We start from the raw sequence: 72089 nt of genomic DNA, 5'->3' as shown, positions 1-72089 counted from the left end.
AGCAATAGCCTGATAGACTCCGAGTTACTCTTAACTTCAATGAATTAAGAAATGCTACGGAAAGGTAGAGCTGTGGTAAATGATTAGGCATGGTCTAGAGGAATGAAGCGGGCTCGAGGAGCTAAGTGATTTGTTCTTGCTTTATTCCTTCTACAAGGTAATTTCGATAACTGCATAAGTCAGTCTTGTGCATCAGTAGATCAGATTTGATATTAGTTTTATTGCATTTTGCTGACTCAGGCTTCTTGCATTCCCTCATCAGACATGAAGGCTCCTTGGATAGTCTAATGTTTGAATCATTAGCGGTGAAATAAACAATAACAATTTATTTTATTAATTATATTAGCTCGTGGAATGTGAATCCTTTTTATCAAGGGAAGGTTTTTTTTTCCCATTTCTGATTCTGTTAATGAATGTAGAGGTCTGATGGATTCCTCATCATTCATGTATGCTAGCTGTCTCTTGAAACGATTTCAGTTGTTAACACACTCACACTCGTCTATCTTGGTGGCCACAAAGTTTCATGCTTCACACAGATGAGCTGTCATTTATGCCACGACAGTTATCATTCTTGCGTGCAGCTATTAATTTTTCGACTGTCCAGGTATCATCAAAGTTTAACTAGAATTTTCTCAAAAGGCTAACAAGTTTCTAGCAGTGAATGATGGTCCCATGGCAACTCTTGGAATGAAACGCCTTGCCGAAATAGCCATATGTGAGTAGAGAAGCTAACTATTGTGTTGAATAAACAGAATCCTTGCGAAGGAGAATCTATTAATATTCATTAACTAAATGAGGACATGAAAACAGTACTGTTGTGTAAATGCGCCCTGCCATACGTAGCTATTCATTCATGCCTTCCACCCACCGGTTCTTCCACATAACCATCCTTTGAGGATTCTTTTACATGTTACAAGCGCATCAGTGTATTCAACAAAACCTTTCTCAGGCTGACTCACTGAAAAATCCACACCGTGGAGTGACTTTATTTTGCAGACCAGCAGCTCCAGATGGAACATTGTTGCAAACTGTCCTTGCACCATGCAGACCACGTGATAAGACTGTATTGTTACAGTAAAAAATGAATTACCCAAATCGGATTATGAAGGATTAATTGTTAAGGGGTAATTGGGCATGACAATAAATAATTGAAGGGGAAAAATAGATAACAGTACTCCATCAGCTTACATAATATGATCAGCAGAGTGATGGAAATTGTTGTCGACAGTGCTTTCAGCAGCACATACACAACAATGAGAGACTCATAGACGCTAACATCGGGTACTGCATAAGTCTTCCAGGTCTTGACCTGAAGGGAACCCTGTTCAAAAATAGATGAAGATACTTCACATGACGTGGGAGTCACAGCCCATTGCAATAAGGCCAATGTTTTATCAAATGTGTCAACTTCGCAAATCATGAAATCCTATAAACAAAACAGAAGTCAACAGATAGAATGGTGAAACTCGAGATTCCCAACTATTATATAAAATTGCCTTTCTTCTGTTATTTGATAATGGTATATGGGTACGCTGGCTGTGGCTTAGTGTAATAACATCTCCAATTGTCCCACTTCATGCTGAAAATAACGGAACTGAGCTGGGCAAACCAGAACCCAAATAATTCTTGATAAACTTCATCCTAGAGTCAGGGCCAGTGTCTATACTTAACTAAATATATCTACAGTGAATTGAAACATAGGTGCACAGTATCAGGGAGATTTAGAAGTTTGTTATAGCACATTGGTAACTTGGATATTTCTGTAAACTCGTTCTGCTTCGATTTAGTTTTGTCAGATTCCGGGGATTAAAAATTCAATTCCAACAACACATAAATATCAACCATGCAGCAGCTCTGCTTTTTTGAAAATCTTTCATTCATAAAAGAAAGAAAAAAGAGTCAAGACAACTGATTATGTCCCTCAATCCTGACCTTGGGTCTGGGCTTCCAACTCTGCAGCTGGATCACCAGCTTTCTGACTCACAAACCACAATCAGTGTAGATTGGTACCTGTATCTCCTTCACAATAAGGCTTAACACTGGTGCCCCCAAAGGATAAGGCCTCAGCCCCGGTTGTGCACCCTGTACACCCACGACTCTGTTGCCGAATTCTGAACGAATGCCAATTAAATGTCTGTATCAAAACCAGCGTAGTAGAACAGATATTGAACATCGATCAGTGAAAATACAGTTGGGAGATAGAGGGCTTGGTGACGTGGTTCAATGAGAACAACCTCTCTATCAATGTCTGTCAAACTAACGAACTAATCATTGACTTCAAAACGAAACGAGAACAACACGTCCTATCTGTATCAACGGAACTGAGATTGAGAGGTTGTAGAATGACAAGTTCCTTGAAGTGACGATAACCTGCAACCTACCCTGGACTTCCCACGTAGATACGACGACCCAGTAGGTGCAAAAACACCTCTTCTTTCTCAGGTGGTTCAGGAAATTTGGCATGTCCATAATGGCCTCACCAACTTTCATTGATGCGCCATTGAAACCATTCTGTCAGGGTGGTATGGCAACTGTTGTGCTCGCGACAGTAAGGAACTACAGAGGTGGTGTGCACAGACCAGATCATCACAGAACCCAACATTATGCCGAAGGATTCCATTTACATAACTCGCTGCCAACTTCATCAAAGACCATTGCGCCCTGGCAAAGATAGCGTACAATCGCTTCCGTCTGATAGAAGATGCAGAAGCCTGACCATGCACACTAGCAGGTTCAGGAGCAGCTTCTTCCCGGCAATTATCAGACTGATGAATGGACTCTCTAACCTCAAATAATGCTGAGTCTGTTGACACTGATCTTGCCTAGTGCACGCCCTGTGCATTGTAACCTGCATGTCTCCAAGTCTTCTTACAACCTCCGATCTGTACGTCCTTGCATACTATGATCAACCTTAACTGCTCATAAACAAATCTTTGCGCTGTTCTTCACTACAAGTGACAATCAATCAATCAATCAATGAGTGGCAAGAGTAATGCTTTCCAGTTAATTTCAGGATCTGGTCAATGATTAAATTAGGAATGCAAGAGTACTATCAGGTCTGTTGTTTAACATTTGCAAGAGCTGCCATTGGGTCTTACACATAAATTTGTGAATGGCTGGATCATTGGTTAGTTTCTCCTTTTCTCAGTTTAATGGGATACATTTTCTAATTCACCAGTTTCACCTCTTTACCTTAGCCAGTATAATTATTGTGTATTTAAAGAAAATCGATCAATTCTTTTATGTGCTTGTGTCCTTACAGCATTTTGTGGAGTTGGTGATATAATTTCTCTAATTTAACATTCACAACTCACCAAATCAACTGTACGAATTGATTTTCGTATTACCTGCATGTCTTTTGATCTAAAAAATCTTACATATTCCTTTAGCATGTATTAGTTCACTGATATCAACCCACAAGACACTACCTGTTCCCATATCAGCCCATCTCCATTCTATCCTGAGGCCAAACACACATCCACAGCTGAGCAAAACGATCCTGGAGCAGATGGAATTCCTTCGGTTGTACTAAAATGCTGAAATGCAATATTGACTGCAAGGTGCCAGTGCAGCCTTCAGGCGCCTGAGGAACCAGGAGTTCAAGGTTTGTGACTCAAACCGAGCACCAAGCTCGTTGTCTACAGAACAGAGATAATGGGAACTGCAGATGCTGGAGAATTCAAGATAATAAAATGTGAGGCTGGATGAACACAGCAGGCCAAGCAGCATCTCAGGAGCACAAAAGCTGACGTTTCAGGCCTAGACCCTTCATCAGAGAGGGGGATGGGGAGAGGGAACTGGAATAAATAGGGAGAGAGGGGGAGGCGGACCGAAGATGGAGAGTAAAGATGATATCTGAGATGCTCTTGGCCTGCTGTGTTCATCCAGCCTCACATTTTACTGTCTACATAACAACCGTGTTTCCCACTCTCTTGTATGTAACAAAAGCCTGGGCCACTTACAGGACACACATCGAAGAAGTGAAGAGTTATCACCCATGGACCAAAAAAAATGTCCCCACTATTGAGGCACTGGCCACATATGACCGACTGTGATGAGTGTGTTACATTGTCCATTTGCTGACATAAAACTCACCAACCCAAGTGATGTGCTCTCAGTTATATAATACTCAGCGATCACAGCACCACATGGGCAGAGGAAAACCTGGAATGACATCTTGAGAACCTCCCTAAGCTAATCCAACATCCCCACAGATGTGGGAATCCATTGCCTGGAAATGCACAAACTCGTGAAGAAGCAACCGCATCACCAATAACAAATATAAAACATTGCTAGGGTTCATGTGTGCAAGAATTTCTGTTATTGCTATTTTAAGGGCAGTTTTCAAGAAAATTTCTTCACGTGACTGAAAGTTCAAATCACCAGAGGAGTGTTGTCATAAAGGATCAGGCATTTTTTAACTGAATTCACAAAATAAACAGAGATCTCTTCGACCATCCTGTAAAAATACTTGATCACACTATGTTTAGTCACGCCAAAGGAGACTTGCTTGGAACCTATGGGATGATGTTTTCAGGAATATAGTCCAATATAATAAGTCGCTATAATTTGACTGTAGAAAAAAATGAACGAAGCTCTACTGCTCCAGAAAGTATACAAGGAATTTACAGCTACTAAAGAGTGCATGTAGGCAGGAAATATTCCTGTGCTAAGTAGGAAACTGTTAAAATTGAATGTGTTGTACGGAATCCGTTACCAGTGAACTAACACTGTTCACAATAAATAAAATGACACAATGATTCTGAAAATAAAACGCAATCTATAATATTGAAGAATTTATCTTGAGCAAATATCACAATGTTTGACTGGGTCTGTGCAACCATAACATGCAGATCGTTCATTTAAAGTGTGTTGAACGTCTCAGAAAGAATGGCAACTAAGATTCAAGTGAGCAGTAAACAATTGGAGAGAATACAGATGAGGATTAAATAACTTGTAAGCAATACTTTGACCGGACACTAATCCAAAATTTAATGGCTGGTTTGTGCAGAAAACACAGTCAACACGGCTTTGTGAGGGGTAGGTCATGCATTACAAACCTTATCGAGTTTTTTGAGGATGTGACTAGAAAAGTTGATGAGGGTCGAGCTGTGGATGTGGTGTATATGGACTTCAGTAAGGCATTTGATAAGGTTACCCACGGTAGGCTCATTCAGAAGGTCAGGAGGAATGGGTACAGGGGAACTCAGCTGCTTGGATACAGAATTGGCTGGCCAACAGAAGACAGCGAGTGGTAGTAGAAGGAAAATATTCTGCCTGGAAGTCAGTGGTGAGTGGAGTTCCACAGGGCTCTGTCCTTGGGCCTCTACTGTTTGTAATTTTTATGAATGACTTGGACGAGGGAATTGAAGGATTGGTCAGCAAGTTTGCAGACGACACAAAGTTCGGAGGTGTCGTTGACAGTGTAGAGGGCTGTTGTAGGCTGCAGCGGGACATTGACAGGATGCAGAGATGGGCTGAGAGGTGGCAGATGGAGTTCAACCTGGATAAATGCGAGGTGATGCATTTTGGAAGGTCGAATTTGAAAGCTGAGTACAGGATTAAGGATAGGATTCTTGGCAGCGTGGAGGAACAGAGGGATCTTGGTGTGCAGATACATAGATCCCTTAAAATGGCCACCCAAGTGGACAGGGTTGTTAAGAAAGCTTATGGTGTTTTGGCTTTCATTAACAGGGGGATTGAGTTTAAGAGTCGTGAGATCTTGTTGCAGCTCTATAAAACTTTGGTTAGACCGCACTTGGAATACTGCGTCCAGTTCTGGGCGCCCAATTATATGAAAGATGTGGATGCTTTGGAGAGGGTTCAGAGGAGGTTTACCAGGATGCTGCCTGGACTGGAGGGCTTATCTTATGAAGAGAGGTTGACTGAGCTCGGTCTCTTTTCATTGGAGAAAAGGAGGAGGAGAGGGGACCTAATTGAGGTATACAAGATAATGAGAGGCATAGATAGAGTTGATAGCCAGAGACTATTTCCCAGGGCAGAAATGGCTAGCACGAGGGGTCATAGTTTTAAGCTGGTTGGTGGAAAGTATAGAGGGGAAGTCAGAGGCAGGTTCTTTACGCAGAGAGTTGTGAGAGCATGGAATGCGTTGCCAGCAGCAGTTGTGGAAGCAATGTCATTGGGCTCATTTAAGAGACTGCTGGACATATATATGGTCACAGAAATTTGAGGGTGCATACATGAGGATCAATGGTCGGCACAACATTGTGGGCTGAAGGGCCTGTTCTGTGCTGTACTGTTCTATGTTCTATGTTCTAAATATAACTATGTTCCTTCTGCAGTGATTGGGTGTTATTTTAATTTTAAAATGTAACAAATGTCATTGAAACCATGGTTTTCATCAACGCATAAAAAATAGCCGTACATCAGCTGCAGTCATTTGTATGCTTCATTAAATGCAGTTAACAGAAAGGATCAAATCACATAATTATGTCCCTGGAGTTCACCAAAACCAATAACAGTCACCACTTTTCGGTGAAATTCAGATTACATTCAAAGCTTCTGATAGAAATGCATGGAGTACCATCAGGTCTCGTATTTATCATTTACTATCCGATCATTGCATCTGTCGGGATTCCAGGTAAAATGGTGTCATTTGAAAATAACTGTGTGAAGCATCATTTACTACAATAATTCATCCATTTTAACAATAGGCTTTTTTGTATGTGCATGAGATTTTTTTTTAATTTCACTGGCATAATGCATTTTCTGCAAATGCTATCGTTTTTCGTATTTTACTGCATGCGTTTTCTATTTTAATTATATTAAGTTGTCATTTCATCACCATAATTTCTGTTCATTATATTGCATTGTAATCCATTTTCCACAATATTTCTTTCAGTATTCTCTCCCTTTTTATTTTCCTTTTATTATATCTTATCTTTTCTGCTTCAGTTACTATTTTATTGTTTTAATAATATTATCGCTCCTAATCACTGCTAACGTCTCACGTTGAATGTTGTTCTGTTGTTTGGCTTTGACAGATCCTGCGATGAACAACTATGCTGTTACCTGTTTGGAAATGCAAACTATTCGTGTTTTTGATAATATTGTTGCGGGAGAATTGCAGAAAAAAAATCTATTGAGCAATTAATCATTTCCATCTAATGAGTCCGCGGGCAGTATCACAGTTAAATTGACTTCCGTTATAAAACTGCCATTATTAGTGTGAATGATTTCAAACATTTTTCTAACTGTATAGAAATATATTGTGCTGTTGAACTTGACAAAAATACGTTAAGTACGACAAAGGATTACTTGATTAATTGGACTGAACTACTGAGTAATTTCTGGCTGAAATCACTGAATGAGTTTGCTGAAAGCGTATTATTATCACCACGATGTTGGCAGATACATAATCAGTCCTTTATTTGGCATTTAATAGAAATTTGGATTTACTTGTAGCTTTCATGGCACCGTGAGTCCACCTTCAGTCAGTAGGAAAAACTGCTCCCTAGTGTAAGCAATCATGTAGGTCGAATGTTTGCTAATTTCTAACTCGCAGAGCATATTTTTCACGAGAAACTCAGAAATTGCTCGAGAAACTCACAAGTCTGATAGCGTCTATAGGAAAGAAAAGAGTTACCATTTCAAATCCAGTAAACCTTCCTCAGAACTGACAGATTGACCACAATTTCAACCAGTCAAACAAGCACTTCTTCGTTCAGAGTCTTCGCTTTCCCATTTACTTTTGTCGATGTATCTAAATGGTTAAATCCTGCATTTGTAATTTTCTTCTGCCGATTGTATCTGGCAAAGCCTTGGACTGTTCAATCTTTCTTGTTCTCCAGCTTGAGTGAAACTCCACAAAAATTGGAAAACCTCAAAAGCAATTAAAGCTTCTTAATTCAAATATTGACATTGCATAAAATTAACAAAGCCAAGACAGCACAGTGCAGCAGGAGGAATTCGTTAGTTTGATCAATGGCTATCAATGGCTGCAAAATTAAAGGCATTGCTTTTCTCCTATTGAATTGTCATCACATGTTAATTCATATGATTCAGTACGACACTGAAGATCCTAGTTGACATCGATGATAAAGTGGCATTTTCAGGTTGGAATCCATGTTTTTGTCAATGTTGTCGTATTTGCAATGTCACTTTGTTATAATTTGGATTTCGTACATTTTTATTACATATTATCTGATTGACTGGACTCACACGGCTATGCTAATTCCAGGACAAGAAAAGAGTTTGTTCAACATAGATTTTTTTAACTTATGTTTGCATCCTAATCTTTATTATTCACACATTTATTCTTCATGTTTGATTTGTTTTGCTTTGTTAAGAGTAAAAAAAAATCATTCTTGTTCTCACAGTACACTTTCTCTCTACATTGCAGCTAACCTGGTTGTGATTCTGACGCTGTGTCACAGACGATGTGGTCTTTCTGGATGTATTATTTATTACGTGGTGTCCATGGCAACGGCAGATCTATTCGTAATGATCACGGCTGTACTATTGAACCGGATAGCTGGAATTTATTTTCCAACTAGTTTTCTGTCAATTACACCAGTGTGCAGTCTTCGCAATGCCTTTAATTTTGCAGCCATTGATAGTTCTGCTTGGTTAACTGTAGCGTTTACCTTTGATAGATTTGTGGCCATTTGTTGCCAGAAACTGAAAATTAAATATTGCACTCAGAAGACAGCAGCTTGGGTTGTAGGAACTGTGTCCACACTGGCCTTCTTTAAAAATATCGCCAGATATTTTGTTTATGAACCAACAGTTGTTATTAATGACATGCCTTGGTACTGTGGTATTAAGGTAATATTTTATACATCACCTGTGTGGGTCGGATATGATTTGATTAGTTCCATTTTAACCCCATGTATCCCATTCATTCTAATTTTACTACTGAATGCTCTGACCGTGAGACATACTGAAGCAGCCAATGGAACCCGCAGGAGACTCTGGGCCCAGAACAGTGGAGAGAATCAAAGTGACCCAGAGTTGGTGAAGCGACGGAAGTCCATTATTTTGCTTTTTGCCATCTCTGGAAGTTTCATACTGTTATATGCATTATTTTTTATAACAATACTCTATGTCAGAATTACAAACGCTACTTATACTTCAGGGTCCAATTCCAGTGTTTCCACGTATATTCTCAATGAAGTAGCATTTATGCTTCAGTTTTTGAGTTCTTGCACCAATCCGTTTATTTATGCTGGGACCCAGAGTAAATTTAGAGTCGAGTTAAAGAATGGGATGAAATATCCACTCAACTTGTTTGTTCATTTTTTTGCCTCTCGAAAGTAGGAAAATCCATCATGAACTAGCAACCATTGCATTTACTTATCCTTGTCATGCCAGGTGGAAATTACAGTCAGATATCTGAAGGGCAAGTTCACAACTTATCTCGACTAATTTGTTTGCAATTGGTTTTCAATCACTCGTAGCTGACCTATTAACTGATACTGTTGATAGGCTCAACATATATATAGAAGGGAATCATATTTTCAAATATGACAGGGTGTAGTTCTAGGTCTTTTCAAATATTAACCAAGTCAGCTGTTCTAGTTTTGTTTAGGCCAGTACTTCAGCAAAATCCCCATCACTTGCTGCTCCTTCATTCTTACCCAGCCCTTCAGGACCATATCTCCCTGGCTGACCGCCTTCATAGAGTTTGGACCCTGACGAGCTCTGCCTAAGATACGTTTGAACTGTCTGCTCTCATGGATCGAAGTGATGGCTTGATGGACAACGATGCGTACGTTATGTCATTTGATTCTGTTTCGTTCCTACAAAAGCAATGTTGGAAGAATTACATGGCCATTCATGTAATTTTACACAGATACAATATAATAACTAACAATTAGCAGAAGCTCGGCTTTGATGACGATTTGAATATTTTAATTGACTTAAAACAAAATAACATTTTAAACAAAACATTTTGTCATGATCTCAATCGCAGACTTTACTATGTATTATTTAACTCTGCATTGGAATATGCTCCATATTTCAGACACTTTTCAAAATACTTTTCATTGATGTTCATATTTAACTTTTGGATTGAAAAAAGAAGTGGCTTGTGATTGAGAAGAACAGGCAGGGAATTGCCACTGAAACAGGAAGGTGAGGTGGCCTGAAATGTACGAGCTGTGATAGACAAAGTAGATGAATTTAGAGCTTTGGTTAGTACTTCAAACAATGAATTATTGCAATTATGGAAACTTGGCTGAAAGAGAGACAGAACATTCAGCTGAATCTCCGAGGATTTAGATGGTTAGGTGTGGTAGAGGAAACTTAAAAGGGGTGGGGGTGCAGCATTACGGCTAAGGGAGGATATCACAGCTGTGCTGAGGAGGATACATCAGAAGACTCATGCAGCAAGACAATATGTGTAGAGCTCAGGAGTAGGAAAGGTGAAATCACAATGCTGGTGTTATACTGCAGGCCTCCCAACAATAGAGGAGAGACTATGTAGACTATTATGGAAAGGTGTTAAAACGGCAGGGTTGTTGTGGTGGGTGATTTTAACTTCTCCTATAATGACTGAGACTTCATCCGAGGGGCTGGATAGGGAAGAATTTGTAAGGACCAGGAGGGTTTCTTGGCACTGTATATCAGAGAAGTAGTTATGCTGAACCTGGTTTCACAAAATGATCCCAGTCAGGTGAATGAAAGTTCAGTCGGAGAACAATTGAGGAGTAGTGACTTTAATACCGTGAGTTTTAAGATACTCCTGGCTAGGGATAACAGCAGATCTTGGGTGATGGGTGTTAAATTCAAGGAATTTACTCGGCATGAACTGGAGATCTTTGGAGGCAGCTGTTTGAGATTAAATCACATCGGACATGTGAGTGTATTGCAAATTGCAGTTGATAAGACTGGCACATTCCAACGAGAATAAAGGACAGGTGATGCAAGTTATAAGAAACATGGATGACGAAAAGTGTTATGACCTTGGTCAAATAGAAAACGGAAGCATACTTAAGGTCTAGGAGGATAGCACCTGTCTAAGTCTTGAACTATGTAAATAAAGTTGGAAAGTACTTAAACAAGAAATTAGAAGGGTCAAGAAGAGTGTTCATGAAAGGTCGTTAGTAAACAGGATTAAGAAGAATCTCAAGACTTTTTATACATACAGAGATAAGTCCCTTGGTTCTGATGGGATTTGTCTCCGAATAATAATGAAAGCTAGAGAACAAATTGCTGAAGCATCTCAGCATCCTCTTTGTCCGCAGTTGAGCTCCCAGAGGACTGGAGAATAGCCAACGTTGTCTCATTTTTAAAAGAAGTGTGGCAAGAATAATCCAGAAAATTACATGTCTGTGAATCTGATGCCGGTGGTAGGGAAATTATTGGAAAAGATTCTCACGGCCTAGATCTACATGCATTCAGAAGCAAATTGACATATTTGTGATAGACAGCATGGTCTTGTGTGGGGGAGGCCGTGCCTCACGAACTTGATTGAGTTTTTTGAGGAGGTGACGATGATGATTAATGAGGGGAAAGTGATTTATGTTGCCTGCATGCACTTCAGTAAAGCCTTTGACAACGTCCCCCAGTGGCAGACTGGTACAAAAGGTGAAATCACATGATATCGGCAGTACGCTGGCAAGATCGATACAGAGATAATGAAGTGTGGAGCTGGATGAACACAGCAGGCCTAGCAGCATCTTTGGAGCACAGAAGCTGATGTTTCGGGGCTAGACCATTCATCAGAAAAGGGGGAGAAAGAGAGGGTTCTGAAATAAATAGAGAGAGGGTGTAGGCGGATCCAAGATGGGGGAGAAGATAGGTGGGGAGGAGACAGAAAACGCAAAAAGGTGGGGATGGAGCCAGTAGAAGTAAGTGCCATCACAACGCCACCCAAAGGTTGCAGGAACAGCAACTCATATTCCGCTTGGGGACCCTCCATCCCAATGGTATCAATGTGGATTGCACAAGCTTCAAAATCTCCCCTCCCCCTACTGTATCCCAAAACCAACCCAGCTCGTCCCTGCCTCCCTCACCTGTCCTTCTTCTCACCTATCTCCTCTTCCCACCTCAAGCCGCACCCCCATTTCCTTCCTCCTAAACTCATCCAGCCCCTTTGACCTATCCATCCTCCCTGTACTGACCTATCCCCTCCCGACCTCCCCACCTACACTCACCTTTACTGGTTCCATCCCTGCCTCTTTAACTTGTCTGTCTCCTCTCCGCATATATTCTACTCTATCCATCTTCGATCCGCCTCCCCCCTCTCTCCCTATTTATTTCAGAACCCTCTCACCCTCCCCCTTTTCTGATGAAGAGTCTTGGCCTGAAACGTCAGCTTTTGTGCTCCTAAGATGCTGCTTGGTCTGCTGTGCTCATCCAGCTCCACACTTTTTTTTATGTCGAGTTCTCCAGGAGCTGCAGTTCTCATAATCTCAGACACAATTTTAACCTTGAAACAAATATTGCATTACCATGAAAGCAACATTTATTCAATTCTCATCTACTTTCAAACTGATCTTGAAAACGAGTTCTGGAAATGAATGCTAACAGAAAGAGAAAATCACACAAGATTCTAGAAATCAGATCACATGTTACATCCAGCAATCAATTTTTCTCAGTTGTTCCCAGCTCTCCAGCCCCCACTCAACCTCCATGGGTGATGATTGACACTTCAAGGAAGGATGAGTCTTGACATGTGTTGATCAAATGTCTGACCGACACTACTTCAGAGTGACAGCTGCATCCAACGGTAACTAATGCACCAGTTTATTCAGCTGTCCTGCTTTAGTTCCATCCCTCACACCTACCCACCACCCTACTTTGGCTGTGGAAGAATGAAAACAAAACGCAGTAAATCCCTCTGAATGGGTAAGTTCCTCCAATTTTGCAACTAGAATGCAAATATAGCAAGTTAAAAACAATTATCGACTCCAGCAGAAGGGTGAGGAAACTTTGCCTTCTGCATGTATTGAGAAGCTGGTGCCTTGGTAACCTCAGTTGGTTTGAGAATTGAACCGATGCTGTCGGCGTCATTGTACATCCCATACCAGCCCGCCCTCCTTCTCTGACACATACCCAGGAGTTTTTTTTCCCTCCAGAGTCCGGGCTTGATAGCTTGGCAGGACCACATTGGGCTTATCCAGCAGCTCCAGCACCAGACTCCACTGAATGAAGCGCACCGCCAGGCGCTGCAGTCGAACATACCATGAGGTACACACATCAGGAACTTGCATTTGTACAGGTGACGGGGAAATCATTGGGAGATGGCGGGGAGAGGGAAGCTGCTGAAAGAGGGAAGGAGACAAAGTCTGAAGGAGAAAGGGGCCGGCTGGTACAGGAGAGAAATAATCCACCGGCTTGACTTAATCATGATCCAGCGCTTTCATTTAATAAAAAAACAAAATATCTCTCTTTGCCTGGCAGCACCGATTTCCAAGGCTACTCCGCTGTCTATTCAGCCGCTGCCTTATCCTTCCCAATCGCCGCCAGCACCTTCCTTCATCTCCTATTCCACCCAACAGCTGCCGGCTCCTGGCACTGCATATTCCTATCCCACTCTGTCCGACACTCTCACTCCATCAGCACTGGTCTCATTCACACTTCCACACTGCCCCAACTCCCCACAGCATCTCGCCCCACGCAACACGCGTGCGCAGACACACCATCCAGCCACACGGGAGGTACAACCACACACGCACAGAATGGGTAGACCAGGGATAAGTAACTCGCATGGACAACTGTAATATGAGTAACAATTCGAGATGTCACTCGTTTGACCTTTCCACCAATGATGCAACATTTACACAATGAACGAGAGTTCTGTGCGTCGCAGAAATTAACCTTTCTTTCCAGGTTGTAAAACACCAAGGCAGTGATTCTTTGCCTACAAGAAGATGCAGTCATTGAGTTGTCACTACTTGGCTCGTGTCACATTTGCAATCCCAAATGAAACAAAATGAAAAGCAAAAATGACGGATTGACTCCTCAACACCATTTGACAGGACTTCCCCCAAATGCAGAGGCCTGGTGTTGACGTGGAGCAAGCCAAAATTTTCAGGAATGCAAGTTCTGGGATGCAGCCAAGCACACGGGATTGACCCCATCCACAAGCCAGTCTGAAAAACACAGAGTTTACCAGATGGTTTCAGGAGGCATGAATGATAGCAGAATGCAGCCAGGAAGTAAAAGCACACCCTCTTCCTAATTGCACGCACGTTCGGGATTTACACACAATGTAACATTCGGGCAACAGGAAGTGCATTTGCAGTGACCTGCGAGTCTGGCGGTGAAGTCAGATGACCCGGTTAGAACACAAAATCGGCGGAAACTGTAATCTTCCAGGGAATCTTACTGAGTCTCCACATCAAATCAAACCAATGACTGCTCCAAGACATGCACCAGGTCTCACTAACACTTCATATTCCATGTGGACAGAGCCCCGCACTGTGGTGCAAAGCGCATTCGTTTGCATTTTCCCCGCAACACCAGATTTCAACAGTAGGTTTTTCGTTTACATGTATGTGTGCAAATATCGCCAAAAACAGTAATTGTTGCCACTCAAAGTCTCGTTAAATGTTTCAAATTTAAAATGTACTGTCCATTTTAAGTGAGATATTTCATGGACTTTAACAAGCACGGACAATTTGATTTGGATTTCACAACAAGTTCACTGAAGGACCTGATTTTGGGCACATGCACATGAAGTGAAAAACAGCCACATGTTTGCAAGACACTAGAGCATTCAGATACGTTATTCATTACATTCAGTTCATGTGGGTGAGGTAGGAAAAGCTCAAGTCAGAAAATAAGAAGCTGAAGTTATGGGGAAAATGCAATGACAAAAGAGTTCACCTGCGGATTATAGAATGGCCAAATGCTGTTTTTTTTTCAGCCACAGTCCTACAGTCTTTTGTTTTGATTTCCTACAGTTATACTTTGGAATAACAATAACTCAGTTATCATGTGGTTAATTAATAAAGGCTTGAAGCTGACTGAACTCACGAAGCAGTTACACAATTGTATTTCCTTTTGCTTCTGTGCTTAAATCTGGTTTTAGTATGGAATGATTCATGAAGAGTGTGATTTACTGGTGCCTCAGTAACAAAATTCCCCATTATCTGTGTTGCTCTTGGCAGAGCTTCACAACCCAGTATCACACCACATCATTGGGCTGTGCTCACATGAGTGAGAGAGAGAGACAGCTGGTGGTTGTTTAACCTGCATGTCAGGCACGGGGAGAAGTTGAGAAGGACAATCCCTCATGGTCAACACAAATGTTGTTTACTCTTTCAATATCATCTTGCTCTTCCTTAGAACAATTGAAACTTTAAAAGGCCAAGTGAGCAGACGAGAGCATCAGCCTTCAAATATTTCAGCTCCCTCAGAATGAAATGGGACAAACCTGTGACCAAATATATAAAACATCTTGCACATCGTGGAAGAATGTGCGAGTGAGTGAGTGTTGGATGGTATATAGGAATATGAAGAATAAGTAATCAGGGGATTGGAATTTGTCATGTGTAAAAAACCAAGGATAGTACATACCATTTTTATTCAGAGTAGTATGACAGAAATCTGACTGATTCGGCAAGCTGACTGACCGGAAACAACAGTCAAATCTATAAGATAAATGAAAACATCATGAGAGACAAAACCAAATTCAACATGTAAAGAGAAAGACTGCCATAAAAAATTAAATACTGGACCAAAAAAAGATAAAATGCTGACTTCAGTGTCGTTACATCTGTCCATGATCTGTTTGCTCTTCTGATATCGCTTTGCTCTTGCTCAGAAAATACAACTTTAAAATCCTAACTGAGCAAACACGGACGTCAGGATTCAGACTTTTTAGGCCACTCAGAATAAAAATCAACAAAGCTTTCACGTCAATATATGAATAAAAATCACTCTACACACCCTGGAAGCACTGTCTCAGAATCTAAAGGGAGTAACCCAGAGTCAAAGCAAGGGAGGCTGCCTTCATGCAGGATAGGTTCGCCAAGAGCAGTCTCTGGTATAAATACAGGGTAATGGGCACTGCCAGATGGACACCCGATGCAGTCATCTTCTCAGAGTCCATACCTCTGCAGTCCAGTGAGTGGGACACAGTCAACCCAGTGGGAGACCGAACCCGATGTGGGGGGTGAGGAGAAAACAGCTGGGAAACTGTAGAGACATCAGTTAGATATCGGGTCACCTATTGCTCAGTCTGTCAAGGTCGCTCAAGGGGGCTGCCACATCAGTCCTCATTGTGCTCAGTGATATTACACTGAGAACTGTCTGACTCCAGGGTCAGGCTGCTGTCATTGATGCAAGGCTGACAACTACTGCTTTTCAGAGGTGTCATGGGCCGCTGCTGTTTTAATCTTGTCGGATACGGGCAGCACAGTGGCTCAGTGGTGAGCACTGCAGTCTCACAGAGCCAGGAATCCGGGCTCGATTCCAGGCTTGGGCGGCTGATTGTGTGGAGTTTGCATATTCTCCCCGTGTCTGCGTGGGTTTCCCCCGGGGGCTCGCACAGTCCAAAGATGTGTAGGGTAGGTGGATTGGCCATGCTAAATTGCCCGTAGTTTTGAGGGGTGTGTGGGTGAAAGGAAGATGGGTCTGGGTGGGATGCTTCCAGGGGTGGTTTGGACTTGTTGGGCTGAAGGGCCTGTTTCCACACAGTAGGGAATCTAATCTAATCTAATTTGTCAGAGATGAGTATGAGCAAATGGAACAAAGGAGCAGGAATATTTCCAAGATAACAAAGTGTGGGGCTGGATGAACACAGCAGGCCAAGTAGCTGCTTGGCCTGCTGTGTTCATCCAGGTCCACACTTTGTTATCTTGGACTCTCCAGCATCTGCAGTTCCCATTATCTCTGGAGGAAAATTTCCGTGTGAGGTCTGGAATAAGTGAGTCAAAGCCTGACTGAACATCGGGAGAGAAGGAACTGGATTGAAGCTTGTCCTTTGTGAAAAATTAATGATAACTCATACCTTTCAGAATCAAAGTGGGTTGGAGTCTGAGGAATGACAAAGGTGAAGTATCGTCAAACTTAAAAGACAAATGAAAACACCATAAAAGTAAAAACCAAATTCAACATGAAAAGAGAAAGAGTACGATCACACTTAAATACTAGACCAAAAAATATCAACTGCTGACTTCAGCCTCACTAAACATGTCTAATGTTCATTTGCCCCTTCACTGTCTACTTGGTCTTGCTTTGACAACTTAACATCAACTGAGCAGCCAGGACATCACCCTTCAGATACTTCAGGTAAAAATGAAACTCAACAAAGCTTTGCTCTAATCCAACACCTTGAACATCTGGAATGATTTCCATAAGGACCTTTTTCATCTAAATACTATTTTTTGGCTGCTGTAATGTAGGAAAGGCACTGGTTAATGTGCAGACAGCACGTTTTCATGAATAACAATAGGTAATGACTAGTTTCTCCATTGAAACAACATTCACTGAGGGATAAATCGTGGATGATTTATACAGGAGAATTCCATTCTTGATTTTTTGCGAATTGTTGTGATAATGGGATCTTATGGTCATCCGAGATGAACATTTTTCCTGCTAATATCACCTTCAGCAAAGAGCAGAAGAAACATTTTGCTCCATCAAAGAGTAGACACAAAAATGTGGCCATTATAATTTTGCTTTTGGCAAGTACTGGAACCATTGTGACCCACAACATACACACATTAATTCAATCGGGTTACCCCATATTCACATCATTTTTCCAGTTTTCCTGTCTTTGAAATTCGTTCTAAAATCCAATTTCTTTACAAATAGTGTCCAGTATATATTGAATTCAAATTACCTCAAAACTCTTCTCACAACCAAGAGTGATACCACGAAGGTATTGCTCCTTTCCTTCTGCTTCAATTAGTGTTAGTTCTAATTACACTGATGAGGGAGAGAAAAGAAATAAGCGATGCGCACTTGAAACTGCAGAGCGACAAGTCTGCAATGTTCACCTCACGTTGTCTCAACATGAAGTGAAGACACACAGCAGTTATTGTTTATTCTTGTTTGTGTTTATGACATCACAGGCAAACCATTGTGATGTCACTGGGCTTATTCTTTTTTAAAAGGAAACCTTCCCGAAAAAGAACACAAAACCTGTTCGAGCAGTTACCTGCTGTTTTCCACTTCATCTCCGTGTACGCGGTTGTCATGTGGGGAGGGCTTGTTTGTAAACGTGGGCATCATGTCATGGATGCAGTTTCCCATCTCCGCCATCTTCCCTTAACAGCCTTCCTGGTATATTGCCCATGGGGGTGAAGGCACCAGGAGGCCTGCCCACATGTGACCAATACGTCTATTAATTTATTTGGTGGCCAGACTGGCTGGTGAGCTGTCAAGAGGATGGATGGTCTCCTCTGTCCTGAAAGTACCTGAAAAGCATCCTGGAGGTTAATTCAACCTTTACATTGACCTTTGAATCCTTTGCACTCCTCTCATCACAGTCACAACAACACTTACTGTTATGTCCTGCATGTTCACCAACTCTCTATTCATGCTCATACATTACCTTCAGTTCCAGAGCCCTTATCTTATCTATTAGCCACCAGTGTGACACCCTACAAAATGCCTCTTGGGAATCCAGGTGTTATGCAGCTGTTGGTTTCCTCTTTCCGACGTCACTTGTTTGACTATCAAAAAGGAATGAAATTGTCAAACATGCCTGGCCCCAGGGTGACCTTGGACTTACCTGCAACTGTCCTGTCTCCATCATGGAATGTCTTCTTCTGGATTGACCACGTTGATTTAATCAGATGATATGATTTTTGTTTTAAAAGCATTGCTAAAACATACTTAATGAAGAGACATTATTAAGCACTTTCCCAACTGATTAAAGTCATGTTAAATGGCTTTATGCCTTATTTTTGCTCCTCCTTCTTTCTTAAATAGCAGTGTTACAACTGCTAATTTCTGCTTCAGTCAGACTTTTCCAGAATCCCGGATGTTTTGGTAAATCAGAAACCAAAATATCTGCGATGTCTGAAGCTGGGCTCCAGGGGCATTCAGTTTCTTGGAAGGACGGACAAGGAGGAGGAAGTGGGTCAGCATTGCTGGTTACGGAATAAAATTAATATTGTAATGACAATGGATATTAGTTCTGGTGAAATGGAGTCTGGGTACAGTTTAGAAACATCAAGGGGCAGAAATTGACAGTTTCGATGTATATACACCCCAGTCATCTCCAGTGGTAATTTTAGCTGAAGGCACGAAACAGGAAATTGAAGACACCAGGAGAAAGTGGGAGCTCTAATTATGATGAATTGTCATTGACTTCAAGAGTCAGGTGACTTCAGTTGGCATAAAGATTGGGCAAAGCAAATCAGTTATCATTCCATAGAGGAGGAATTCCTGGCATACATTTTAAGTTCATTCACAGGATGAGGGCATCACTGGCCAGGCTAACATTTATTACCCATTCCTAAATGACCAGAGAGCAGTTAAGAGTCAACCACATTGCTGTGGGGCTGGAGTTACATGTAAGCTCGGATGGCAGTTTACTTCTCTCAAACGAGAACAGATTCATGCTCATCATTAGACGCTTAATTCCAGGTTTGTATTGAATTCAAATTCCGCCGTCTGCTGCAACAGGATTCAAACACAAGTCGCCAAAATACTATCTGGGTCTCTGGATTAAGTGTCCAGTGATAACAACCTCAGGCCATTGTCTCCCCAATGAAGTGTGTGCTGTGCGGGTTTCTGGGTCAACACTTTGAGGAACCAACAAGCAAAACTGAAGTTTGAGGTGGGAAGACTGTGCTCATGCCCCCTCGGGGAAGTGACCCTCATTTTCACCCACAGAAGGAAACTAACAAGGACACCTTCCACCGAGAGTGCCAGAGGCTTTCGGAGAGAGAAACCCCCAGAAAGCAGAACTTCACTCACTTGGCTCTACTGTCCCATTCCAGACTCCAAAACTAGAACCTATTCACAGCAACAAATGGAAGTATTTGATGGATGCCCTGGGTTTGTGCTCCTCCCCCATTGCTCACCTGCAGTTTTCCTGCTTCACCTTGTACTTCCAGCCAAACATCACTGATGTCAGCTGCTTCCTGCCATTCCAAATGCTGCTCCTCAAGTGGAAGGACAAACAGCAATGTGGAAATTCAAACACATTTCCGGCCTGTGGAGGAAATGATACTGTTATAATTTCAGATAATTTTTAAAGGGCTCTTTTTGCCCTTTGAAGCAGGGTGTGTACAAACACTATCACAGGCTCGAACTCACAACCACTTGTTTCTGAGACCAGTGCTCTGACCACTGAGCTGTGGGGCCAGGCACAAGACATGGAAAGAGGATCTCATGAACTGGAAATGACAAAGTAATAGATAACTGGAGACTATTATATATCAAGACGTAACAAAACCGAAACAGAGCAGAGGGGCATCATGTGCAGAAGGTTGGGAGAATGCAAGGCCGAATCAGACAGTGTCCTGAGTGCCATAAACTGATCTTTCCTGCTGGTCCAGTGATTACGATTCAGTGTCTTCACTGTCATAGCCTGTCCATGGTTATCATTTAAAGTAATAAATACAAAACATTGACTGATCTTGAGAAGAAGAATTATGTCATTGATCAGTCAAAATCAATTCACTCCATGTTACAGTCCCACATCAGCAATTCCAGCTATAACTGCAAGATGTGCAATCAGTTTAAAACAAGAATAGAGGGGAGGTCAGGAAACGTGAAGGGCAATGGTCGTTTGTGAGAGGTGACTGTTGGCCGAGTGGATCCAGGTTCAATGTGGATGCTGAAGACTAGTCTTCACTGTTTACCCTGGTGGACAGATCACATTGGATCAATTACACAAGGATCCTCCTTTGTGTGTTGTCCTTTGCACATCACAACTCGGGTCAGTGCCTTGAGGGGCTCGGATATTTTTAATTTGGCAACTAACTCAGGTCAGTGGTGCACAAACTAAGCTGTGTCGGGACACTATTTAAATGGGTCACCACTCATTGCAATGACCCAGAACTATGCAGAAAGAGGAAGAACACCAATACAAAATCTTCGCTTTGAATGGCATTCCCTGCAATTTCATCCACAGGTACTGACTAAACAGCAACACGAAGAGGACACATTATGCCCTCACACACTGGACACACTGCCACACATCAAGAACATATCAGAACTGACAACTCCTATGACCACTGGGAATTACGGTAGCACACAAGCCCAAAGCCATACTATGACAAACATTCTCAAGGATTAAAGACACCATACCTACAACATGCAGAACTGACAGTGTTTACAAAATACCGTGCAACGATTGCCACAAACATTATATCAGACAGACAGGAAGGAAACTAGCCATCAGTGTACATGAACATCAGCCAGCAGCAAAATGACATGACAAACTTTCCCGAATATCAGTACACCCGGATAATGAAGGCCATCAGTTTAACTGGGACAACATAACTGCAGTAGTGCAATCCAAACATAGACACACATGGGAATTCCTAGTGGCATGGTTCTCAATCCATAATGCAGTCGGCAAACATATAGAATTGGACCCCATATACATCCCATACAGAACAGAATGCGAAATGACAGAACTCGCCGGAACAGACGGGGCAGTATAAATTCCAAGTGGAGGAGAACAACATCGCTTCTTTGGAAGTCTCACTCATGACGTTACCTCGCATGGTGACGAAAAGTGGAAACAAAAACAAGCGAGCTGGGCGAGCAAGTTAACAACTTTACTTGTTAACTTTACTGTTTTATGTGTGGCTCAGTGTCAGTCTTTGTGATATTATACACACACTGTTCTACCCGCTTCTCCCGCTGTACACAAAGTTCCCCGACAAAAGGCAGCGTTATGTGGAACACAAGCAGTTTCTCCTGACTTTGGGTACCGTTGCCATGAGCTGGGATATGAAATAGACAGTGAGCTGAAGTAGCCCCACACTCACGTTACTCATTTACCTTTCAATGTCAATTTTCAATTTCCAAAACCCAGTGATCCATTCACTTCAGCTGCTGGGAACCTGACAATAACAGCTGTGGGCAGACATTCCCCTTCGGAAGCGTCTGTCAATTTGCAAGGATAGAGAAGCTGTCAACTTCACTCGAGTGAGAGAGGATACAATATTCCAAACTTCCAATTCAAATTCCGACGCAGTATCAATTACCCCACTGGCTCCACACGTCTTGCTGCAGCTTTCATCCTGTCGATTGCGATGTAATCAGGGATACTGGCGAAAAAACCATTTGCAAGGTGAATGTCCTGCAAAATAATCACCGTCGCTGCTGCACTTCAACGTTCTCCACTTTGTGAAGCGGTGAATGTCACTGTCAAACAAAACACACTTATCCTCACATGCCTGCTTCACTGTCACCTGTTTCTTTGCCACCTGTTTCTCTGCTGGAACTTGCCATTGTTTTATTCATAGTCATTGCAAAGTTCTGCCTCACATTTTTTTAATTAAATTATCTCCTCGCAACTTAAAAACATCCCCTAGTCATGAAATCTCCCATCCTTGGGAAATGACAACCTCAATTCATACTATCTACATGTCTCATTATTTTATGAACTTCTAACAGGCCGCCTCTGAACTTCCGAAGCACCAGCGAGAAAAGTCAAAGTCTATCCAAACTTTCTTCATAAATCAAACCTTCCATACCAGGCAACATCCTGGTAAACCTCTTCTTAACACTCGCCAGCTTCTTAATATGCCTCCTGTAATTGTGTGACAGAAACAGCACACTGAATTCCAGAAGAGGTCTCATCAACATCCTGTCCAACCTCAATATGACTTCCCAACTGTGAAACTGAAACGATTGAGCAATGAAGGCTGGCGTGCCAAAAGCATGTTTAACCATTGTCTAAATGGGATGTAAACTTCAAATAATCATGTACCTGGATCCCCTAGGTCCATGAGTAGGCACCTTAACAGTGAGAGAAAGTCTGTGGGAGGATGAGGAATAGTTTTGAATTTCTTTGACCTCACATCTGAAGAAATTTATTGTACACATGCAGCTGAATAAGTTCAACAATTCATTCTCCGTGAAGAACTATAAATGAACCTCAACATTTTTCAATCAAAAAGTAAAGTTAGACCCTCTCAAGTCAGAAGGAAGCCATCGCTGTTCTGCTTCTGAGCTTATATTACCCAAAAAGTTCTGCAACATGTCCATATGAAGATGGATAAGGGAGAACCAGTGGATGTAGTGTACCTGGACTTTCAGAAAGCCTTTGATAAAGTCCCGCATAGGAGACTGGTGAACAAAATTAGGGCACATGGTATTGGGGGCAAAATACTGACTTGGAATGAAAATTGGCTGGCTGACAGGAAGCAAAGTGTAGTGATAAACGGGTCCCTTTCAGAATGGCAGGCAGTGACCAGTGGGGTACCACAAGGTTCAGTGCTGGGACCGCAGCTGTTTACGATATATATTAATGATATAGACAAAGGCATTAGAAGTAATATTAGCAAATTTGCTGATGACACAAAATTGGGTGGCAGTGTGAAATGTGAGGAGGATGTTATGAGAATACAGGGTGAGTTGGACAAGTTAGGTGAGTGGACGGATGCGCGGCAGATGCAGTTTAATGTGGATAAATGTGTGGTTATACACTTTGGTGGCAAGAACAGGAAGGTAGATTACTATCTCAACGGAGTCAATTTCGGAAAAGGGGAAGTACAACGAGATCTAGGTGTTCTTGTACATCAGTCAATGAAAGCAAGCATGCACGTACAGCAAGCAGTGAAGAAAGCTAACAGCATGCTGGCCTTCATAACAAGAGGAATTGAGTACAGGAGCAAAGAGGTCCTTCTGCAGCAGTACAGGGCCCTGGTGAGACTACACCTGGAGTATTGTGTGCTGTTTTGGTCTCCAAATTTGAGGAAGGACATTCTGGCTATTGAGGGAGTGCAGCGTAGGTTCACGAGGTCAATTCCTGGAATGGTGGGACTATCACATGTTGAAAGATTGGTGCGACTAGACTTGTATACACTTGAGTTTAGAGGGATGTGAGGGGATCTGAATGAGCCGTATAAGGTTATTAAAGGATTGGACACTCTGGAGGCAGGAAGCATGTTTCCGCTGATGGGTGTGTCCAGAACCAGAAGACACAGTTTAAAAATAAGGGATAGGCCATTTAGAGCAGAGTTGAGGAAAAACTTCTTCACCCAGAGAGCGGTGGATATCTGGAATGCACTGCCCCAGAAGGCAGTGGAGGCCAACTCTCTGGATACTTTCAAGAAAGAGACAGATAGAGCTGTTAAAGATAGTGCATCAAGGGTTATGGGGATAAGGCAGGAACAGGATACTGATTGTGGACAATCAGCCATGATCGTAATGAATGGTGGTGCTGGCTCGAAGGGCCGAATGGCCTCCTCCAGCACCTATTGTCTATTCATTCACCATATCCTGATACATGAACTTTGGATCACTCTCCAAAGGTATCAGTAACTATTGCCAATCCTCAGTTACATCTGGAGAATTTGATGTTTGACCTTTCTGAACCAGTACAGGTCGTGTGGTGAAGTCGCACTTGCAATGATATTAGGTAAGGAATTACCAAATGATCGTGAAGGATTAGTGATGTTTTCCAAAAGAACAATTTAAATGTTTTCACATTTTTGATTCAATCCGATGATCTGACATATTACACAAGGTTGTCACAAAACAATATTTGATACCAGGCACTTATTAGGACAAGTGACTCAAAACTGGCCAAAGAAGTAGGTTTCAAGGAATATCCTGAACAAACAAGGGGACTTTGAAACCCAGGGATGTTTAGGGAGTAAATTAAACAGCTTATGGCCTTAGGAATGGAAAACATGAAAAAGGTGGGAGAGTTAAAACCAAAAATCTACTGGAAGTTGGATGTCAGTGAGAACAAATGTCTTGAAGGAAAAAGCAAAAGAACAGTAGATGCTTGAAAGTAGTAACACAAGCAGAAATTGATGTAAAACTCAGCTTATCTGGCAGTGCTTATGGAGAAAGAGCAGCATTATTGTTTTGTGTCCAGTGACCCTTCTTCAGATATATCTCAGAGGGGTTTGCAGCTGGAGGGGCTATCAAAGGAAGGAGGTGTGATGACAAAATTTCAAAATCAGGATATGAATTTCAAAACCTTGGTGCTTTGCCACTCAGAAAATGTTTATGTTAGTGAGCACAGGATGGAAAAACTTGAAGATGTTAAAATCGGTGAGAATAAACACACGGGCAGTAGATTTTTGGATCATTTCAAGATTTCAGGAAAGTAGTATTAAGAAGCCGGTCGGGAGTGTGTTTGGGGAGTTAAGTCGAGAGGTAGCAAAGGAATGGATGAGAGTTTCAGCAGCAGATGAACTGAGATGCTGTTGAGGTTGAAATTGTATATGGACTTTGTGATAATGGGTGTGGGGGTGAGTAATGTGGTTGGAAGCTCATCTTGGGGTGAAATATTGCACCATGACTGTGACCAGTGTGTTACCTGCCAGTTACCGGGGCAGGGATGGAGTCAGTGGAGAGGGAGTAGAATTTTGCCCCCTGCCTGGATTGACATTTTTCATTGTCTATTTAAATGTGATCTGTACCCTTTTTCAAACAGGAACAGACTTGGCAGCAGAACTAATTTGTGAACCAACGGTCAGCTTTATTGAGACAAAGTGTGGAGTTTATCTGTTATGAAGTAAACTACAGTGACAAACTCAGACAGCTACTTACAGTTGAATGTGGATTATACTGCTTAAGTCAATAACTAGGCAGTAGAGCAGGGGAACAACTTATTGGAGTTTTTGCAGCCTCGGTCTTCAAACTTTTTCTTCTGTCTTGGGCTTTTATCTTCTGATTCTCGTTGCTTTCCATTGCACAGACCTTTCTTGAGAATCTCTTTTCTGCTTGTTCTTTTTTGATTAACCTCCCTCTCTGCCCAATCACAGTTCATATGAACAACACTCACCTCACTTCACCACGTGGTGTTCTTCATATTCATAATTATTCTCTTTACATCTTACCTGAGGCCTGTTATACCTGAATTTATTACCCTTATTTCACCGCCATTTCTCTATTCGCTGACAGAGCGGTATCAAGGGTATCTTTAGCTTTGAGCTGCCGGAAGCCTTTTCAATCGTGACGTATTAAAAAAAAAACAAAAGAACTGGGAAGTTGTAAATCAGGAACAAAAACAAAGTTTCTGGAAAAGCTCAGCAGGTCTGGCAGCATCTGTGAAGGTAAAAAGACAGAGTTAACGTTTCGGGTACAGTGCCCCTTCCTCAGAGCGACTTATTAAAACCCCAGGATCGCTAATGTAACAATCTTTCTCATCCAGTTCTCAGGCTCATTTGTCTCAAAATGCAACATTGTGACGACGAGCATTTGCTTCCCACAATGACAACACGAAGCACTGCGCAAGCTCCAGCTCACCATGGCGTCTGGGTGATTGATGTCAGTGCAGAACCAATAGGAACACAGTGTGCCTTCAATGACCGGGCCGATGTCACCCAATCGGAATGAAGAGAGGGCGGGATAACTCTACCCACGTGATCATCCACGAGCGCCGTGCAGGGTCGCTGAGAACAACAGGAAGTGCAGATGCCGGAGAATTCGAGACAACACGGTGCAGAGCTGGATGAACATAGCAGGTCAAGCAGCATCAGAAGAGCAGGAAAGCTGGCGTTTCGGGTCTCGATCCTTCGCTGAGACCAAGATTTGTGCAATTGAGGTAAGAGCAGGACACGGTAAAGAAAGCAAAACGGCAGAAAGCGGGAGGGGAGTGATATTCGTATGGGTTTGGAAGTTTTATAAACACTTAGTGCACGTCGGAAAACACACATTTGAAACTAGCAGACTCACGTGTGCAGAAAACAAATCATTGCCTCAGATGGCATGAGGCCCGTGTGACCGCCACCATCTTTATCGGGGGCAATGATCTGCGGGGCGCATGCGCGGCAGCTTTGAAACTTTGAAAGGTCCGAGGTGAAGCTGGGCGCATGCGCAGCCGCCTCTGGCAGAAATTGAGCGAACAAGGTGTGGAGTTGGAGGAACACAGCAGGACAGGCAGCGTCAGAGGGGCAGGAAAGCTGGCGTTTTCATGCCTACACCCTTCAGAAATGGGGGAGGGGAAGGGGATTCTGAAATAAACAGGGAGAGGAGGCAGACAAGTTAAAGAGGTGGGGATGGAGCAGGTAAAGGTGAGTGTAGGTGGGGATGTAGGGAGGGGATATTCAGTCTCGGGAGGAGGGGATAGGTGAGAGGAGGAACAGGATAGGGAGGTGGGGATGAGCAGTTGTTTATTGCAAACTGAGTGGAGGTGTTCAGTAAAGTGGTCCCTAAGCCTCTGCTTGGTTTCCCTGATGTAGTTGAGGCCACAACGGGTACAGAGGATGCAGTACACCACATTAGCGCCTGCATTCCCCATACAGATGGCCTAAAAGCCCTATGCTATTTCCTGTCCTGCAGGTCTGACCAGGTCCCCTCTACTGACCCCCTTAAGCGCTTAGGTGAACTCGTCCTCACCCTCAACAACTTCTCTATCAATTCCTCCCACCTCCTACAGACAAAGGGGATGGCCATGGGTACCCACATGGGCCTAAGCTATGCCTGCCTCTTTGTCGGAACAGTCCCTCTTCTGTACCTATACTGTGCCTGAACCCCATCTCTTCCTCCGGTACACGGATGACTGTATCGGCGCTGCCTCGTGCTCCCACGAGGAGCTTGAACAGTTCGTGCACTTCACCAACACCTACCACCCCAACCTTAAGTTCACCTGGACCATCTCTAACATCTCTCTCACCTTCCTATACCTCTGTTTTCATCTTCGGCAACCATCTAGAAACCGGTATCCATTTCAAGCCCACTGACTCCCTCAGCTACCTAGAATACACTCCTCCCACCCACCGTCCTGCAAAAATGCCATCTCCTATTCCCAATTCCTTCATTTCAACCACATCTGCTCCCAGGGTTCCACTCCCGTACATCTCGGATGTCCTTGATTTTCAAGGACCGTAATCCCACCTCACAGCACCCCCCGCCCCTCGCAGTGATCGAGAACACCCTTGACTGTGTCTCCTGCCTTTTTACACAACTCCTACCTTGCACCCAATCCCTGCAATAACAACCGAAAAAGGATCCCCCTCATCCTCACATACCACTCCACCAATCTCCGGATCCAACGCACATTTCTCTGACACTTCCGCCATCAGCAATCCGAACCCACTATCAAAGACATTTTTCCCTCCCCACCCTTGCCTATTTTCCAGAGGGGCCACTCTCTCTGTAACTTCCTTGTCCGTTCCACTCTCCCCTCCTGCCCCACCACACCTGGCACTCTTCCCTGCAACCGCAGGAAGAGCTACACTTGCCCCCACACCACCTCCCTCACCCCCATCCCAGGCCCCAAGAAGACTTTTCACATCAAGCAGATGTTCACCTGCACATCTACTAATGTGGTACACTGCATCCCCTGTACCCATTGTGGCCTCCTCTACATTGGGGAAACCAAGCGGAGGCTTGGGGATCGCTTTGCAGAACACCTCCGCTCGGTAGCACAATAAATAACTGCACCTCCCAGTTGCGAACCATTTCAACTCCCCATCCCATTCCTCAGACAACATGTCCATCCGCAACAATGCTACCCGAAGGTTGCAGGAACAACAACTCATATTCTGCCTGGGAACCCTGCAGCCCAATGGTGTCAATGTGGATTTCACAAGCTTCAAAATCTCCCCTCCCCCACTGCATCCCAAAACCAGCCCAAGTCGTCCCCGCCTCCCTAACCTGTTCTTCCTCTCTCCTTACCCCTCCTCCCACCTCAAGCTGCATCCCCATTTCCTGCTTACAAACATTATCCCACCCCCTTGACAAGTTCGTCCTCCCTGGACTGACCTATCTCCCCCCTACCTACCCACCTATACTCACCTTTACCTGCTCCATGCCCACCTCTTTAACTTGTCTGTCTCCTCTCCACTTATCTTCCCCCTCCATCTTCGATCTGTCTCCCCCTCTCTCCCTATTTAGGTCAGAATCCTCTTCCCCTCCCCCATTTCTGATGAAGGGTCTCGGCCCAAAACGTCAGCTTTTGTGCTCCTAAGATCCTGCTTGGCCTGCTATGTTCATCCAGCTCCACACCTTGTTGTCTCGGATTCTCCAGCATCTGCAGTTCCTATTATCTCTTATCCAAGTGTTTGTTTCTTATGGATTTCTTTCCCAGAGTGTGGGATAACAGCAGCTCGCACTGCTCTTGCTCACTTCTGTGCTCTTTGATCACCTTTGTCGGTGTCTAATCTCTTCAGTCTCTCATGATGGGTATATTTGATCTCTGTAGTATTTTACTGTTATTTTCTTATACCTTTTTGGAAATAAATTTTTTACCACCGCCCACCCCCGTCTGTGTGCTGCTCTCTTACCAGATTAATTTTTGAACGGTGTCTTTCACAGCTAGGATATATTCTCCCAGAAAGAGAGTGCATTTTTCTTCCATTTCACACCACCAAATTCTACAGCAGCTTTATTCTGTGTCATTCATTTTGCACTTCTGCAACATTTGCTCTGTTTCTCCTTCCACAGATACCAGCGATCGTTGCCAAAGCCCTGCTACCTCTGGAGAAGGTGATGTTTAACTTTCATGTCTTTTTGCAGCTCAGATGAAGGTACGACCGCAATGCGGTCATTTGAGAAGCTACAGATCATTCATCTAGCGGTACTGAAGAGCTAACAGTGTATGTCCAAATCAACAAACTATTTATTTGTATTTTTATCATCTTTTATAATTTGAGAAAAATATTATCAAGAAACTTTTGACGTAAGGCCATATTAGGTCAGGTAACCAAAAAGTTTCCAAATTTGCAGGCTTTCATCACTATCTTAAAGAAGGAAAGCAAACCTTAGAGTTGGGAATTCCAGACCATGTTGCCTGGCAACTGTAGAAACAGCCTCCAATAGTGAAGGGATGATTAAACGCATTGTTGGAGTCTGAAACTAAATGAATTGTTGAAGTATTGAAGGTTGTGTGGTGCAGGGAGATAGGGCTCATCACCGCCAGGAATTAAATCAAGGATGAGAATTTTAAATTGTTGCTTATGAATAGGAGCCTTTGTGGGTCAGGGAGTACAGCAGTGATGGTGAACAGGTCTTGGTGCAAATGAACTTGTGTGCAGCAGAATTTTAGGTATTCTTGAGGTTACAGGGACATTGAATGTGGGAGGCCGACTGGCAGTGAATTTGGATAGTTAAGCCTAGAGATAACACAGGAATAGATGAGAGGTTCAGCAGATGAGCTGAAACTAAGGTGTCACTGTCAGTCATTTCCACTGAAGTGGAAATAAATGGTTTTTGTGCTATTTATCCTCTCCTCACCTCACCTCAGGAATTCAGCTGTTTGTGAATTTGTGGATCAAGTCTGTAATAAGATCAGGAACCGAGTGCCCGCCTTGACTCGAACTGGGTGTCACTGAGCAGGTTACTGCTGAGTAAGTGCTGCTTAATAGCGCTGTTGACAACACCTTCCATCACTTTACTGATGAGAGAGAGTAGACAGTTTGAGGGGAAATTGGTCGGGTTGGATTTGCTCTATGTTTTTGTGCTGAACAGACCTGGGGAGTTTTCCAAATTGTCAGTAAATACCACTGCTGGAGCTGTACTGAAACAGTTTGGCTTGGAGACGAGCAAGCTCTAGAGCACTAGTCATCAGTACTATTGCCAGAGTGTTGCCAGGGCCTGTAACCTTTGCAGTGTTCATCCATTTATTAATATTATTTGAAATGAATCAAATTGGATGAAAATTCACATCTCTGTTGGGGACCTCTGAGGGAGTCTGAGATGGATCATCCAGTTGGCACGACTGGCTGAAGATTGCTGCAGTCTTGTCTTTTACATGGATAGGTTGGGCACCTCTGTAAGGAAGGATGGGGATTTTTGGCATGCTTCCTCCAGTGAGTTGTTCACTTGTTCATCAACATTCACGACTGTGTTTGGCAGAACTGCAGAGCTTAGATCTGATCTATTGGTTATGGGGTGGCTCAGCTCTAACTCTTGCTGCTTATGCTATTTGGCATTCAGATAGTCCTGTTGGGAAGTTTTACCAGGTTGGCTCTGATGAAGGGTCTAGGCCTGAAACGTCAGCTTCTGTGCTCCTGAGATGCTGCTGGGCCTGCTCTGTTCATCCAGCCTCACATTTCATTATCTTGGGTTCTCCAGCATCTGCAGTTCGCATTATCACTTTACCAGATTGGCACCTTATTTTTAGCTATGCCTTGTGCTGCTCTTGGCATGCCCTCTGATACTATCCATTTAATCAGTGTGTTTCCCCTGGATCAATGGTAATGGTTGGGTGCACAATATTCTGGCCCCTGAGGTTACAGATTATGCCAGAGTAAGTTCTGCTGCTGTTGATGTCCCACAAAGCCTCATAGATATCTGGTTTTGAGTTCCTGTATCTGTTCCAAGTCTGTCCCTTTTAGCCAAAGTTCGTGCCACTCAACACAATGGAGGGTATTCTCAAGTTTAAGATGAGGCTTTGTCTCCACAGTACTGCGGTGGTCGCTGTTATCAATCCTGTCACGGACAGATGCATCTGCAGCTGGGAAATTTGTGACGATGAGACCAGCTATGTTTTTCCCTTCTCTTGGTTGCGTCACCACCTGCTGCAGTCCCAGCCAAGCAGTTTTTTTTTTCCTTCAGGATGTGACCAGTTTGATTGGTAATCCTGCTGCGAACTCCTCCTGATGGTGGGCGTTGAGTACATTTCGTGCCATTTACACTCACAGTGCTTCCTCCAAGTGCCATTCAACATGGAGATTTTTAAATTAAAATTCACTCTTGGAATGTGGAAATCGCTGGCTGGACCAGCATTTATTGCCCATCCCTAATTGCCCCAAAGGTAGTTAAGAGTCAACCACATTGCTGTGGGTTTGGAGTTGCATGTCATGCAGACCAGGTAAGGATGGCAGATTTCCTTCCCGAAAGGACATAAGTGAACCTGGATAATCAGCAATGGCTTCACGGTCATCATTCGGCTATTAATTCCAGATCATTATTTAATTCAAATTCCACTATTTGTCATGGCAGGATTCGAAGCCAGGTCCCCAGGATGTTATCTGGGTCTCTGAATAAATAATCTAGCGATAATACTGCTGCCGATTTTATCACCTGCGGAGGATGGTCTATGGCATTCTGCAGGAGCCATGAGACTTCCAGGCGTCAGAGTCAGTGTCGAGTACTCCCAGGTCAGTTACTGCGGTCAGAATGGCACTGTGCTGCCACGTCTGTCCTGCTCCTGGGACAGGTCTTCACTAAGGTCAGTGATGGTGGGTGTGTCACTTAGCTATAAGATAGATTCTATGCATATGACACTGTTTCTTGACGAGTCTTTGAGCCATCTCTCCAAATTTTGCCACTCGCCCTGAGATATTCGTAAGGAGGAGTTTATGGAGTCGATCGGGCTGATTCTGCAGTTGTCTTTCCTAGTCCCTTGGTAGATGCCAAGTGGTCTACCCAGCTTCATTCCTTTGAGACTTTACAGTCACTTGCAACTGAGAGGCTTGCTGAGGTTGACAAATTTCTTTCCCTGAAGGACATTAGATTTTTTTTCTTTTTCTGCCATTAGCAATGGTTCCATGGCAACCAGTTGATTCTTAATTCCAGTTTTTTTTAATTGAATTCAAATTCCACCATCTGCTGAGATGGGATTCAAACCCAGACTTCTGTTGTACATTTTAGTATTCTGGATAAAAGTTAAATCATCAAGTTTGTTCACTCATTTTTGAATATCTCTAACACAGGCATTGTTTCTTTGCAAACCATTGTCCATTAGCCTGTCTCCTCCATCCTCCCCTCCAACAACAAGTGTGGGAGACACATAGAAACTCCATCTCACTAAGATTGAGACAATCCAAATCGGATGCCTCTGCTGCTTCCCTCTCTTCCACTCGCCCACCAAACCAAATTGCCTGGCACGTTGCTCATTGTTTTCGTCCTAAACTTGCATCTTTCTCCAGTCTTGTGTAAGCCTGATCAGAGTTCATCTTAATCCTTTGCCCTATTCTCGTTAAACTACAAACATTTTAAGTCTCTCTTATTTCTCCTCCTGCTCCTCCTCCTTGCCTCTTCCCCCCCACCCCCCCCCCCCCCCCGCCTCCCATGCCAGTTCAGATATTGTCACTTGTTCTGTCTGCTTCTCTTTTCTGGTTATGTCCTTCTCCCCCATTCTGTTTAAAACCAATGTTTGACCTTACTGTCATTGGAAAATCCCACTCCATCTCTCTGTTTCCTGTCTGAAATCCATGTAGTCCATGTCCCTCAACGATCTATCCTTGGCTCATGCTGTTTCTCACCGACATACTGCCAGGAGGTGAGATCTTCCACAGGCACCGTGTTAGGTTTTGCACATATACTACAATATTCAGATCCAACTCCCCTCCATCACTCTCCTTTGCTCCACTGTTACTCAATTCTAAAACTGCTTATGATGCTTCCGCTACTTGATTAGCTGAAATTTCCTCCAATAACACTTTGTGATAGTTAAACACATTGCCTTCAGTTATTATTACAAATTTTTTTTCTTACTACTGTACTGAATCCATCCCTCTCATTGGGAAATGTCTGACGCTGAACTGCACACTTCTCAATATGCTCTCATATCTCCCCTCAACATGAACATCTTAGCATACATTTTCTCAATCACATGCCAGAAATTTCAACCTCTGAAATGCTCCTTCTCTCCACCTCACTTATAACTGAAACCCCTTATCCATGTCTGTGTTGCCTTAAATTTGATCTTTCCAAAAGAGATCCCTCTATTCGCTGCCTTATCAAGAATTTGCTCCCCCGATCGGAAATATCCCCTGAGCATTTATCCCGTCAACTCCCTTAAGAATCTTGTATTTTTAATTGGATCATCTCTCATTCTTCTAAAATCTAGTTAGTAGATTCCAAACCTATTTAGTCTTAGCTTAAAAGATAATCCCTCCAAACCGGTGATCATCCTAGTTCATCTTCTCTGAAATACCTCCAATGAAGTGATGAATTTGCTTAAGTGGACCAAAAAAAGCTGCTCACATTCCTCCAGATGTGGTCTTAACAACAATTTGTACATTTGCCCTAAGACATGTATTCCAAACTCTTATACTGCAAACATCATGACATAAGGGATAACATCCCTTTGCCCTTCCTGATTTCCTGTTGCAACTGTGTGCACGCTTTGTATTTCCTGCACAAATATTCCTGAGTCCCTATGTGATGCAGTTTTCCACAGTTTTTACCTTTTAAATAACACTGTTCTTTGTTTGTCTCCTCAAGAATAAACTTCACAATTTCCCACATTTATACTCCATTTGCCAACTTGTCACCCATTTATCAATATCTCTCCATAAACTGTAACCCTCACGGAACCTGACTGTTATCCCTTCATGAGATCCTCCCTCATTCTTCTAATCTTTTTGTTGGGAGCACTGGGCAAGATGACACGTATATTATTGCTGCCTTTTTAAGGGGCATCCTTTTGAATGACTGGGAGAAGCTTGCAGTCCATTTCTCAAAATCGAGACAACTTGTTCATCAAGTTGTTTGATTTTCCAGCCCAATGTCTCATTGATGTGGCAGTGCAGCAGCACAGAAGAAAAGGAAGTGAATCCTGCCATGTGCATCTCTCTAAATCATGGCCGTTCTTTGCCATATGTCAAAGACCTGCAGTTCTGGTCAGTGACATGAAGTCTCAAGTTAGAAATTCCGAGAAACCCAAATAGATTTCTCCCTGAATCAACGACTGACCTCCACAAGGGATAATGCGTAATAGGGACAATGCACAGTTATCTTCGGCCACAATGTGGGGATGTTGTGAATTTCTACCCAGACTGACAGTGATGGATTTCATGAATTTGTGTTACAGGATAATAGAAGGGGACTTCCATGTGGGGAACTCAATAATTTTAACACCAAACTCTGACAGAATTACTCAATTCATCAGCACCTGGATATTTGCATTGTGTGTGAATATTGTGTTCCTGCTCATTTCTCATTTGCCGTGTAAAATTTCTCTCTTAAATCACCCCATTTTCTCAATAGATCGTCCCTAAAATTTTCAATGTGTCCTGTAATTTTTTTTAAGATCAGTCATGAGTCTACATTTTATCATTCTAAAGTGTTTCTTTTGTAAACACCTCTATCAAAGGTCCCCTCAAAATCCTTTGTGACAAGGAGAGCAATCTCAGTTTCCCCAAACACCTGATTCCCCAATGACTGTTTGCTGTCTATAAGGCACTCGTCTGGATTGTATTGGAACATTTTCCACTTCCCTGCATGCGTACAGCCCCAACACTGTTCGAAAAAGTGAACATCCTCCAGAAGAAGCGCTCTGTCAGAGTCGTGTCCCATCCACCACATTCGACATTCCCCTCTACACCACCAAGGCACAGTGGCATCACTGTGCCAAAGGTAAAGTCACCATTGTCCTAACTGACCATAGGGCTGGTTTAACCTGAAGATTACCACACCCGACTCGAGGGGAGAGGTTGAGAAGGAGAGTCCATCTATTATAGATGGATATTTGCTGTGTACCAGCAACGCAAAAGTCAAATGAAAGAATAATGTCAAAAAAAAAGCTCTAACCATGCAACTAAAAACCTTCTTCCCTACAAACCATTCTGTTAAATCTCCTCTGCCCCCTATCAGGGACCCTCCCGTCCTTCACAGTGTGTGTGGGATCTTTGGTTTGCACAGACTCAGCTCGTCTCTGTTCCTGTCTGTGATGTCATCATGCTGTGACAATGGTACTGAACCTCACTGTCTGTGAGGGTGGTAGGCACAGAGATCCTCATAGCGTTTAAGGCATATTTAGATGCCCACTTGTGATGCCAACGCAGACAAGTCTATGGGCCAAGTGCTGGAAAATTAGTTTAGAGTCGTTAGGTAATAGTTTTTAACTGGCACAGGCTGGATGGGCCACAGAGCCTTTTTCTGGACTGGAGACCTTCGAGACTCTTCACATAGGAAGATGCCAAGCAATATTTCAAGCCATTTCAGAAAATGAGATACTACAATGATCAATCATGAGCTATTCAATGTTTTCTGGAGAAAAGTGAGGTACAGCGATGAAGTGGTTTACCAAGAATTTCTGGAGCTTGAATCCCAGGAAATTGCAGGTGCCACCATCAAGTGGAGGAATAAAAATGGGGCATCATCATTAGGACTGTATTAGAGGAAGGGACATGTTGAGATTTGTGAGGCTGGAGAATATTAGAGACAGGAAGGGTTCTGAGACTGGAGAAGATTTAAAAAGTCGGGAAAAGTGAGTTTGGAGGAGGTTACAGAAATGGTGAGGATTGTGAGGCTGGATTAGATGTCAAACAAAGGGAGGTTTGTGAGGGTAAAGACAGTTAGAGCTAAGGAAGTTTATATGGGCTGGAGGATTTTGGAGACAGGAGGGTGTTGAACAAAGAACAAAAATTACAGCACAGGAACAGGCCCTTCGGCCCTCTAAGCCTGTGCCGATCCAGATCCTCTATCCAACCCTGTCACCTATTTTCCAATGATCTGTATCTGTCTTCTCCCTGCCCATTCATGTATCTGTCTAGATACATCTTAAATGATGCTATCGTGCCCACCTCTACCACCTCCGCTGGCAATGCATTCCAGGCACCCACCACCTGCTGTGTAAAGAATTTTCCACACATATCCCCCTTAAACGTTTCCCCCCTCACCTTGAAACCTGGAGGAGATTAAAGGTGAGGTTTGTGAGACTGGAGAATCTACAGAGAGGGTAAGAGGTTTGAGGCTAGAGGGGGATTCCAACGATAGGCAGGTCGTAAGGCTTGAGAGGGATTCCAGCAACGTGGAGGGTGGTGAGGCTTGAGGTGATGGCTACAATAGTGCAGGTAGTGAGACTCGAGGGTCATTCCCATGATAGGGAGGGTAGTGAGGTTTGAGGAATGATTCCTCCGATAGAGAGGGTGTTGAGGCTTCAGCGCAGATTATCGTCTGAACAGCACAGTGGTGTACTTGAAGCATGTGGAGTGCAGCATTTACAGAAAGTGGTTCAACACCACTTTCTGCAAATCAAATAAAAATGGCAATCAATATTACTCTGGGCAGCAAAGGCCACATCCCATGAGTCAATTAAAATTATGATGTGTTTCTGGTTTGGAGAGAGCTAGAAGAAGCTGAGATAATTCTCCTTGGGGCTGATTAGGAATGATTTTGTCGAGTAGTAGGTTTGTTTCCAGGATATTAGTTTGCAGAGAGAAATTATTAACATTGTGCAATGTTTGGTAACTGCAGAATACAACATCCAGATAATTGGCAAATAATGCAGGGTGAAAATGTGAAGATTACTTGACTCAGCAAGTTCCCAGGACCTGGAACAGTCTGAATGGCAGCTGGATGCAGATTTAGCAGTGATTCTCAAGAGATTTGGGATTTAACTTTTCAAGGCATGATCAAGAGGGCGGTGGACAAATGGTGGGAGAATTGGGTCAGATTTGCAGCATCTCTAGAATAAGAGTAAAGTCTTTGACAGGGTTCCACATGGTTGACTGATGAGTAAAGTTAGATCACATGTGATTCATTAAGAGCTTGCTAATTGGAAGCGGAATTGGCTTAGTTGTAGGAGAGCCCGTGGTGCTGCAGGATTTTTCAGAGTGGAGTTCTGTGACCACCGTGTTCCACAGCAATCGGTACAGGGTCCACTTCTTTGTTTCTCATTAATATAAATGATTTGGAAGAGAATTTAAGGGACAAAAGTAATAAGTTTGCAGATGATACTAGAAATGGTGGTTACAGTAGTTAGTGAAGGCTGTCTAAGATGACAGTGAGATCTTGATCAATTGGCTCAATGGGTTGAGGAGTGGAGGATGAAGTTCAATTTGAATAAATGTGAGACATTGTATTTTGGTAAAATGAACAAGGGTAGGACTTGCACAATTGATGGTTGCACCCAGGGTAGTGTTGTGGAACAGAGAAATGCTGAGATTCAGGTACATAATTCTTCGAAGTTTATGGAGATAAGTAGACAGGGTGGTTAATAAGTTGTTTAGCACACTTTCCTTCATTGCTCAGAACTTTGAGTATAGGAGTTGGGGTGTTATGTTAAGATTGTATAGGACATTGGTTAGGCTTCACTTGTGGTATTGTGTGCAGTTCTGGTCACCCTGTTACAGGAAGGACACTATTATTAAACTGGAGACAGTTCAGACAAGACTCACTGGGATGTTGCCAGGATTGGAGGGCTTGATGATCAAAATCGACTGCCAAAGCTAGGACTTTCCTCACTGCAGTAAAGGAGGTTAAGGGGTAACCTTAGAACTTTATGAAATCATGAGGGCACAGATTATGTGACTAGTAAGGGGTTTCCCCTAGGCTGGGGGATTTCAAGACAAGGGGATATGTGTAAGGTGAGAGGAGAAATACATCTTTAAAAAACGACATGAGGGACATTTTTTCTTTTACAGAGTGGTTCATGTGTGAAACAAACTTTCAGAGTAGTTGGTGGATGCAGGTACAGTCACATTGTTTAAAAGACATTTGAATAAGTACATGTACAAGAAAGTCTTAGAGGAATATGTGCCAGATGCAGGCAGATGGGATCAGTTTAAATATAAAACTTATATTTAATATAAATTTCCAACTTCTATATTGGAGTAAGGCCAATTTTGACAGTGTTGGGCAGGTGATCAGGAGAGGCAATTCACCGGTAATGGGATGCTTGGAAAATGGGAGGCCTTCAAAAACAAAATAAGCAGAGTCCAGAGATAGTATGTTCCTGTTTACGAGAAGGGCAAGGCTGGTAAGTGTAGGGGATACTGGATGATTGGAGAAATTGAGGCTCTGGTCAAGAAAAAGAAGGCAGCACACGTTGTTCTTGACAGCACGAATTGGATCAGTCCCTCGACGTATAAGGGCAGGACGAGTACACTCAAGGGAAATTGGGAGGGTGAAAAGCAGACAGAAGCCATCTTTGGCAAATAAGGTTAAGGCGAGTCCCAAGAGATTCTGAAACTACATTTGGGACAAAAAGCAACAAGGGAGAAAATAGGGCTCCTTTAATGATCAACGAGGCTGTCTGTGTGGAACTGCAGGCTGAGATAGTAAATGAATATTTCACATTAGTATTTACTGCACAGAAGGATGTGGAGGCGAGAGAACTTGGAAACATAAATAATGGAAGTGTCCATATTACACAGGATTAGGAGGTGGACATCTTAAAATGCATAAAGGTAGTAGATAAGGCCCTGGCATCTGATCAGGTGTTACCCACAAACTCAGGGAGAGGCGAGGGAAATAATTTCTGGGCCCTGTTCTGAGATATTTGTATCACTGATAGACACTGGTGAGGTGCCAGAAGACTGCCTGACTAATGTGGTGCCATTCTTTCAGAAAGGTGGTAAGGAAAAGCCAGGGAACTATCGACTGGTGAGCCTGATGTCAGTGGTGGGTAAATTGTTGGAGGGGATTCTGAGGGACAGGATTTGTATGTATTCCGAAAAGCAAGGACTGCTTAGGGATAATCAACATGACTTTGTGAGTTGGAAATCTTATCTCACTAACTTGACTGAGTTTTTTTTTGAAGAAGTGGCAAAGAAGATTGAAGAAGGCAAAGCAGTGGACATTGTCTATATGGACTTCAGCAAGGCATTCACCAAAACTCCACATGACTGATAGGTTAGCAAGATTAGATCAAGTGGAATCCAAGGAGAGTTAGCTATTTCAAACAAAATTGGCATGAAGGTAGGAGACAGGATCGTATAGCGGGGTGGGGGGGGTTGTTTTTTTTCGGTCTGGAGGACTATGAACAGCAGTGTGCTGCAAGGATCGGTGCTGGATCCACTGCTTTTTGTCATTGATACAAATCATTTGGAATGAATATTGGAAGAATGGTTAGTAAGTGTGCAAAATTGTTGGTGTAGTAGACAGCAAAGAAGTTTACCTCCAAGTACAATGGGAACTTAATCAGATGAGTCGATGGGCCGAGGAGTGACAGAAATCAGTTTAGTTTGGATAAATGGGAGCTATTGCATTATGGTAATGAAAATCAGGGCAGGGCTTAAACAGTTAGTGATGAAGCCCTGGGGACTGTTATGCAACAGAGACTCCTTGGGGTGCAGGTGCACAGTTCCTTGAAGGTGGATTGCAGGTGCAGAAGTTAGTGAAGATGGCATTTGCTATGCTTGCATTTATTGGTCAGTACATTGAGTGTAGGAGTTGGAAGGTCATGTTATAGACAGAACAAGGCATTGATTATGCTGCTTTTGGAATACCGTGTTCAGTTCTGGTCTCCCTGCTATCGGAATGATGCTGTTAAACTGGGCAGGGTGCAGAAAAGATTTAGAAGGATGTTGGAAATTTTGAGCTGTAGGGAGAGGTTGAATATGCTGGGGCTATTTTCCCTGGAGCACTGAGGGCTGAGGGGTGACCTTCTAAAAGTTAATAAAATTATGGTGGGCGTAGGGTAAATAGCGAAGGTTGTTTTCCCAGGGTAGGGGAGATGAGAACTAAACACTGGTTTAAGCTTAGAGGGAAAGTTTTAACAGGGAAAGCGGGTGGTGCCTGTATAGAATGAGCTGCCAGAGGAACTGGTGGAAGCTCGTCAATTAACCATCCCAGATATCTTTTAATGTTGTATGTGAATAGGGAGGGTGTAGAGGAATATGGGTCAAATGCTTGCAAATGTGATTAGATAAATTTAGGATATCTGGTCAGCATGGACAACTGGGATTGTTCCATGCTGTACAACTCGGACTAAGCATTTTTGTGTTTTCATTTCAGATTTCTACAATTTTACTTCTGCGCTGTTCTTAGTCTTTCAGCGGGATTGAAAGGTTGAGTTACAGATCTATACAATGCCTGTCCTTCCCCCCTGGCTGTCCCACCTCTCTTTCCGTAATTTTGTGCAAACAGACTGGATTGCTTACCTGGATGATATTTATTTGTGAATGAATTTGTTCTAATGATGATCTAGCATATTCCCCAAGTGTCGCTCCACAAATGTCCAGAGGATTTCTCAGTTGCACAATCTGTTTTCTTCTGGTTTCTCACTCACTGCACTTACTTTCTGTTTGAAAGCTTAGTCTGCAATTTGGAGAATTCAAACTGTTCCACATCCAGGTCTGACAGTCATTTTGTTTATCACAACCCAATTATCTCAGTATTTTGAACATTGAAGGAAAAAGCAGCACTCACACTTTGGAGAAATGCAAATGGTTTGTGTGTCAAAGAGTCTGTGAAGATTCATCTGAAATGTCCTAACACCAGCGCAGTGACAGTGGGGAGAGACTGTGGAAATGGGAAGATTGCAGGAAGGAATTTCTTCATCCATCCCAGCTAGAAACTGACCACCAGTGTCACACTGGAGAGAGACCATTCACCTGCTCTGATTATGGAATGGGATTCGCTCAGTCATCTAACCTGCTTAAACACCAGGGAGCTCTCACTGGAGAGAAACCATTTACTTGCTCGGAATGTGGGAAAGCATTCACTCAGACAACTTAACTGCTGATACACGCGCAAATTCACACTGGAGAGAGACCATTGGCCTGTTGTGTGTGGGAAAGGCTTTGCTGACTTGAATTCCCCTCTGACACACCAGCAAGTTCACTCTGTGGAGAGACCATTCATGAGCTCTGAGTGTGGGAAAGCATCCAAACAGTGGTTCACAAAGAAGCACAATTGAAGGATTTTGCTCTCACTCTCACGATCAAATGAACCATAGTTTTGGGCTGTTTGTACTGATGTTACTGATCCTGCTCAATTAAAAGTACTGGTATTGTGGATAAAATGTTAATAACAGTTGTATATCTGTCAGGTAGAGCTTGGAAATAGTCACGTCATCACGACACATCGACACATTCACACTGACGAAAGACTATCCACCTGCACAGCATGTGAAAAGGGGTTTCCTGGTTCATCAGGACTGGTTAACTACCAGCCAATTTGAGTAACTTTTTTTTTATTCTGCTGTTAGCTGTCTCCAAACCAGGTATTTTTGGGCTTGTTTCTGGAGACCACAGAATCCCTTCAGTGTGGAAGCAGACGATTTGGCCCATCAAGTTCACACTGAACCTATGAAGAGTGTCCTACCCAGATCCTGTCTGCGTTGGTGTCCTCCCACAGTCCATTAAATGTGCAAAATAGGTCGATTGACTATGCTCAATTACCCTTAGTGTCTTGTGTGCAAAATGCAAGGACAGAGTAGGGTGTGAGACTGGGTGGGATGGTCTTTGGAGGATTTGTGTGGACTCAAGGGACTGAATGGCCATCTTCCACACTGTAGAAATTCCACACTGTAGGAATTCTATGTTGATCTCGATGGCCCTTTATTTGTTAGTTATGCCTGGTCAATATGTCTGCACACCTTTTACAATTACGGATCCTATTGCTCTCCACAGACACATTTCAAATTTTAATAGATATTTGTCGATTGGAAATGATGTAATGTTTTCTTTTGATTTTTGGCCACAAAATGAAAGTTTTAAATCTAAACAAAAGATTGGGATGAGTCCTGTACTATATCCTGATTGCATTTTCCCAATAGGCTATGAAACCTGGTGCCTACTGTGACTCTGTTCGAGGCGGGGTGGGAAAGATCTTCAGATCTTTACCTGTAGTCCATAGCAGTGATGGATCTCATGATGAATACCGATACAGTAGGCATCACACAATGTCTTGGTTTATTTTCTATTTAGTCTGCTGTCCTTTACTCCACAGAGACCGAGATAATGGTCTGCGGGCCGAGGTTTGAATCCCACCATTCCAGATGGTGGAATTTGAGTTTTTTTTAAAAAAAATCTGGAAATAAGAACCTAATGATGACTGTGAATCCATTGTCATTGTTGGAAAAACCTATGTCCTTTAGGGAAGGAAACTTCCAATGTTATCCAGTGATATCAAGATCCCATGAATGAATTTTTTTAAAAATGTCCTGCAAATACATTTATCTCTGTCTTAACTTATTTTACAACCGACTGTTCAAACTGGTTGATGGTCACTTTCCCCTTTGATCAAGTTGTGTCCATTTCATGGTTGAAACAAAAAAAAATGCATGAATGGAACCATAGTTGTTCTTTGTAGGAACAATACATGCTCTGACATGTTTGAAAAAGAAAACTCATCTCACTTATGAGCCAGATATCAAAGTTGACCAGATCCTGATGCTGTGTGAAATTCTTCACTGTCTTATCTACTTGTGTTGCTGTTTCAGGGAGCTATGGACTTGAACCTCCCAAACTCCTGAACACCTTGAGAATTTCATCAAACTGACCCCCAGTGGCAGGAATGGACAGGGTCAGCTTGGAATGATGAACATAATTCAGGCTCAACAAATCTACTGGACCATTTTGAGAATGTAATTAGTAGTGAGTGTGGCCACCTCTCTGTACTGTAGTGATACAGATCCCCTGATCCTGCTTGCCCCAAATGGCTGATATTAAATTATTCCTTAGACATGCTGTGTCAGGATCTTCTGACTGAATCCTGTCTTCCTTGCCCTGACTGAGAACTGTTTCCCTGAGACTTTGAGATGTGACCATTCAGTCGAAACACCCATCATTCAACTCTCTCCTGAGGGCCATGAATGATTCTGCTTCCAGCGCCCTCTCAGGCAGTGCACAGCCGGCAGGAACCACTCGCTGAAGACGGTGCATCTACCTCCCTTGATAAACGTTTCTCGTCATTGCAAAAAAAGGCAAATCACCACCCCTCCCTCCAAACCCATCCCACCCCGTCTGTTTCTTTGGAATGTGTAACTGCCTGCAGTGTCAGTGTGCCTGCAGTTATAAAAGGGTCTGATTTTGTGCTGTTCTGTTTCGTGCACGAAACAAAATGAACTGTTAGCAATGCAAAAAAGTCTGCCTCTTCCCAAATCAAATCAAATACTTGAAACAAATTCTAATTCTGATCGAATAATATCACTGTCAGGAAGAACTGGGTCACAAATATGAACACAATTTCTTAGACTAATCCATCTGACCTGGAATATTATGAACTCTGGTCTCCAAACCACTCCAACATCCCTAACATCACTCCCCTCCCTTCATGGATGATGGATATTAAGTTCAGTACATTGAATAAGTCACGAATGGTTTGGCTTCGACTCCATACATTCCAATTACACTCTGCTAATTTAGAATTGCAAATTAATATCCAAGTGCTGTAGAGATATAAAGGATGGAAACATACTGATTGCTGCAACTTGTCTATTCGAACCAGATATCCTAAATTATTTTAGTTCCATTTGCCAGCATTTGGCCCGTATCCCTCTGTCCCCTTCCTGTTCATTTATCAATCCTGATGCTGTTTAAGAGCTGGGATTGTACCACCTCCTCCATACATGCAGCATTCTCTACATGCAAAACTGTCCCTCAGGTCCCTTTTAAATCTTTCGCCTCTCAACTTAAACCCATGCTGTCAGGTTTGGATTCCTTTCCCTGAGGAAAAGGTATTGCCAATTCACCCCATCCAAGCCCCTCATGATTTTATAAACCTCTGTAAGGTCACGCCTCAACCTCTGACATTCCAGGGAATCAGCCCCGGCCTAGTCAGCCTCCTTTCCCTGTAGCTCAGACCATTCAATCCATGCACCATCCTTGTAAATCTTTTCTTTTTCTGAAACCTTTCAGTTAAACAACTTTCCTGTAGCAGGGATATTATACTGAGTGCAGTATTCTAAAAGTGGCAATGTTCTGTACATCTGCATCGTAGCACCCAAACTCCAATACTCAAGACATTGATAATAAAAGCAAGCATGCCAAATGCCTTCTTCACCATCCTGTCTAACTGTGGCTCCGCTTTCAAGGAACTATGCATCTGCACCCCAATGTCTCTGTTTGGTGACACTCCCCTAGGCCCTACCATTAACTTATAAGTCCTGCCCTAGTTTGCCTTACCAAGTCGCATCACCTCACATTTATCTGGACTCTATCTGCCACTCCTTGGCCTATTGGCCCATCTGATCAAGGTCCCTTTGTACTCTGAGATAACATTCTTCACTATCCACAACAACATGGATATTGGGGCCATCTGCAAACTTACTAGCCATCCTTCCTATGCTTCCATCTAAATCATTTATATAAAATTATGTGTAAGCAGTGTCCCAGCACTGATTCTTGTGACACACCACAGGTCACAGGTCTCCAGTCCGATATATAACACTCTACCGTCACTCTGTGCCTCCTGCCTTCTAGCCAGTTTTAGATCCAAACCACTAGCTTCCACTGGATTCCATGTGATCTAACCAGTCCACCATGAGGAACCTTTTCAAACACCTTTCTGAAGTGCATCCAAACAATGGTTACCCTGTCTGCCTTCATCAAACTTCTTTGTCACCTCTGCAAAATCCTCAAGATAGTGGGACGTGATTTACATCACACCAACACCAGAGTCAGATAACTGAGAACAGCACATGAAGCAAAATATGTACATGAGATAACAAAATGTGGAGCTGGATAAACAGAGCAGGCCAAAAAGCCCACAGCCAGCAGCCCCAGAGGACACAGCCACGCTGAGCCCTGCCGAATTTTCACCATCCCCCAGACCTCCCACTGACTGAGGTCAAACGGTTAGTCCCCAATAAGGGTCTCACCTTTGTCCCCATTCACCCACACATCCATGAATGGCAGTCACGTTAGGACATCGAGCAGTACTTTTTTCTGCCACCTTTGCCTCTCCAGCTATCTTCTTCTCTATCCATCTTTGAATCGCCTCTCCCTCTCTCCGTATTTATTTCAGAACCCTCTCCCCATCCCCCTTTTCTGATGAAGGGACTAGGCCCAAAACGTCAGGATTTGTGCTCCTAAGCTGCTGCTTGGCCTGCTGTGTTCATCCAGCTTCACACTTTGTTATCTCGGATTCTCCAGCATCTGCAGTTCCCATTATCTCTGATACAAAATGTGTACATTACTGGTTAAAAATACTGAAATAATTTCATTGTCTTCAACTTTAAAATCAAAGGCTGGAGTCTGCAGCTCAAACAATATCAGAAGCACTGGGGTGAGAGGAAACCCACAGTTCATGAAATGCCCAGGAATCAGACTGACGTCACTGACCAGTTGCCCGGGTGTGATTAAATCACCCACTTGAACACAGAGCATTCGGGTCTGCACAAACAGGTGGTGTGCACCAAGGAAGTGAGGGTCTGTGGAGTGATTGAAAGGAGATTGATCAGAAAGATTCAGGAACTGAGGGATATTAGTTGTAAGGTCAGGTTGGAGAAACTGAAGTTTTTTTTCTGCACAAAGCAAAGGAGACTGATGATCTTTGATTTAGATGTATAGGTCTATGATACTCCCAAATATCCCAGATGTCATCTTTTTTCAAAAACCGCAACTTCCCATCCACAGTGATCAAAAATGCCCTCGACCGTGTCTCCCGCATTTCCCACAACTCATCCCTCACAACCATTATTCGCAATAATAACCAAAACAGGATACCCCTCATCCTCACGTACCACCCGACGAACCTCCAAATCCAACGCATCACCCTCCGACATTTCCGCCATCTGCAATCCGACCTCACCTCCAAAAACATTTTTCCGTTCCTACCCTTATCTGCTTTCCTGGAAGGACCACTCTTTCCATGACTCCCTTGTCCGCTCTACACTCCCCTCCAGCCCCACCACCCCCGGCACTTTTCCCTGCAACCGAAGCAAGTGCCTTGCCTGCCCCGATATCTCACCCTGATCCCAGGCCTGAGGAAAACTTTTCACATCAATAAGATGTTCGCCTGCACATCTGTCAATGTTATATACTGTATCAGCTGTTCCCGTTGTGGCCTCCGCTACATTGGGGAGGCCCCTCGTTCTCACACACCACCCCACCAACCTCCGGAAAGAACGCATCATCCTCCGACACTTCCGCCATCTACAATCCAACCCCACCACCCAAGACATTTTTCCATCCTCACCCCTGTCTGCTTTCCGGAGAGACCACTCTCTCCGTGACTCCCTTGTTCGCTCCACACTGCCCTCCAACCCCACCACACCCGCACCTTCCCCTGCAACCGCAGGAAATGCTACACTTGCCCCCACACCTCCTCCCTCACCCCTATCCCAGGCCCCAAGATGCCATTCCACATTAAGCAGAGGTTCACCTGCACATCTGCCAATGTGGTATACTGCATCCACTGTACCCGGTGTGGCTTTCTCTACATTGGGAAAACCAAGCGGAGGCTCGGAGACCGCTTTGCAGAACGCCTCCGCTCAGTTCGCAACAAACAACTGCACCTCCCATTCGCAAACCGTTTCCACTCCCCCTCCCATTCTTTAGATGACATGTCCATCATGGGCCTCCTGCAGTGCCACAATGATGCCACCTGAAGGTTGCAGGAACAGCAACTCATATTCTGCCTGGGAACCCTGCAGCCTAATGGTATCAATGTGGACTTCACCAGTTTCAAAATCTCCCCTACCCCAACCTCATCCCAAAACCAGCCCAGTTCATCCCCTCCCCCCACTGCACCACACAACCAGCCCAGCCCTTCCCCTCCACCCACTGTATCCCAAAACCAGTCCAACCTGTCCCTGCCTCCCTAACCTGTTCTTCCACCCCCATCCACCTACTAACCTCATCCCACCTCCTTGACCTGACCGTCTTCCCTGGACTGACCTATCCCCTCCCTACCTCCCCACCTATACTCTCTCCACCTATTTTCTTTTCTCTCCATCTTCGGTCCGCCTCCCCCTCTCTCCCTATTTATTCCAGAACCCTCACCCCATCCCCATCTCTGATGAAGGGTCTAGGCCCGAAACGTCAGCTTTTGTGCTCCTGAGATGCTGCTTGGCCTGCTGTGTTCATCCAGCTTCACATTTCATTATCTTGGAAGCTTGGGGGCCGCTTTGCGGAACACCTAAGTGCTGTTCGCAACAAACAACTGCACGTCCCAGTCGCGAACCATTTCAATTCCCACCCCCAACTCCTCAGACAGCATGTCCATCATGGGCCTCTTACATTGGCGCAATGATGCCACCTGAAAGATGCAGGAACAGCATCTCATGTTTCGCTTGGGAACTCTGCAGCCCAACGGTATCAATGTGGTTTTCACAAGCTTCAAAATCTCCCCTCCCTCGCCCACATGCCAAAATCAGTCCAGCTAGTCCCCGCCTGCCCAACCATTCCTCCCATCTCAAGCCCCACCCCCATCCCCCATCCACTATCCTCACCCCACACCCCCCACCTCGACCTGTCCATCCTCCCTGGACTGACCTATCTCCACCTAACTCCACACCTACATTCACCTTCACTGGCTCTAACCCCACCTCTTTGACCTGTCTGTCTCCTCTCACCCTATTTTCTCCTTTATCCATCTTCCATCTGCCTCCCCGTCTCCCTATTTATTTCAGAATCCCCTTCCCCTCCCCCATTTCTGAAGAAGGGCCCCAACCCAAAACGTCAAACTTTCCTGCTCCCCTGATGCTGCTTGGCCTGCTGTGTTCATCCAGCTCACACCGTGTTACCTCGGATGCTTGGAGATTGCTTTGTGGAGCACCTACACTCCCTCCTCACTGACCAGCCCCCACCCCCACTTCCCACCTACACTCACCTCACCTCTACTAGCCTCATTCCTGCCTCCTCAAACTGTCTATCTTCCCTCCCACCTACCCGCCCCTCCCTCCTCACTGACCAACCCCCGTCATATCTCCCTACCTACACTCACCTTTACTGGCTTTATCCCCAACTCCTTGACCTGTCCATCCTCTCTCCAACTATCTGCTCCACTATCTACCTTCTTTCACTGCATCCCCCTCTCTCTATTTATTTCAGAGCTCGCTTCCCCTCCCTTTTTTCTAAAGAAGTGTTCACTCCTGAAACATCAGCTTTCTGGCTCCTCTGATGCTGCCTGGCCTGCTGCATTCATCCAACTCCACACCTTGTTATCTCAGATTCTAGCATCGGCAGTTCCTGCTGCCCCCATCACCATTTATGACTGGCTCTGGCAGGATAGTTGGTCTGTTGATCTTGCAATCATTCCATCCTGTCTGTAATGCGTTAGTTCTGCTGTTTGTAATGCAAGCAGTCAAATGTGGTAGCTACAACGGGTTGCCATCAGTTTCAGGTACACATGGTTCTGACCCCGACGTGTTTGCCTGCACTTGTCACTGAACCATTGACCAGCTTCATGGTAACCATAGACTGAGGGGATATCCGGGACAAAGAGTCACAGATTCTGGTGGAATACAATTTTGCTGCTGCTGTTGCTGTGGTTTCCATCACCACATGGATGCCCAGTTTTGTGCTGCAATAAATGCAATGTAATGTCCCCCTGGTTCAGCCGGAGTCCCCATTGCCCTTGTACGCAGTGACCTACTCTGTTTTCTGATGTGGTAACACTTCCATTTTAATATTCTCGTTCTTCTGAGGGTCTTTCCATGGCGTCACGTCTACAATTTGTTACATTCCTCAAAACACATTTAACATATTCATCTGAATCTTTTCCCTTCCAGTAGGGGCATCTTCGGGTGGCACGGTGGCTTAGTGATTAGCAGTGCTGCTTCACAGCACCTGGAATGTAAGTTTGATTCCACCCTTCAGTGACTGTCTCTGTGGAGTTTGCATATTCTCCCCTTGTCTGCGTGGGTTTCCTCCAGGGGGTCGGCTTTCCACCCACAGTCTAAAGATGTGCGGGCGAGCTGAATTGGCCATGCTAAATTGTCCATAGTGTTGAGGGATGTGTAGGTTAGGTTGGTAACAAGGGGATTGGTCTGGATGGGGTGCTCTGAGGGTCGGTGTGGACTTGTTAGGCTGGAGGACTTGTTTCCACACTGTAGGAACATTTTTAAAGTGAATGTTTCTCTCCCTGACCATGATTAAGAGCTCTGCAGTGTCAGTGATGACAGCGTTATGTCATTTGGAACCAATGTATTTGTGCACCTTGCGCTGTCACTCACTTCTCAGGGTTTGGGGATCCATGTTGGACAGGGTGGCTGAGCAACTTTGACACACTTTTTCAGAATTTATTCAAAAACACAGATTGCGGAAGAAACTCAGCAGGTCTGGCAGCATCTGCAGAGTGAAAGCAAAGTTGAGCTGTTGGACCCAGTGAAGCCTTTTCAAAGCTCCCAGTTTCTGCAGCAATTTTGCTTTCTTCAGATTTCCAGCATGCACGGTGCTTTGTTTTGTTGAAAATTCAGTCAGTGCCGATTCATTTCTGGAGAAACTCAGCAGGTCTCGGAGACAGAGAAACAGAGTTAAGCTTTCAAGTCCAGTGAGACCCTTGTTCAAAACTGGAAAGGATTGGAAAATGGTCTTCTTAATACCTTGGCAGAGGTAGAGGAGTTGTGACAGGAACCAGAGGGTATGGGGACGCTGTGCAATATACAATGGGATTTTACTTGTGGTGAAAGAGGAGCAGATGTACAGTGGGAATAAATAAAGGTGTGAATGGGGGAGATGGGTTCTCTCTATTGAGTGCAATGTTAACAAGACACAAACAAGACAAAGTCACATCTTCTGCATCATATTGTGTTCAACATGTCTCCATTAATAACTCTGAATGTCGTGTGCATATATAAGCAATCTTATCTATCTGCACAGGCACACTGATTAAACAGTGTATATAAAATCATTTCTCCTCCATTCCATTTCAAATTACCGTGTTTTGTTTGCATAGTCTCTCACCATTCCTTCAGCCAAATTTATTCTGTTTCATTCTCTGTGTTTTATTTTATTCCGTCTGTGAAGAAGAAATTGCCTACTGGGCGATATCACATTAGTCCTGCCCAGTCTGCACAGCCACTGTCCCCTCTTGCTTACTGTTTCTTAATCACTCACATAGATATTGTCTCTGACCCTTTACTCCCAATAAGCAAAGCAATTGGAAATGTAATGTTTACTTTTGGGCGAAAGCCAAAAAATCGGGAAAGAAAAGCTGTATAAACGGCAAAAAAGTTCTTTGTAACTTTAGAAGCAAATTATTGAAAGTGTTGTGTTAAAGATAAAATGTTGCCTTATTAGGGCAGTGAGAGGAAAGTTCAGCAAAACCCACATTTCCTGTCCTTCTCCAGGCAGTTGTGGCCAGAGTCAGTGTTCAGTTTGGCAGTTGTTGTGGTGGAGGAGACATCAGTGCAGTAACAACCTCTCGATTGGCTCTTAGGTAAACGGTTACATGTGACATCGCATGTGGATGACACGGCAGAATCATTGAGCCTGTGCAGAGAAAGCATCACCTTTCCCCTTTATCTCTATCATTGTGAGAGTAATTGGGGATGGACACTAAGACCTATAGCAGGCGATGTCAGCTTCCCACCCAGAACAGGTAGTGTTGTTACATTAAAAGTGTCAGAGTGGAAGGGGTTAACTGGAGCTGTTTATCCCGTGACTTGTATTAATGTCAGTCTCCATGGATACTAACCGTGTCACTGGAGGGTTTCCCTCTGCTATTAATAAGGGGTTTCTTCCAATGCGTTATCCCACAGTATCCGTGGCTGTGTCATCCTCAACACGATTGGGATCAGCAGCTCCAGGGAGAGGGAGAGATCAGAATCTGTGACCAGCAGATTGGGATGTTCCAACAATGGCTCAGAATGTGAGAACAATGGAGTGGAATGTGACAACAATGTACCAGAATCTGAGAGGAATAGATTGGAATATTCCAACCATGGACAGGAGTTTATCCGATGGCCTTTACTGCATTTTGATTGATTGGTACCCGTTAAGACAGCTAATAGAATGTGTACTGATGGTTATTCAGGCTGGTTACTATCCCATCCTCGCTGTTGTTGGTGTTCCTGGTCAGTGTCTCTATCTCTGTCCATTTATTTATTCTGTAAAATGTTGTGAACAGCATCTCAATTTCTATGATCTATATCTGGCAAAGATGTAAACTACTGCATTCACTTTCAATTACAAACTCTATTCTTATTCCATGGCTTTTTTCACCTTCACTTACAAACACCCGAGGAGGAACGAACGAGTTCATAACCACCATTGGCCCATTTTGTCCTGATCTGATTTATATCACACTATTCCCTTTATCACCAATAATATTCCCAGTTTTCACTTCTTATTCAATGCTCTTTCCGAATAAACTAAAATCTGTTCCTTTCCAGTTCCAGTTCTCTTCTGGCCACACTTGCAGTGACAAATATTTTAATTGTCTACTTATTCTTATCTCTACCTGCTCCGATGTCAGTTGCAAAGTGTGAGGGCAGTTTGATTCTAAAATGAGGTGGTTACAGCTTTGTGTCACCGGTTTCAGCATAACCCGTCGATAAGCATGAGTGGGCGCCATGTCCATCATCTCCTCAGTGCAGTGCTCCAATGTATTCATTTGGTGACAGAGGACATCTCTCTTCAATTCACCCCCACTGACCCACTGCTGAGTGGGATACATTAATTCTGTCTCCACAGAAGAAGATACAGAAAATATTCCAGAAATTCCACAGGACAGAGTGACTGTGAAAATGAGAAACTGTGGGAGATTAGAAGTAATAAAGAGGAATTACTCAAAACTACTTGAACTGAAGTTTGGTACTTTGCTCTGGTACGTCCCAGAGTACACATGGAGGTGGCAAGAGAGCTAGTGAAAGAGTTACAGGGCCATACAGCTCTTCAGTCGAACCAGTCCATGTCAAACATAATCCCAAACTATCCTAGTCCCACCTGCCTGGGCTTGGCCCATGCCTGTCCAACTGCTCCCTGTTCATGCAATTATCCAAATGTCATTTAAAACTTGGAGCTACAAGAAAGAATTATTTGCTACCATACAAAAGTCTTAAGATTGTGGAATTTCTTGTTCCTGCAAATTGGAAAATAACTGTTGTAACCCAGATAAAATCCGGAGTGGGAGGGAAAAAAAACTAAAATTTGGGCAACTTGTTGCCAGTTATGAGGAAAATATTGGAATCTTTTATTAGGACTGTGAAAACTGGGGAATCATATTATGACTTGGCAAAGTCAACTTAGGTTAGGAAAGGGAAATCATCTTTGATAAGCCTGTGGAGTTTGTGTTAACTAAAGCATCCACAAATTTTGGACCTGCGTCCAAATTATCCCCAGAAACGTCTTCCATTGCTGCTTCACAGTCTTCCTTGCTAAGATTGTATTCCTGTTAACTTTGACCAGTTCCCCCCTCATGTCTTTGCAGTTTCATTCCTCAATTATAATTGAGTCACATCCAAATGTGAGCAATTCATTTAACCTGAAAGAGGGAGGCTTGAGAGATAAGACATGGAGAAAGATTGGAGTACTTATTAACTCAGTATATGTCATGTATGTATGAGAGAGAGAGAAAGTGAGAGAGAATATAGATGATGAGATGTAAATATAGAGAAAACTGGAATATTGACAGAAGTGGATGTTCTTTCCTCTTTGTTTTGGCAATTCCTGTGTTTTGTGGTCCTTCATCTAGTGCATGTACGACTGAGTAATATGTATATATTCGTTGAAGCATCCACACATGAGGACCAGTGGAAGTGGTGTATTTGAATTTCCAGAATACTTTTGATACGGTTGCACACAGGTGAATGAATAAGCCTGGAGTCCAGGGTAAGGGGGAATCTACCACATGGATTGAGAATTGTTTAGTTGAGACCATACAGAGAGTTAATCCCTTTTCCAGACTGAACACTGTTACGTGTTTGGACCACAGTAATTTGAAAGGCATGCAGACAATTTGGATGTGACCATCAATAATATGCATCTCATTTTGTAATGATTAAATGGTGCGTGGTTGGAAAGTGTTGTTGTCCAAAACGACCTGTAGGGGCTGAATGGCCTCCTCCTGTTCATATGTCAGTGACTCAAGGGGCTGTACAGCAGGGCCAAGTACCTCATTGGGCTTCCCCGGGTTTCTGTGTAACAGCCTGATGTGCGAACTAGTGTGACAATGCTGTAACTGTAATAGGTTATTTTGTCCTGGATTCTTTTCAGAGAGGGATTGAACAAGAGGCACAAAGCTGTCTAGTTAATAAAACTTGAGTAAGCAGCTTGAGAGGCTTTGGCTTTTTTCACAAAATCTGTTAACTATTTCACTAATATAGCTCTGAATAAATGTAAACAGAAAGTCACCACAGGCTTCTGGGGAACAGGATTCCCATTCGAAATGCACTTTTAGAATTTCTTGTCATCCATTTTATAGAATCAGAAACTCATGTAATGTAACAATGTAATCTGATCTATTCCCATTTTCCAGCATTTGGCCGATATCCATCTAAACCCTTCCTGTTCATTTACCGACCCAGGTTCCCTTTAACTGTGTAAATGCACCCATCCCCACCACTTCTGGCTGCACTTTCTGTACACACACCACTCTCTGCATGAAAATGTTGCCCCACGTTCCCTTCTATATCTTTCCCCTCTCACCTTCAACATATGCACTTTACTTTTTCACTCCTGGGAAACAGATCTTGGCTTTTCAGACTGTTCATGCTCCTCATGATTTTATAAACCTTTGTAATATCACCCCTCAGCCTCCAACACTCCAGGGGAAAAAGCTTCAAACTATTCAGCATCTCGCTCTCGCTCACACCTTCCAACCCAGGAGCATGCTTGCCAATCTTTTCTGCTCCTCTCAAGGTTAACAACATCCTTCCTTTAGCAGAGCCAACCGAAATGTACACAGTATTCTTAAAGTGGCCTCATCAACGTCCTGTACAGGAGCAACATGCCATCGCAGCCCCTATACCCAATGCTCTGACTGATTAGGGCAAGGGTGACAAACGCGTTCTTCAGCATCCTGTCTACCTGCTACTCCACTTTCAAGGAACTTAGTGCCTGCACCCAAGGTCTCTTTATCTGGCAAAGCTCCCCAGGGCCTAGCATTAACTGTATATGTCCTGCCCTGCTTCACCTGACCAAATGCCAAACCTCTCACTTACCTAAATTAAACTCCATTGGCCCATGTGATCAATGTCCCATTGCGCTCTGAGATAATTTTCACCACTGTCCACTGCACCACGTTTTAATGTTATCTGGAAACTGACTAGTCATGTCTCTGATATTCACATCCACATCCTTGATATTAATGTTAGAAAAGAGTGAACTCAGCACTGATACTTGCGGTACACCACTTGTCACTGATCTCCAGTCTGTCAAACAATCCTCTGCCTTCAAGCCAGTTTTGAATTCAATTGGCTATCTCCCCCGGATCCCATGCGCCCTCCCATTAATGAACTGTCTACCGTCCGGAACCTTACCAAACACCATCGTAAAGTCCATATAGACAACACTGCCTTCATCAAACTTCTTTATCCCTCGTCAAAATAATCAAGTTAGTGAGACATGTTTTACACCGCACAAAGCCGTGTTGCCTACCTCTAATCAATGCTTCCCTTTCCAAATGCATGTAAATTCTGTCCCTCAGAATCCCCTCCAACAACTTACCCAGCTCTCATGTCAGGCTCACTGGTCTATGGTTCCCTGGCTTGGCTGGTCATTGTTTCCTTTTCCAGTCCCACTCCTCCACTGGTCACAATAGATTTTAAATGTAACCAGGTTGGTGATGTGGCTGATGATATAGGGCTCAGACTGGGTCAGGGTCGGTGTTAGGAACAAGACAGGCAGTTTTCTTTAATATGCTAAAAAGCACATTTATGACCAAAATATAATTACTCAAGCTATGCTGGAAAGAAGAATGTAAAACAGTTTGCGTCTGCAAATACGTAAATTGATATTTTCCCTTCACACACACACACACACACACAAACACACACACACACACACACACACAGACACACACACACACACACACACACACACACACAAACAATCGTACGTATGTTTGAAGACAAACTGAAATGTTAATTTGAAATAACTTTGTCCACATAAGAGATGAACTCATGATTAAAAGAAAATTATGAGACTTCCCCAAATGTTATTCTGCTTCCAAATATGTTCTGTTTGCACAAGTTGTTGGCGATGGGATTCCTTCCTGGAACAGTTAGATTTGGCTGAATTCCCTTTGCTACAGGCAGTGGGAGATTCTAGCGAATCGTTGTCATGAATCCGCCACGAGTGGTAAAGATGGCTGACCAGTGTTTAGCTCTCATACATTGCTGTGATGAGGAAGAAGGAAAGAGAGAGGGAGCAACAGGCCGTTGCGAAACAGTGAGGTTACATTATTTTTCCCTCTCTGAGTTGAGTCACACAATAATGTTCTTCGACCCCCAAACTGGAACATGTTCTGTTTGACCGAACTATATGTTTCCGCCACATTTCCTGCTCCACGTCAGTGCATCATTGTTGCTGTCGGACACGGAGCCATTTCCTTCGCAACAAGTGGGCCTACTTGATTTAAAGATATGATTATGTGTGCCTGTGTAATTTAAAAATAAAATGTTTAATGTCTTCACAATATCTATGTTAAAATGAATGTGTCTTATTCCTGAATAAACACAGAAATTACTAAAAAAGCTCAGCAGGCTGGGAGCATCGATGAAGACAAATCAGAGTTATTGTTTCAGGCCCGGTGAGCATTCCTCAGAACCTGTTTTATTTTTTAAAATTACTTCCTCAGTTTTATTCTCCCATGTGCGAGGAAATATCCATCAGGTATTCACCAGGTACGCCATCTTGAAAATCTTACATAATCCAAAAGATCATTTCTCGTTCTCAGGCCTGAGCTGTTAATCCTCCAGAACATAATGCCTTCATCCCAGGGCAGTATGTAAAGAACCATCTTTGAAAATTTTCAAACATTGTCGTGTTTGCCCTGCACAGATGCAGGGAAACATGCCTATGATCATACCCGGCACACTTTGCAAGAAACGCCATCATTCAATTCACTTTCCAAATCACTTGCAACATCTTCAGAACAATATTATATGATTTATGTACCAGGACACACAAATCCCTCTGTGGCACTGACCTCTGCGTTCCTTCTCCAGTCATATAATTTACTGCTGTTTTATGCTTTCGCCGAAATACAAACTTCCCATAACACACACTGTACTGTTTAATTTGCAATCCCGAAAGTTTGCTCATTCTCAACCCCTGTCTACAGCCCGTTGCAGATGCTCTGCCTCCACTTGACATCTTATTGGACGACTCTGCTGGCGTACCCGCAAATTGAGCTCCAATCCTATCAGCCCTTGATCCAAAGCGGTAATGTCGTTTGTAAGCTGTTGATGACCTCACACTAATCCCTGAGGAATTCCAGTAGTTGCAGCTTTCCAAACTGAAAATAAATAATTATCCCTACTCTGCATTTCCTGTTAGCTGACCAGGGCTCGCCGTGTAGCAGCTGGGAAAGGTTGCAGGGCGTCTCCTGTGGTGTGCAGCTGGTTGTCCAGGTGTTTCTGAGCACAGCAACACACCATTAGGGCTATTTGTTGTCAGATCAACAGGTAGAGGTTGCACTGTCAATGATTCTAATCTTTGAATGTTTGAAAAACAAGCACAGGATATAGACTAACAGTTGAGCAGAATGCGGTACGGTCAAAAATGCTGTCTTTCAGATGCAGCAATAAACCGAGTCTGCCCTCTCAATCAGGTGCTCAATTTCCCCCGGAAGTGTATTGAGGAGGAGGGGAGATTTCATATGAGTCTGGTTAACATTTGTCTCTTTCACAACACCATGAACACAGATAATCTTAATGATTAATTTCATTTTTGGCTGTGGGTGCTGTGTGGAAAAATGCCACAATTGGTACACAATAAAGTTTTTAAAAATGTCTTTGACGAGTGACCTTCCAGACGTTTGCAAAGCCATAAGGGGCAGAGAGGTGGAAAGAATCAAGGTCTTTTCCCCGGGGTGGGGGAGTCCAAACCGAGAGGGCACAGCTTTCAGGGGAGAGGGGGGAGGTTTAAAAGGGTCTGAAGGGGCAACATTTCCATGCAGAGGGTGGTGTGTTTATGGAATGAGTGCCAGAGGAAGTGGTGCAGGCTGGTACAATTACAACATTTAAAAGGCATCAGGATGAGTATACATTTGGGAAAGGTTGAGAGAGGTATGGACCAAATGCTGGCAAAAGGGCCTAGATTTATTTAGGATATTTGGGCAGCGAGGACGAGTTGGATCGAAGGGTCTGTTTATATACTGTATATCTTTATGTCTCTCTGACTCCATGTCTGAATACGTCATTTTAATCCTGTGTAACTTCTGAAATATGATAAATGATCTCCTTTCTCATTGCCAGAACCATCTCATTGTTTGAATGGGGACTTCCTTTCCCTCTGTAACAGCCTTGAGGGTTGGAGTGAGAGAGCAACACACAGGATACGAGCTCCAGTTGGCAAATTGGACCCTGAAGCCTGCTGCTTAATTTAGAAAGATCATGGCTGATCTGTTTGTGGCTGAACACCCCTTTCCTGTTTATTCCCAATAATGGACTCTCCTGTCCATTAAAGTCAGTTGAGCTCTGCCTTGAATATCTTCACTAACCCAGTCTTCATTGTTCCGTGGAGATAAGAACACCACAGACTGCACAATATTAAAGAGAAAGATATATTCTTATCTCAATGTTAATTAGGAGACTCCTTAAAGTGTGTTACCCTCACAGCAGGTTACCTCCTCTTTCAAGCACACAACAAATAGGAGCAGATGTCGGCCATTCATCCACTCAAACCTGTTCCGTATTCCGATTGACTCTGTTCCGTAAAGTATTTACCAATCTCAGCCATCACTGCTCTCTTAGGAAAATATTCCTGATACCTTCTGACCAGACAATATAAGAAATTGGAGCAGAATTAGCCATTTGGCCCATCGAGTCTGCTCTGCTATTTGATTATGCTTGACATGTTTGTCTTCTCACCGTAACCCTCGATCTGCTTATTGATCACAACGTATCTATCTCTGTCTTAGAGACATGGCTATGCATGTGTGTGTGTGTGTGTGTGTGTGTGTGTGTGTGTGTGTGTGTGTGTGTGTGTGTGTGTGTGTGTGTGTGTGTGTGTGTATACACAGAGATTATTTGAATGTAGAGAGGGAGGGGTGTCTAAGATTACAAAGAGATCCTGAACAATTGGATGATTGAACCTAAAGATGTAGCAAATCCTTTGGTCCAACATGTCCATGCTGACCAGATATCCGAATTAATCTCATTCCATTTGCCAGCATTTGGCCGATATTCCTCTGGACCTTCCTATTCATATACACATCCAAACACCTTTAAAATGTTGTTTTCACAAGCCTCCAGGATTTCGTCTGGCAGTTCATTCCTTTTTTTTTAATCTTTGCCTTCTAACCTTTGACTCCCCATGCTCTGGTAAAAAGACGTTGACAATTCACTCTCTCCATACCCTTCATGATTTTATACACACATACAAAGTGCAAGTTTTACTTGAATCAACACGAATGGCTGTGCTTTCTGTTATCCCAGGCCTGAATTCTGAAATTCAACACTGATACCACTTGCTTCTCGATTAAGTCCCCATAGGGCAGCACAGTGGCTCAGTGGTTAGCACTGCAGCCTCACAGCGCCAGGGACCCGGGTTCGACTCCAGCCTCGGGTGACTGTGCTGAGTTTGCACGTTCTCCCCATGTCTGCGTGGGTTTCCTCCGGGTGCTCCGGTTTCCTCCCACAGTCCAAAGATCTGCAGGCTCGGTGGATCGGACATGTTAAATTGCCCATAGTGTTCAGGGGTGCCTGGATTATAGGGGGATGGGCCTGAGTGGGATGGTCCAAGGGGCAGTGTGGACTTGTTGGGCCGAAGGGCCTGTTTCCACACTGTAGGGAATCTAATCTAATTCTAGAAAAAAAAATAGTTAACTTGTTCAAACATACTATGAATCAGCTCTGTGGGATTTGAATCTCGACTTTTATGCCCACAGATAGGGATAGTATCACCACACTGCAATCGTCCCTGATCCTGCAACATTATTCTTCTGTTACCCTGGGGCGAAACATGTCAGGGTTTTGTGGGGGGTTGGGAATATCACTCACTGGGCTGTGGCGGGGCAGATTGTGTTCAAATTGCATAAACGCAAGACATTGTTTTTGGCAAAACAAACAAGGCAGGACTTATCCAATTTAAATCAGGGCCTTTGATGGTGTTGCAAAAACGCATATAGACTGTCAGGTACAGTTCTGTGAAGTCTGTGTCACATATGGACAGGGTGTTTCAAAAGGTGTTTACTTTGCTGCCTTCATCGCTCGGACCTTTGAGTTCAGGAGTTGGGATGATTTAAGCCTAAAACGAGGAGTAACGTGCCAGGCAATTTGGTTTGGTGGGCTTGTGGAAGAGAGGGAAGCAGCAGAGGCAGCTGATTTGATTGTCTCAATCTTAGTGGCACAGAAACGCCATGTGTCTCCCTCACTTGCTGTTGGAGGGGAGGATGGATGAGACAGGATGATGGATGTGTTTTGCAAAGAATGCCTGTGTTAGTGATATTTAAAAATGAGTGAACAAACCTGCTGAATTAAACTTTTATCCAGAATATTAAAACGAACAACAGAAGTCCAGGTTCGAATCCTATCTCAGCAGATGAAATTTGAATTCATGAAATCAGCAGGTGTAATTTGAATTTAATGAAAGAAATGGAATTAAGAATCAACTGGTTGCCATGGAACCATTGCTAATGGCAGAAAAGAAAAAATCTAATGTCCTTCAGGGAAAGAAATTTGCCAACCTCAGCGAGCCACTCAGTTGCAAATCACTGCAAAGTCTCAACAAAGCAATGAAACTGAGTGGAGCACTTGGCATCGACCAAGGAATTAGGAAAGACAACTGCAGAATCAGGCCTATCGACGCCCCCACCCCCAAACTCCTGCTTACTAATATCTGGGGGTTAGTGGCAAAATTTGGAGAGCCAACTCAAAGATGAGTCAAGAGACAGTGTCAGACTCATGGAAACATACCTCACAAACAATGATACACACCACTATCACTGTCCTTAGTGAAGGCCTGTCACGGCAGATGTGGCAGCATAGTCCTATTCCGACCGGATTATTTGACCTGGGAGTACTCAACATTGACTCTGATGCCTGGAAGTCTCATGGCTCCTGCTGATTACCATGTACCATCCTCCCTCTGTTGATAAATCAGCAGCAGTATTATCGCTTGAATATTAATCCAGAGATCGAGATAATGGTGGAAGTGGGTACAGTTACCATGTTTAAAAGACATTTAGATAAATACATGGGGAAGAAATCAGTTTGGATGGTGTTGTGAGCTACTGCCCTCCCAGGCCCTCTCTGAAAAAATCCCTGATGGTTCCCATCCTCTGCTGCTGCCTGTGCAGTGGCGTGTAGAGACCAGTAGAGGGTGGCATTGCATCGCATCAAACAGCACAGAGACTGTCAGACCTGCCCCACACAGAAACACACAGATACACACACAAATACACCGATACTTACACAAATAAGGGGAGCCTATCACAATTTCTCTGGCTCTGTGGTTTGTCAATATTTCATTCATTCCATCTGGTGTGTGTCAGGATTCCTGTTATTCCGTGGACAGCATTTCATTATTTGAGTCACTCCATGAGAGTACATCAGTATTTGCTCTCTCCAGTGAGTGTGACAGTATTTCAGTTGTTCCATGGGGACTGTGACTCTATGAGGTTTTCAATGTTTGATTATTGAAGATGGAAGGACAAGTTGGGAGACTAGTAAATATTACAGGTTAGTTTCAGTATCTGAGCTGTCTGAAGGAGGAGGTGCTGGAGGGAGACTCAGTGCTCCCTTCCTGGGAGCTGGTGGAGACGATGTGTTGTGAGCCCACCCTCCTGCCCACCGAGACCGTGGGGATTCCATTTGTACTGGAGCGATATAAAAGGGAGATGGCATCAGGGGCACAGTTTCTAAGCTGTGCCAGGTGGAAATGGAACTGACAGTGGGGTTAAAGTGAGAATTACCCTTCACTGAACATTGCTCCTTACTCGGTCGGTGGGACGTGTATATTTTGAAATCTCCACACGGCCGTCCTGGTTCTCTCCAGTTCATTCCAGGATCCTCCCCGTGCGGCGGGGGAAGGTGGGTGACGGAACTGATGTGTGGAACACCACCGCCCTTCTTGGCCTTTTCTGTCCTATTCCAGGCTGTTTCTCTTGGGATGAGGGAAAGGGAGGGAGGGAATGAAGGTGAATGTGAGGTGTCCAGATTGAATCAGTCGACAGTGTTGGATCCATGCAGTGTTTTCAGTTTCGGGGAGTATGTCTGTGTGTGTGTGTGTGTGTGTGTGTGTGTGTGTGTGTGTGTGTGTGAGAGAGAGAGAGAGAGATGGAGCAGAGAGAATACGGTGATACTTACCCTGACAGAGCAGGGAAGGTTATTGTTGCTTGTCCTGTGTTGCTAGACATTTCTTCAGACTGCAGATACTGCACTGAGCTTGGTGCTGAGCTCAGACCATGCTCGGTGTGGCTTCCTCTGCTAAAAGAATGCTCCTCCTTTGTACTAGCCCATCCATCAGGGCCTCTGTGTCCCTTTCGATAAATCTTGGTGCAATTGCCCCTTATCTGCCAGGCTCGGTGTAAACCGTGCAGGCTGGCTCCGAAATGAGAAAGTTCAAATGTGTGCCCATTGGCCTTTTAAAGTTGGCACCTGCGCCAGGGGTCATGGAATACCCGGGCCATCCAGGCGATGGGAACTATTACCAGCCATGATGGGTGGGAGAATCAGGCTGGCATTGAATGAGAGGAATGGTATGTGCTGGGTGAGGGAGAAAATGAGGGGAGTTTGATAAGATAGTATCAGAAAACTAGCTCGGCCTCCTGCAGACTATCCCTCTGTCACACTCAATTAAAATGTCACTGAGACAAATTATTGTTAGATTCAGCCCAATGAGCCAAAGACTGTGCTCACCACACTCTCAGTCACAAATGCAGAACAAATGCTCATTCAAAACCCTCCATTATCTGAACTCACAGCAATATCCTATTCACACATCATTCCTGAAAAACTGACCCATGTTGCAAGATGCTATCAAAATGTCTACATGTCAGCATTCTATAACGTGTGAACACATCCTTCCATGACACTGTCTCTCAACCTCCCGCTCTCTGTCTGTACATCCAACCCATCCCATTTGTTCGTATTTAAACTGATTCCCCACCATCTCTCTCTGGCAGTGATTTTCACACCCATGGCACCCCTTGTCATGGCACATTGGAGATATGGAGCTGTAGATGGATGGGAGCCGCACATCCTGTCACTTCCAGCATGGGCTGCAAGTTTCCCCAGGCTGGGCAGCGATTTAACACAGCGTTACCGAGCACTGCACTGGGGTGGGCTGTACAGATCTACACGCTGGGAGGGTAACTGCTCCGGGATTACAGATCGGTTCAGTGGTGTTCACTTCACAGCCCCCCGTGCTGGAGAGATGCCTGGTCCGGTTTATAGATCAATGCACTGGTGTGGTCTGCACAGCTCCCCGTGCTGGACTGATATCTATTTGACTGGTGAGGCCTGCACAGTGTCCCACTCTGGACAGATTGCCGGGTTGTATTGAGCAGGAAACTAGACTGGTCTGCACAGTGCTCCATGCTGAACAGGTATTCCATCAGGGTTTGTGGTGTCCGGGCTGGTTCTGTGAGGTGGATTGAGAATGTGAGCTAACTGACCACTTCAGCTGATCTGGCAATGCCTTTAATTTGTATTTGCCAGTTGTGTTGAGTTTGGGGAGAGATTTCCACCGCGAGGCTGAGTGGGTCTCACCAAAACTGATGGACAGAAGGGCCTTTGTGATGAGGATCTTTATGACTCCATCAGATTCTGTAACCGACATTCCCCGGAACATTCTGGAACCGACATTATTTGTGAATGGTTGGATTTCATTTATTTGAACAAAAGATGAGATCCCGAGTGAAAAGATCCCGTTCCGGGGAGAAGGAGACACTGTTTCAAAATCCCCTCCGGCAGTTAAAGAGGTGAATATATTTTCCCTGTGTTCATGTTTCTTCACAACCGAAAATTGACCACAATTGAGAGCAAAAGACAGAAATTTCCAAACTCCGTGTGTCTTCAAGAAACTGGGAGTGAATCCTTCAGGAAGGCAACATCTTCACCCTCTATATCAGGAACTGTAAAGCAGTGACCCGTGTCTGCTCTCGAGTGATCGAGCCTGTGAGTGTTCTTGAAACGATCTGTTCTAATGGATGTGCATTTGTATATTACAGGAGGGAGAGTTCCTTGTATCTTATGTTACATTTTTTTTGTAAAAAAAAGTGAGTCATTACTATTTGTTATTTCAGCTTCATTTTTTCCCAATAAATCAGTGATACATTTGAAAATGTCACAGGGTCCTCAATCAAACTGGTAACTTTGCCTCCAGACTGATGTGTAATTTATTTGTTTTCCTTCCTCACAGTTAATGTAGTGACAATCTACGTCCTGCTTTATAAAGATTGTGGATTGTCTCCATGTGTCAGACGTTACCTGGGGGCCATGGCAGTGGCGGATCTACTGGTCATTATCCTCGACCTGATATTGAGACACATTCCCATTGTTTATCTGGAACAGTTTTATTTCCTGTTGCCCATCCCCGTGTGTAATATCCACGCCGTCCTGCTTTATGCAGCCACTGACTGTTCTGTCTGGTTCACCGTCACTTTCACCTTTGATCGATTTGTGGCCATTTGTTGCCAGAAGCTGAAAAGTAAATATTGCAGTGAGAAAACGGCGGCTGTGGCTCTGGGAACAGTGACTGTGCTGAGCTGTTGAAAGAACATTTTCTGGTATTTTATGCTCACAGCTCGCTATTGGCTGGTGAACGTCCCCTGGTTTTGTGATGTAACAGACGATGTTGAATCATCTCGTGTCTGGGTCACAATCGAGTTCCTCCACCACATTCTAACCCCGACTCTCCCATTTCTCCTGATTCTGCTGCTCAATGTTTTCACCGTCAGACACATTTTAGTGACCAGCAGAGCCCGCAGGAGACTCCGGGCTCACACCAATGGGGACGGTCAGTGTGACACAGAAATGAGAAATCGAAAAAAATCCATAATTTTACTGTTTGTGATCTCAGCCAATTTCATCCTGTTATGGTCAATGTTAATGGTGTTTTCTATATGGTTTCGAATGTATGGGTTTGGGTATCGGTCTGTGTATCTACATTGGTTTGTGCAGGAACTGGGCTTCATGCTGCAGCTCCTCAGTTGCTGCACAAACACCGCGATTTATACCGTGACCCAGACTAAGTTCAGGCAGCAGCTGAAGAATGTGCTGAAATATCCCTTTACCCAAATTCATCAATCAATCAAATTCACTCATTAATCAACCCATCCAGGATTTTCTCATTTCAGTTCAATGTTTCAGCAATGAAGCAGCCTGTCGCTATGGTAACAGACTGAGGGTAGTGCTGGTTTATCCAACCTTATCCCACAGGGGGTTACAGGGAAACATGTCAATGTTTCTCTCAACTCACAGGCCAAAGAGAAAAGGCACCATTCCACTGACTGCATCCATAACTTCAATATGTAATTAACGTGCATTAAAAAGTGAACCACGGTTCTCTACAATGCAAAGTCTAAAGGCAATGCTTTCAAATCACACCTTAATGGTCTGTAACCTTGCCATCTCTGTTTTTTTTTTGGATCAATGTACAAATCTTCGACAGACACCCACGCTTCAATGGTGATAGTAAGAACTAGCGATGCTGGAATCTGAAATAACTGTCGTGGAGCTGGAGGAACACAGCAGGCCAGGCAGAATCAGAGGAACAGGAAAGCTGATGTTTCAAGTCAGGGCCCTCCTTCAGAAATGGGTTTGGGGCAGGGGGCTCTGAAATAAATAGAGAGAGAGGGATGGTGATAGCAGGAAAACAGTGGAGCTGATAGGTGGGAGAGAACACGGACGGGCCAAGGAGGCAGGGATGAAGCTAGTAAAGGTGAGTGTAGGTAAGAAACGAGAATGGGGATTGGCCAGTGAGTTGGGAGAGAAGGTGAGCAGGTCAACGAGGCGAAGATGAAAAGGGGGGCGGGTTTTGGGATGAGGTCAGGGTGGGGAGATTTTGAATCTTGGCAAGTCCACATTGAGGCCATTGGGTTATAGACTTCCAAGGTGGAATATGGGGTGATGTTCTTCCAGTTTCAAGGTGGCATCATTGGGAGGCCCAGGCTGGACGTGTCATCAAAGGAATGGGAGCGGAGTTGAAGTGGTTCGCGACCAGGAGGTATTGTTATTTGTCACAAACCGAACGTACGTGCTCTATGAAGTGGTCCCTGAGCCACCGCTTGATCTCCCCGATGTCCAGAAAGCCCCATCAGGAACAGCATATACAACAGACCATCCATTAGTGGATGTTCAGATGAACATCAGTTGGATGTGGAAGGTGTTTTTGGGGCCTGGGCTGGAGGTGAGGTGGGAGGTGTAGGGGCAGGTATAGCACTTCCAGTGGTTGCAGGGAAAGGTATCAGGGCGGTGGGGCAAGTGGGGAGTGTGGAGCGGACAAGGGAGTCATGGAGAGCGCGGCCCCTCCGGAAGGCAGATAAGGATGGGGAGGGAAGTCTATCCTTGGCAGTGTGGTCAGATTGCAGGTGGTGGAAGTGGCGGAGAATGATGCATTGGATCCGGAGACTGATGAGGTGATACGTGAGGACAAGGGGAATTCTGTCTTTGTTTTTATTGCAGGGAGGGGGTGTGAGGGCAGAGGTGTGGGAAATGCAAGAGATGTGGTGAAGGGTGTTTTTGACCACTGAGGTGGGGGGTGCGGGTGAAATTGCAGTTCTGGAAATACAAGGGCATCTGGAATATCCGCGAGTGGAATGTCTGATCTTGGCGACAGAGGTGGCAGAGGCAGGGAATTGGGAATAGGGGCTCGCATTCTTGCAGGAAGGTGGGTGAGGGCAGGTGTATTCTCGGGAGCTGTGGGAGTCGGTGGGCTTGAAGTAGATATCAGTTTCCAGGCGGTTACCAGAGATGGGGACAGAGAAGTCCAGGAGGGAGAGAGAGGTATCAGAGATGGTCCAGGTGCACTTGAGGTTGGGGTGGAAGGTGTTAGTCAAGTTGATTAAATGTTTGAGCTCCTCGTGGGAGCACGATGATGCTGATCCAGTCATCGATGTAATAGAGGAAGATGTGGGGGATGGGGCCAGTGTAGCTGTGGAAGACGGACTGTTCCACGTATCCTACAAAGAGGCAGGCATAACTTGGGCCCGTGAGGGTACTCATGGGCATCCCATCGTCTGTCAGCAATGGGAGGAGTGAAGGAGGTTGAAGGAGAAGTTGTTAAGGTTAAGGATGAGTTTGGTTAGGTGGATATGGGTGCCGGTGAAGGAGGAGCAGTTGGGCCTATGGGACAGGAAGAAGCAAAGAGATTTTAGACCATCTGCATGGGGAATGCGAGTATACAGGAATTGAAGGTCCTTAGCGGAGATGAGGTACTGGGACCGAGGGAATCAGAAGTCTTGGAGCAGGTGGAGAGCATGGGTGGTGTCCTGGACATAGATGGGGAGAAAATAGTGTTAAGATAAGTGGTGATAAATTCAGTGGGCAGGAGCAGGTTGGTTTATGGATTTTGGAAAGATGATAGAAACAGGTGGCGTGGGGTTGGGGAACGATGAGGTTGGAGGCCGTGGATAGGTTATGATAGTTTGATTCATGACTCTTCAGGATAAGAAGTCAACATCCTACTCTGTTGTTCATGCTTGCAGTTAAGCAATCAATCTATTAGCCTCCCAAACAACTGGAGATGTAATATAATAAGACAATTATCTGAGCATTTAACAGACTGCACATGTAAGTCTGACATGTTATATTAATTGCTAATAAACTTGCAGATGCTTGACTCAATATTAACCTGATCCACCAAGGTAGAAGTTATAAGAGCTAACAAAGCCACAAAGCATATCAGACTGCAAAACTTTCTTTGACAGTCTCTCAGATTGACGAACGTAGTTTTAATCTCTTGGTCAATACAGAGTTGAGCTTCAAACCTCACATTCCAAACAATTCAACAAAACATCTTTCCATATCTGTCTATCCAATGAGATATAAATCAAGGCCCCGCCTGCCCTTTCCATGGGTCAGATAAAATATCCCATGGCGTTACTTCAAACAAGAGCACAGAAGATTTTTTTTGAAATGTTCTGGCCAATGTTTAAATCTGGCTAAAAAATATACAGATTACAGAGTCATTGTCTTATTGCTGACAGATTTTGCTGTGTGAAAATTAATGGCTGTGTTTCCTACATTATATAACTGCGATTGCACATTGAAGTGTATACATTTTCCACGATTCGATTTAGAACATTATGAAGTCATGAAAGGCAGTGTATAACCAAAGGCTGGGGGCTCTTGTGGTTCAGTGGTAAAATCTTTACCTCTGAGCCCGAGGCCAGGAGGTCTGGGTTCATCATCCCACCTTTTCCAGAGATGTCTCATTACGGTGGTTGGAAAGGCCAATTAAAGATGTCTATGACTGAAATCTATCTTTGTCTTTGCATAATTGGCATTCTGCTCAATGCAATCTGGTACAGATGAGTTGACTTGAATTAATGTGGAAACAAAAAACAGAAATTGCTGGAAAAGCTCAGCAAGTCTGGCAGCATCTGTGGAAAGAAATCAGAGTTAATGTATCGGGTTGAGCGACGCTTCCTCAGATCTGGGATATTAATGTGGATATAACACCTTGCAAATACGGCTCTCTAATTTACAGAGTGTAAAGGAAAGGATTGCTGCATGCTGTATTTTATGTTAACAGATCACATGTTATCTGTTCCACCGGGCTGCATCTCACAAAATTAACGGCTTCGTGTTAGTTTCATGGAAGGTTTCTGTCAGCGAGCTTTTTGACACCATTCTCCATTGCCCACCCTAGAATTTAGGCACGACTGCTCCATGAAAGTGCATTCATGCCATCACCTTTTGGAACAGTGTGAAATATCACCTGGAACAGAGAAAAGTTGTGCTCTGGAGTTTCAGGAAATGAAATGACTAACTGAGGGCAACCACAAGATGTTCTGTTTACTGTTCATACAGTAGGCAAACACTTTAAAGATCCAAATAATGGTAAAACTCAGTAGATCTCACAATGCATGTGGAGAAAGAGTAACAGTGAACACTTCAAATCTGGTATGATTCGTCTTCAAATTGAAAGGGGCTAGAAAGCAATGGGTATTATGCCATTAACAGTGGGAGAGAAGGAACAAGTGGAACAGATGGTGAGAGTGCTGAAAGCAACAGACAGAGGGAGTGCTAATGGTGGTTGTGATGGAGATGTAAAATAGGTTGTACAGTAAAATTTATGGCTGTTCATTCAACAAATGTGGAATCTTGAGCCTTTATTCTCTTTATAAATACCTGCATCTTACATGTAGCTTAGTTTAAAAAAAATAAATTGCCCCTGAACAAATTGGCAACCTATTCTGGGATCAAAAGCTGCAGATAGAGAGAAAAGAAAATTATTATTTCTAGAATAATAATGTATTCAACCACCTCATGAGGAAATTTTGCCTTTGAGATTTGCTGAGCTTTTCACAGCCCCCAGCAATACCGTCTGCAGAATTAGCCAAGAGACAGGCAGCATACCACTGGATCACCAATCATTCAAAAACTTTCCTGAGGCTTTGTGGGGAAATGCACCACAATGTTGTCTCATTGAATCATTCGGAAAAGGAGGAACTGATGTTGACTTGCTAGTTGAGTTGGTACTTTTGTTCGCACATGTTTCATCACCCTGCAGGGTAACATCATCAGTGCGCCTCCAGTGAAGTGTTGCTGTTCTGTCCTGCTTGGTATTTATGTGTCTTGTTTTTTTGGGGTGGGTGGCATCCCTTCCGGATTTGTTTCTTCATTGTTGGTCTATGGGGTCCAGCTTTGCATGTTTGTTAAGGGAGTTCTGGTTTGAGTGCCAGGCCTCCAGGAAATCTCACGAGTAGCTTTGCTTGGCTTGACCTAGGATGGCTATGTTGTCCCAGTCGAATTGGTTCCTCTTTGCCCATGTGTATTGAAATGAGTGAGAGTTGGTCATGTATCTTAGTAGCTAGTTGGTGCTGATGCATCCTGATGGCTCATTTCCTTCCGGTTTGCCCTATGTAATATTTTTGGCAGTTTTTGCATGTAGCTTTTAAATAATGTTGGTTCTGTTCTTTGTGGTTGTTGGATCCTTTATTCTCATCAGTCGCTGTCGTAGCATCGCTGTCCGTTTGGGGGCTACCATGAGCCCAAGGGGGTGGAGTAATCTGGTGGTCATTTCAGATAAATCCTTAATGTACAGAAGGGTGACTAATGCCTCTGGACATGTCGTGTCTTCCTGTTGTGGTCTGTTGTGTCGGTATTGACGGAGCATGTTTTTCGGGTAGCTGTTGTTTCCAAAGGTAAAGTTGTTCTTCCTCGGCTTTGCATAGCTCCATGGTGCTGCAGTGTGTTGCAGCTTGCATGAACAATGTTTTGATGCAGTTCCGTTTGTGGGTTTTGGGATGGCATCCACCCCAGCAAACCAAGACACATAACTAGCAACTGGGTCAGAACACCGACACTTCACTGGAGGTGCACTGGGAGCTTGAAACACAAACATTTATTTACAACATTTATTTATAACACCTCTCACGACAACTCAAAGTGCTTTATCGTGAATGAAGCATGTTTATTACATAGTTGTAGTAAGAAAATAATGAACACAATAAACATTTTGTGTGCAGCAAGCTCCCATAACAGCAACAAAATAGTGACCAGAGAACTTGCTCATTTGATGTTGATTGAAGGATTAATGTTGGACAGGACATTAAGGAGCCTTTACCTACCTTTAGGTAGTGACATGGGATCTTTTAAATCCATCTCAGTCAAGGCTTTGGTTTAAAATTTCATTTTAAAACTGAAATTCTGTAAGCGCCACACAACCTCAGTACTGCACTGAAGCATCAGATCAGATGATGTGCTCAATCTCAGCAGTAGGACTTGAACCACAATCTTTTGATTCAAATTAACTGAACAATTAAGTGCAAAGTTTTTTAAAAAGCGCATAGTTGGAATTGTGTATAGGCCACCAAACAGTAGTTAGGAGCTGGGGTGAAAGATATACCAGGAGATAGAAAAGGTGTGTATGACAGGCAAATTCCCCGTGATCTTGGGGGATTTCAATATGCAGGTGGACTGGGGAAATCATGTTGGTCGAGGGTTGCAAGAAAAGGAATTTGTGGAATGTCTTCAAGATGGCTTTATGGAGCAGCTCATGGTGGAGCCCACAAGGGAACAGGCAATATTGGATTTAGTGTTAATGGGAACTGCAGATGCTGGAGAATCCAAGATAACAAAATGTGAAGCTGGATGAACACAGCAGGTCAAGCAGCAGAGAGGATTCCCTCTCTGATGAAGGGTCTAGGCCCAAAACGTCAGGTTTTGTGCTCCTGAGATGCTGCTTGATCTGCTGTGTTCATCCAGATTCACATTTTGTAAATACTGGATTTAGTGTTGTGCAATGAGGCAGACTTGACAAGGGAGCTTGAGGTAAAGGAACCCTCAGGAGGTAGTGATCAAAAGATGACAAAATTTTCTCTGCAATTTTACAGGGAGAAGATATGATCAGAATAACGGTATTACAGCTGACTAAAGGCGACAACAGAGGTATGAGGGAGGAGCTGGGCAGAATTGACTGGAGGAGGAGCCTAGCAGGACAGACATTGAAACAGCAATGGGAGGAGTTTCTGGGAGTAATTCAGAACACACAGCAAAAATTCATCCCGAGGGAAAAGAAGCATGGTACAGGGAGGATGAGACAGCCATGGCTGACAGAGGAAGTCAGGGATAGCATAAAAGCAAAAGAGAAAGCATGTAATGCGGTGAAGGGCAGTGGGAAACCAGAGGATTGGGAAGCTTACAAAGACCAACAGAGGGCAACAAAAAAAGAAATAAGGGGGGAGAAGATTAAATATGAGAATAAGCTAGCCAATAATATAAATGAAGACTGTATGAGTTTCTTTAAATATATAAAGGGCAAAAGAGAGGCAAAAGTGGGCATTAAACCAATGGAAAATTACACTGGAGAGATAGTAGTGAGAAAAACAAGGAAAGGGCTGAGGAACTGAATAATTACTTTGCATCTGTCTTCATGGTGGAAGACGCGAATAATCTCCCAAAAATTCAAGAGAGTCGGGGACGGAGCTGAGTACGGTGACCAACAACAAGGAAAAGGTGCTCGTAACACTGATTGGACTGAAGGTGGATAAATTACCTGGACCAGATGGACAACGCTCCAGAGGTCTGAACAGATAGTTGAAGCATTAATGGTGATCATTCAGGAATTGCTAGACTCAAGGAGGGTCCCAGAGGACTGGAAAATTGTTAACATGACACCCCTGTTTAAAAGTGTAGTAAGGCAAAATACGGGAAATTTCAGGGCGATTAGCCTAACCTCGGTTGTGGGTAAGATTTTGGAGTCCATTGTGAAGAATGAGATTTCAGAATATTT

General features: G+C 43.8%; 1 protein-coding gene and 1 long non-coding RNA gene across 7 annotated transcripts; both read left to right on the top strand.

The window, feature by feature from the left end:
- Positions 1 to 6523: 6523 nt before the first annotated feature.
- On the top strand, positions 6524 to 11564 carry LOC132209833 (probable G-protein coupled receptor 139). Its single transcript, XM_059647637.1, has 3 exons — positions 6524 to 6601; positions 8363 to 9275; positions 11390 to 11564. The coding sequence occupies exons 1-3, from the start codon at positions 6532 to 6534 to the stop codon at positions 11562 to 11564; spliced, it is 1158 nt and encodes a 385-aa protein (XP_059503620.1). The 5' UTR covers positions 6524 to 6531.
- Positions 11565 to 26400: 14836 nt separating this feature from the next.
- Positions 26401 to 43308, top strand: LOC132209802 (uncharacterized). 6 transcript variants are annotated; one of them, XR_009445894.1, is made up of 5 exons: positions 26401 to 26614; positions 29458 to 29499; positions 31957 to 32185; positions 34775 to 34870; positions 40645 to 41653. It is a non-coding gene; the product is annotated as an uncharacterized LOC132209802 (long non-coding RNA). The 6 variants fall into 6 exon arrangements; XR_009445891.1 differs by lacking the exon at positions 34775 to 34870 and adding an exon at positions 43076 to 43308 and having other exon boundaries at positions 26403 to 26614; positions 40645 to 42521; XR_009445895.1 differs by lacking the exons at positions 34775 to 34870; positions 40645 to 41653 and adding an exon at positions 43076 to 43308 and having other exon boundaries at positions 26403 to 26614.
- The last annotated feature ends 28781 nt before the right edge of the window (positions 43309 to 72089 follow it).

This window comes from Stegostoma tigrinum, chromosome 7, assembly GCF_030684315.1.
Source record: "Stegostoma tigrinum isolate sSteTig4 chromosome 7, sSteTig4.hap1, whole genome shotgun sequence".
NCBI classification, from domain to species: domain Eukaryota; kingdom Metazoa; phylum Chordata; class Chondrichthyes; order Orectolobiformes; family Stegostomatidae; genus Stegostoma; species Stegostoma tigrinum.
This window is presented reverse-complemented; position numbering and strand designations above follow the sequence as displayed.

What these genes read in the sequence shown, in the direction of transcription:
- LOC132209833 (XM_059647637.1), top strand. Translation starts at nt 6,532, where the DNA reads ATGCATGGAGTACCATCAGGTCTCGTATTTATCATTTACTATCCGATC. An exon ending in TGCATCTGTCGGGATTCCAG is followed by an intron (nt 6,602 to 8,362) that starts GTAAAATGGTGT and finishes TCTACATTGCAG; the next exon opens with CTAACCTGGTTGTGATTCTG. An exon ending in CATTTTTTTGCCTCTCGAAA is followed by an intron (nt 9,276 to 11,389) that starts GTAGGAAAATCC and finishes TATTTGTGATAG; the next exon opens with ACAGCATGGTCTTGTGTGGG.